The sequence below is a fragment of the Chenopodium quinoa genome, unplaced genomic scaffold (assembly GCF_001683475.1).
Source record: "Chenopodium quinoa cultivar QQ74 unplaced genomic scaffold, ASM168347v1, whole genome shotgun sequence".
In the NCBI taxonomy this organism is placed as follows: domain Eukaryota; kingdom Viridiplantae; phylum Streptophyta; class Magnoliopsida; order Caryophyllales; family Amaranthaceae; genus Chenopodium; species Chenopodium quinoa.
This window is the reverse complement of record NW_018745260.1, coordinates 533,683-605,771: the sequence shown is the minus strand read 5'-3', so window position 1 is coordinate 605,771 and position 72,089 is coordinate 533,683. Positions and strand designations below refer to the sequence as shown.

Sequence of the window (72,089 nt, the reverse complement as noted above, 5' to 3'; positions counted from 1 at the left end):
GTCTCTGAACTAAGAGTTTTGAATGATATGCCAACGCGTCTCTGAGCAAAAGGGCTTTTTGATGTGTCCATGTGTCTATGAACAAAAGAGCTTAAAGTGATTGTCCACGCGTTTCTGAACAATATAGCTTGAAAAGATTATCCACGCGTCTCTGACCAATAGAGCTTTGATACTTGAATGTTTGTTGCGATTGTTTGGTTGGCTGCGAACAGGAGCTATGCTGAATGGTTGTATCCTGTAAAAATCAAAAGATTGCAAAAGACTTTGCTGGTGTTTTTCTTAAGATTGACCTAAGGCTTGATGTTTTTCTTAGGGTTGACCTAAGGTAATTAACTGACTTGAGGTTGACTCAATGTGACTGACTTGAGGTTGACCCAAGGTGAATTGACACGTGTGACTCATGACTCGTGTGTGCATTGTATTGTGATGTGCTTGACTCAAAATGCAAAAAAGCAAAAATTTAAAAATTTTCTGTCTTTTTTGTGGAGGGTACCAACTTTCTCTTGAAAGAGAAGGACACGAAAAAGAATCTAAGTGTTTGATGGTGCATGTTGAATGAGCTTAATCTATTAATGTTGTTTCTCATTGTACAAGGATTGTAACATCTTAGACTATCCTAGTTGACTCTATAATGAAAGTATTTAGGTAACTTAGGCACGGAGGCTAAGTACTTCATACTTTGTGATGCAATTATGATTGATGTTGATATGACAAGGCATGCTTCAGCGTTGTGTTAAGATTTCATGACAAAGGGTTCCTAAAGATAGGATTATTTGTCCATGTATTTGTTATGTGTGTGATAGTGACACTAAATTTAGGCCGCAAGGCTAAGTTTGTGGAAAAATTAAATTGAAAAGAGTCAAATGGTGGTGACTCTTAGGCTGGGTAAGCTAATAATGTAAGTCTCAAGCCCCCAAGTCTAGCTCTAAATGGATAAGGATGAGCATAGGAGATCCCTTGATATGATCAATTATGAATGTAAATATGAATGCATTTTTATTACGGCCGCACCTCGATGTGAGGTTGCCTGCGTATCCGTTAGGAATCAGGCCGAACGTAGCTCTAGCCAAACCCCGAACAAGTGTGTGTATACCTTAAAGAGGTCTTTTAAGGGTTGTGACGTGGTTAGGTTAAAGGTTATAAAAGGGATAAAGGCTCAAGCCCCTAGATAAACCCCCAATGTGTGCAACATTGCATTTGAATCCTTGTATTTTTATGCTTGAGTTTTTCTTACTTTTAAACTCTCTTTTATTTACATTTTGCTCTCTTTTTTGCTTTGCAATTTTCATATTTGAATATTTTCTATAAGTGTGGGCAATCCCGATCATGCGGTCTATCACTCACTTGGCATTCATGTTTCTCAGGTATGGTACCGAGCACTCGATAAGAGACGCAATTTGAGACGTGTTCATATCAAAGACATGTTCATGTCAAAGACATTGGAACACTTGCCCTTTTGTACACTTTTATTGTTTTTGATATTTTAATCTTTTGATTCACTCAAGCTTTTTTTCTTTGAAAATTGCATAAATTACACACCATCCCATCCCAAGATTAGGTAGATGTGGGTTGAAGAAAGAAAAGTCTATCATTAGACGAGGCTCAAAGTGGTTTAGCAAGAAAAGATTGTATATTTGAAGGGTGAAAGGTATAACATGGCTACAAGAGGTGCCTCCAATCATGGGTATACCTTATGCTTAGTTCGAAACGGATTTTTTTTATTTTTTTTTGGCAATGCAATGCAATGATCATATGCAAGGAAACAAATTCTCATTTTATTAATGGGAGAAAAGAAACATACAAAATAAAAATCTAATGAAAATAAAATGTGCCTATTGCTAGACTTATTGGGGAAAGGAAAAATGAAAAAAAAGAAAAAGAAAAAGAGGTCACGAAATCTTTTCGTTGAAGCTCGCCTCGTGTCTTATGCTTTATCATAACTCGGACTTTTTGCCGTTAGAGGTATAGGAAGCTTGTTATTGTCAATTAGATATTGGATTACTTTTTTTAGCTTCCAATAGCTTTCAGTAGTATGACCCCTACCTTGATGGTATTTGCAGTGTGCATCTAGATTCCAATTAGGTAACCTCTTCTTAAATGCGAGATCTTGAATAGGTCCAATGGGAGTTATGAGACCTTTAGCATGAAGGCGATCGAATGTTGTGTCATAACTTATGCCAATAAGTGTAAAGGTTCTCTTTTGCTCTCGTTCTTCTTTCCTTTCCAACCACTGTTATTATTGTTACTACTCTTGGCCTTCCTGTTGCTAAGAGGAACATTAAGGTGATTTGGATCAATGAGGTCTTGAATGTGACCCTTGAGGGTAAACACTTTTCGGTGGTGTGACCATGGCCTCTATGATATTTACAATAAAAGTTTGGATCCCAATTGGGAGATCGCTTCTCAGGTGGTGGGTCTTGACTGGGGCCGACATGATGAATGAGACCTTGATCATGAACATAGTCAATAGCTTCATCATAATTCATCCCTATTGGTGTATATTCTTCAATGGTCCGTTTTTCCCGTGGCTTAGGAGCATTGAGTTCTTCATTATATCCCTGGTGGGAATTTTGTTCAATAACCATCATCCGATTTTCTAGTCCTTCTACCACATTCAGGAGCATGGCAATGACATCTTACAGTTTTCGAACATCTTCTTTTAGACTTGAAAAGTTTTCCCCGGTATTATCTAAGAAAATTCTTTCATCCTCCTCAATCATGGCCACTTCATCAATAGAGGTTATATAAGTTATCTCGATCATGGGCTCACCTATAGGTGTGATAAGGAGTGAAGGATCGAAGGATGTTTAATCTTCTATGATGTCTAGAGTCTCGAAAGTTTTATTGTCATCGATCAGGTTGTGAATAGCTTCTTTGAGTTTCCAACACTCCTCAGTGTTGTGACCCTTTCCTTGATGATATTTGCAGTGTTTATTAGGATCCCACTTAGGTGGCCTGGCTTTTGGAACTGGTTCTTTGATAGGTCCTATGGGCATGACTAGTCCTTTGTAGTGTAGCTTTTTGAAAGCTGTTTCATAACTCATACCAAGCGGAGTGAACACTCTTTTCCACCTTTGAATTCGTGGTTTAGAGGTGTTCATAGCATGTACTTCGTTAATGGGAGAGGAAGAAGAAGGATGGTCGTTCTTCTTTCCTCTCGTACTATTATCTTTCAGAAGGTCATCTTCAATGTCTATGCCTATATTATACACAGCCTTGAAAGTATTCATGTTGTTTTTGTATTTTAAGTGCTTTGCATATTTTTCTTGAAGGTTCGTGATGAACATCTTTACAGACTCTTTTTCGGTAGGAACCTTAACCATATCAGCAGAAGTTTCCCTCCATTTGGTGAAGAAAGAAGTTAACCGTTTGTTTTCTTTTTGTTTTAACATCTCAAGTTGTCTGTGGTCTGTTTCGTCTTGGATGTTGCACTTATCTCTATCTACGGAAGCGTTTGTTATGGAATCCCAAGAAGAGGTTTTCTCTTTTTCAAGAGAAAAGAACCACTGTTGACAAACGGTTTCTAAAGATAGTGAAAACAAAGAATGGAAAATCTTCCTATCAATCCAATTAATGTTCATTATAGTTTTAAAGGCCCTTAATTGAAAGTAAGGATTGTCAGTTGGCTTAAACTTAGGGATGTCACTGGCATTGAACTTCCGTGGAAGAAGTTCCTTGTCCACTGAGACACCTTGTGAGTTAATGCCCTTAAATCTATAGTCATTGGATATTTTGCTCAAGTTTTCTTGCATGAGCTCCATTTGTTGTTGCCTTACAGGGTCATTGACTTGAAGAGATATACTCTTCATTAATTCAGTTAGGTTGGCCACATCCTTCTTGAGTTCATTAACTTCTTCTGAGACGCCATTATCGGTTTATCAAAAAGTAAGACTTGAACAAAGGTATTGTCCTTAATTAATCGCTCTTCTCTCCTTGACCAAGTGTTGTGGAAAGGGAAGTTAGCAGTAAGTTTTTTTTATTAATTATTTTTATTCAAGCTCTATTCAACATGCAATGGATGGGAAGAGAACATGGAAGGAAATAGAAATGGGATGGACCCTCAGCTCAAATGACGGGAAAACGACTCACGAATGAACCTTAAACATGGTCATGGTGTGAAAAGAATATGTACAAAGTGTGTGCTAATACTAGTATGTTTAGGTGACATGTTAAGACTTGTGTCATGACATGTGACTAGACTATGTGACTATACTAGAGCTGGAAAAAGCTAACACGACACGATAACAGGAAAAGAACCGGACACGAAAAAAGCGGGTTAGTGTTGAGGGTTTTCGACCCGTTTAGTTAAACGGGTCGACACTGTTTAGGGTAAAAATTACCCATGACAAATGGACCAATCCGGACCTGCCACGTGTCCACCACGTGGGCCAATCAGCGTCCGCCACTTGTCACCCTAAGAGGTCCAACATGGACTAATCAGGCCACGCCACGTGGCCTCCCATATGCCAAATAGGCAAAATGGCCACCAAGGCCCAAAGTCCGAGAGAAGCCCAATTTGCCCTGGTTAACTTAAACCTAGGATTGGCACGCTTCTTAAATACTTAATTAATCCTCATTAAAGGGGATTCAGCAATTGATGACTCTCACCTAGAGAAGTCTAAACACATTGATCACTCCTCCCCTAGAGGAACCAGATCTCCCACCTTTACTTTCCGCATTTATTACTCCTCAAACAAGTACTAACTTGACCGTTGGAGGCGGAGCTCCCACCACAAGGAGTCTCCGTTGTTTTGCAGGTACAGGCGCAAGGATACCAGTCCCAGAATTGTAACTCTCCCGCAGGACATCAGAAAACCCCGAAACATTTTGGCGCCGTCTGTGGGGAGAGTACTTTCGAGATGGTATCACAGTCTGTACCGGTTCTAAGTGAGAAGAGTTCCATGGACGACCCCCTGGTCCAGTCAGACTAGGATACCGACGAAGAATATGAACTTGAGACTCACACGGCCCCTAACGGGTCCCTTAGAGCTCGACGCACCCGTCCCATCGAAAGGAGGGAACGGGGAGACTGCCTGGCTAAATCTAGTAAACCAGCCGGCCCGCCGCCTGATCATCAACAGGCGGCCGAGGGATCTGCCCCTATAACCAGGAATGAACTCATGGCCCTCATGAGTAGTTTCAAAGGAGATATCCAAGACTTGATCAATAGAAGGGTGCCTGTCCCTGCAAAGGAACAGTCGGCCAGAAGACCCTCCCAATCTGGGAGGAAGAAACCTGCAAAGGATCGTGAGGCGACCCCTTACCCAAAATCAAGGGCAAGGCACTCACCAGTGATCGACCTAACAAAGTACTGATTTCCTTCTCCAGGGAAGAGGAAACCCATCCGTCTTGTTCATTCGGCCAGGTGTAACCACCCCCAATTGAAGTTAGATGCGCCTAGCATCACTCAATGAGTACAGCCGGCAAGATAGCAGCCTCTAAGCATTCGGCCCGGCAGCCAAGTACTACAAGCGTCATACGGCCGAATGCCAAGAGTCGTATGGATAGGTTTGTAAGCTATTGTTATCAAGTCATTATTACTCATTTTTATTAATCATTATTATGATTGTAAAAAAAAAAAAAAAAGAAAGAAAAAAGAGGGAGCCGCCTAACTTACTAATTCTATGGAAAAACTCCACTTAAAGCCTTAGGTGGCAATCCACTACACAATTAAAAGCCTCTCATATTGTACATTAAAGAGAGGTGTCAAAGAAGTGGAGCCCTTGGGATTTGACGCCTGTTTGCATTAGCTTATCAAGGCCACAATCAAGTTAATTTTTTATTTATGAGGCGGCATTTAGCCTAGCCCCTCATGATTATAACAAACAGCGGGCAGCTTCACAAATGGAAAATCGCCGGCATGCTCCACATGTAAAGATCAAGCTAAGTGATTCTTGGGAGTATTCAAGGAGTCGGCCCTCCATGAGTGTTCAACCAGTGTAATGTGTCTAGCAAGCCACTAATAGAGCTCTCGGCAACGAATGGACAAGCATAATAGGCAACCGTATATCAAGGAAACCCGGTAGTACTGCTTGAGTGGTTGACCAGCTGCGCTAATAGGAGCAACACATATAGGTGTTTGCAATGCTAATATCGGCTGATTGTATACAAGTTAAGCCACGAAGCAGCCAGATGGTATATTGAATACATAGCATGTATTTGCCACTAGCAAACGTGCATTGAACTTGGCTGTGTTGGGATGATATAAACAACCGGCATAATTCCGAATGATTTCAGAGCAGGCGGCCTCAAAATAACCGAGACGCTAATGCTCCTCTTTGATACAGCCGGCCCAAGCATTTCAAAAATAGGCGGCCAAATGCCGAGTTCGAGGCGAGAAACCGAGCCACACTTGAGAATTGTGAATAATCGTGCGGCACTCCAAGCATTCGACCCTTTAAGAGCAAAGCACCATGTGAGTCAACTGTACGAGGCCCTGTTTCAAGGAGAAACAGGCGGCACCTACCCAGCAAAAATAGCCGCAACTACATAGCATCCAAAATCAACACGCGGTTGGTTCAATACAATCGGCTCTATAATCATTCAACGACAGCCGAGAGAATTATTTTAAAATAAAGTGCTTATCTCATACTATCAGCTAGCCTACAAGAAGGATACCGGCCATTAAAACCATTCGCAAAGAACGAAGCGGCATTCGCAACCATTGATTATTAAAAGCATAGCTAAGCTCAAGTTCTTATAACCATGGAAGCATCCGGCCTGCTCCTCATGTAAGTTCAGGCTATGTGATTCTTGAATTTCGAAGGGTCATGGTCGAGTAAATTCAGGCTATGTAAGTTCAGACTACGAGTTTTGTGCTTGGACTGAGCAGGGGCTTGAGTAGGCGGCACCAGCCCTCATCCCAGCCAAAACATCGTTCAGCCATATTTTACCCTAAACATTCGGCTCTCCGCTATTGAAACTTGTAAGCGAGAGCTTGATGGCTCTCATCTCAAACACATACAAGCGTTAAATCAAGACTCGAATGGCTCGAAACAGCCGGCACTCTTTTATGGACAGCTACAAATATCTAATGGGCAGGAACGATACGGAACAGCCGTCACCTCATAACAAAACCAGCCGGCCTTCATCATGGTTGTGTTACTTGCAAATTCTACCTAGCTTGCATTAAGAAAACTAGGCAAGTCTGGAGGGCCGAGCATCTCACATCTCAATGGCCATCGCAAAAACAGTCGGCTATGGTTTACAAGAGTCGTCTAGTTCATATAAGCTGGCGACATTCACAGCTAACTCAGTAAACGAATGCGGGACTATAGAATGCGTAGCATACTTCCCTACACCTGGGAGTTTAAGAGTGGTCGCACAGGTTGTGATACGGCACTTCAAGGACAAGGGTCTCTAATAAGCAGCTGAATGGCTTCGCTCATATAAACAAGGGCTATTTGATGTAATTGTCTCTCCTAGACGCCTGATATATCAAAGCTCCCAAGCAGTGTGGGTCCTAGGCTCATAAAACTAAACCAATGAACCATTGAAATTGCATAAATTTGTGCCACAAGCTAGCAAGCAAAGGCACAGCAAGACAAGAGTGTGTTCGTTATGAATGGCAAAATACACAAGACGGGAGTGGACGTCTAATCTTGAGAGTTTGTAAATTTTCATAACAGGCGGCTCTCGCTACCATCACAAGTCAGGCTATACGGCAATTAAAAACAGCCGGCACATCACGGCAGAACCAGCCGGCCTTTGAAATCATTGACAAAGTACAAGGTGGAGCATGGGCACCTATGATTAAAGCATCCGGCAGTAGCACAAGCAAGGGGCAAAAGCCGTATGTTTGATAGACTCCTTGCTGAGTAGAAAACTGAAGATGAATTAGAAACACAAGCGGCATAATAAGCCACCTGTGAATATGCAAGCTATATACAAGTGGCTCGGCAATCGACATCATACAACAGGCGGCATGCCAAATGATTATTGAAAACACCCCCTCGTATCTTGGTGTTATGAGAGAGCCAGCTCTCTTTGATCAACCACCAAAGGAGACCGGCACCATGCTTGGCCGGATGTGAAGCTTGAGCAGGCGGCATGTAAAGCGTCGTAGCTCAAGCAGCCAGCCTCAAAACCCAAAGAGTAGTCGATTGCTTGTTCATTGCAAGCATGTGTGGGGCTTGACGCCTTGCATATCGTATAAAACCTGACGCATGATTATTCAGGAAGTCTCATCTTATGTGTGAGTTGTCACCATAAGCACATTATCATTATTATGATTGCAAGGAAAAAAAAAAAAAAAAAAAGGAAAAAATTGCCTAAGGTTAGTAAAACCGGCTGTTTAGGCGGCACCCTATTGAAGACCGTCTCCCTTATGTTTAGGCGGCACCTTACTGAAGACCGTCCTCCACTTATTTGTGTGACAATCTATCAAGCAAGAGAGGCGGCATGAATAGTAGCCGACCCCCTATACAATGAAGTCTCGTAGCTATAAAAGCAGCCGACTCTCATTAATAACACCATCCATCCTTTATGGAAGGGAACTAGGTGATCCATCTGCTCTAACACTTGAAATGATTTCAATACTTGATACTGATTCAGAGGGGCATGCCACTTGTACCTTTACAGTTGGCTACTCTCCATTGAGTATTTTACTCTTATCTACAAAGGGGCATGCCGCCTGTACCTTTACAGTCGGCTACTCTCCATTGAGTATTTTACTCTTTATTTTCAAAGGGGCATGCCGCCTGTACCTTTATGGTCGGCTACTCTCCATTGGTTATTTTACTCAACCAGAGGGGCATGCCGTCTAGACATACAGTCGGCCACTCTCCATAGAAGAGGGACAGCTGTTTCCAAAACAGACAACCACCCCCTTATACTTAGCTAAAAAAGATTAAGGCCAGGCCGACCATGTGCCTAAACAAGCGGCTGCCCTCTTCTTACTTAGCACCTACGTTCGCCAAGAACTAACCAAGGCCACAGGCCCGATGATCAGCCCAGGCGCCAGGCCGACTGATCCTCCCTTAAAATTAAACTAATACGACCTGTCCCAACATAATAGCAGGCGTCCGGCGGCATCCCTCCGGATGAAATTCGTCGCAGAGAGCAGCTCCCTTTTGGGTGGAACATTGCTTTATAAACTAAGTACACGGCACCTAGACGACTATCCCCAAGGACAACCACGTAGCCGTTTTTGAGACAAGGATAACTCTATCACTAACCAAACCAGTGGTAGCAGTTGACATCTGAGTCGGATGACCCCCTGTATTACTTGGGATAAATGCAGGGGGTACCTCTTGAGTTAATAGCCAACAAACATTGGCGAATCAAAAGGTTCAGCCGGCCTCCGCCGCCTGGTACCTCTACTACTCAAGCTAGAGTGTGACGGAGACTGAGTAACTTCCATGTTAACTCATAGTCACTCTCTCAAACTTAGTATGGAGCCTAAAAGGTATGAGTCGCCCGCCTGTTTTTAGCAAACAGGGGCTCTCAACCACTACTCCTGCTAGGTTAACAACCTTTGAGTCAATAGCCAAGAAAAACTTGGCGAATCAAGGGGACTATCCGGCCCCCGCCGCCTGGCTTCCCTACTACTCAAACAAAAGAGGCCAACGGCCGAATAATGCTAAATGCTTACCGCTTGTGCAATAGTTGACAGTCCACCTGATCAGGGGCTATCTGCATAGTGGGGCAAAGAATCGACATCTGTCTAGTTCGGCGGCAATCATTATTATGATTGATTAACCTTGAAAATGTCATACCGCCCAAGGTATCAAAATTTTCTAAGTTAATCAAGTCCATCTCCCATTAGAACTAGACAAGATGCCGACCTAGCAAAGCTTTGAGGGTCTAACTTTCGAAAGGAGCAATCCCTCCTGGAAAGAGAAATTACTCCTTCCGAGGGGCAAATGTTTAGGGTAAAAATTACCCATGACAAATGGACCAATCCGGACCTGCCACGTGTCCACCACGTGGGCCAATCAGCGTCCGCCACTTGTCACCCTAAGAGGTCCAACATGGACTAATCAGGCCACGCCACGTGGCCTCCCATATGCCAAATAGGCAAAATGGCCACCAAGGCCCAAAGTCCGAGAGAAGCCCAATTTGCCCTGGTTAACTTAAACCTAGGATTGACACGCTTCTCAAGACTATAAATACTTAATTAATCCTCATTAAAGGGGATTCAGCAATTGATGACTCTCACCTAGAGAAGTCTAAACACATTGATCACTCTTCCCTTAAAGGAACCAGATCTCCCACCTTTACTTTCCGCATTTATTACTCCTCAAACAAGTAGTAACTCTCTAGTCGTCTCTCTTCTCAGCCGTCACACTCACACTCTCTCAACTTCTCAAGGTAAATTCCTCACTTCATCTCCTCATGAGTTCATTGTCATTTCATCACCTTCAATTCATTTATTTTTATTTTCGTTCTTCATTTAAGACATTTCATTGTTTATATATTACTGTATTATTTTTTTGCTTTTTCATCTAATTTATTTTAATATTTGTTTTGTAGATCATTCAAATAATATGTCATACTTCATATTCATAAGGTAATTTCTCATTTTTTAGTATGATTTTCAATTTATTTTGTGTTAATTTGTTTCATGCATGTAGATCTATATAATTTAACTTTTTAGTTTTATGTTCATGTATTAGTTTCTACATCTTTTCCTAATTAGCTTCCTTAATTCGTGTTTTGTAGATGGATTCTGCACCAAAATCCACTCAAATTGACGGGGAAGAAGGTTACCCGGAGCTTGAATTTGTTAAGGAAACATGGGGTAAATCGGTTAAACAACAAAAGGGAAAGAAAATCGGCCACACTTACAAGCCTGGTAAGAATTTTAAGCGATGTAGAAAGCTTACCTCTGGTGTGTGGGTGAATTTTACCATTTTAGAACTTGACCCTGATGGTAATTTGTGGTGTAAGTGTAAGAAATGTGGCAAGATTTATAGTGCTGATAGTAATTATGGTACTGGTAATTTGCTTCGACATTCTACTAGTTGTAAGAAGAAAAATAGTAGAGATATTGGTCAAATGCTTTTGCAATCTAGTGTTGATGGTCTGAAAACTTGAAATCCTACCTTTGATATTGAAGTTTTTCGTGATTTTCTTGCTGTTGCTATTGTTAAGCATGGGTTGCCCTTTCAATTTGCTGAATATGAAGGGATTAGGAATGTATTCTCTTACTTGCAACCTGATGTGAAATTGTTCTCTAGAAACACCACAAAAAATGATATAATTAAACTTTACAATATGGAGAAAGTAAGACTTGGTGCTGCCTTGCATGAAGTTTCTTGGAGAATTTCTTTAACATCTGATTGTTGGTCATCTCTTACCACTGATGGATATATATCACTTACTGCACACTATATTGATGAGTCTTGGACTTTACAGAAAAGGATTTTGAACTTCTCTTTAATGCCCCCACCCCATACTGGTGTTGCTATGTCTGAAAAAATTTACACATTGCTAAAATAGTGGAGAATTGAGAAAAAAATAATGTCAATGACTTTGGATAATGCTTCTGCAAATGATGTGTTTGTTGATTGTTTGATAGGAAATCTTGATTTGTTGTGTGATGGGACATATTTTCATATTCGTTGTTGCTGTCGTATTCTGAATTTGGTAGTCCAAGAGGGACTTAAGGAGGTTGATGACGCTGTTTGTAAGGTTAGAGAAACTTTGAAATATTGCAAGGGTTCACAGTCTAGGAAACAAAGATTTCTTGATTGCGTTGCTTATGTTTCATTGTGTTCATCTAAGGGGTTGAGGCAAGATGTGCCAACTCGATGGAACTCTACTTATATGATGTTAGAGAGTGATATATTTTACAGAAAGGCTTTTGTTCATCTTCAAAAAACTGATACTAACTATGTGCATTGTCCAACAAATGAGGAGTGGTCTAGGCTTGAGAAAATTTTCAAGTTTTTGAAAGTTTTTTATGATGTTACTTGTGCTTTTTCTGGTTCAAAATACCCTACTGCAAATCTCTACTTTCCTAATTTTATGAAGGTAAGATTGTTGTTGAAATATGAAATGGAAAGTGTTGATTCTTTTGTTAGAAAGATGGCATTGAGAATGTGGGGTAAGTTTGAGAAATATTAATCTGATTTCTCTCCCATTATGGCTATTGCTGCGGTTATGGATCCTCGATACAAATTTCAGTTGGTGAGTTTTGTATATGCCAAAGTATATGATTCAAATGCCTCTTTTGAGGTGTCATGCTTGTAAGACAAGTTATTTGAGTTGTTTAATTCATATGTTACTTCTTCAACTCAATCATATGGTGGATCATCCACACCTTCTAAAACTAATCATGGTGGTGTGAACTTTGTTCCTGCTGATGGCTTCATGAAGGTATATTGTCTATTTACTTTTTTGTTTATTATTAATTATTATTACTATGATTATTATTTATTAGAATTATTTTTTACTTATTGTAAATATAATTAATTAGGACTTTGATGATTTCTTTGGAGGGGAATTTGCTAGTACTCCAAAATCTAAACTTGAAGTATTCTTGGAGGAGCCTTTAATTCCTCGTATCAATGAATTGGACATCCTTGATTTTTGGAAATCAAGTCAATTTCGCTTCCCCATTCTTTCTCTTATGGTTAGAGATATCCATTGTATGCATATTTCAACTGTCGCTTCAGAATCTGCATTTATTATTGGTGGGAGGGTTTTAGACCCTGTTAGGAGCTCTTTAAAGCCATCTGTTGTGGAAGCATTGATATGTCTAAGAGATTGATTGTATGGGCAGGAAGGTGATTTTTTAACTTGTTATTTATTTATAAATAAAATTATTACAGTATTAGTTATGATTTCAATAGCCTTATTCTTATTTATTCTTCTATTTAGCTGATGAGATTGTTGGGGTGGAGGATATATGTGACAACATCATGAATTTAAAGCTTGATATTAATGAAACTTCATGTCCAAGCACTACACCAAGTCCTGTTTTGGCTAGTGGAAGTGGGAGCACTCCTTGTTCAACTTCCAAACCTGTTGTTAATGTTCTTGATTAGGTAATCAATCTCATACCTTTTTTTTGTTATTATTTATAAATCATGTTCATTATTACTTGCTGTTTTTTCACTATGTATTTATTATTATTTAACTTGTAATTTTGTTTTGTTAGGTACCCTTGCAAGAGGAGGTGGCTTGAATTGGTGGCATATGAAATTTGGAATTCAAGTGGAAGTTGTCAATCTTGTCGTCACAAATCTGATTACGGAATGAACATTTTGGGTTTTTTTTGAACAATTAAGTGACATGTAATATTTTGAACAATTAATATTTTGGGCAAACTTTAATTTCTGGTTTGTAATATTTTGGCCTTTTGGGCAAACATGGCTACTATGGTTGGTTTGGTAATGTTGAAAATATTTGGGGCCAAGTGAGCCTATTTTTGTGGGTTAATTGAGATAATCAGGTTTTTTTTTTTTTTTGATAATCAGGTTATATTTACTTACAGGGTCATTTATTATACAGGTCAAAATTTTTAACACGAACACGACCCGTTTATCTAAACGGGTTACACGTGTTAAATTCGTGTTACCCGTTTAATAAACAGGTCGTGTTTGTGTCTAGCCTCCATGACCCGTTTAGTAAACAGGTCGTGTCAGAGTTTGGGTTCTTCAACCCGTTTATGATGGACCCGAACACGAACACGACATGACATGACCCGTTTGCCAGGTCTAGACTATACTCTAACAAAGACTAAGTTAAGACCTCATATATGTGCACTAAATTGGACAGGTTGTAGTATTTTAGTCATAACTTTTTACTCGTGACACTGATTGAGACGAAATCAACGCCAAATTAAAGATAAAACTCAGGGCTACAGATCCATAGGTTATACAACTCATAACCCTTTTTAGAACTTCGGCTATGACTAACACAAGTTGACGTTTGTGCAGTATATGGGAATAAAAATCCGGGTTGACTCAAAGGAACTATGACTCGATTTTAGACATATTTATTAGCTTAAATTAATTAATCAATTAATTAAGAAAATTCTTTTAGTTCTTGGTTAGTTTATTTAAGCATATTTCTAATTACAAGTCAAACAAACGGTTAGTTTAATCACATGTAAGTATGCACAAGCAAATAATGCACAAGTAGTCAAATAGTCACAACATGATGCAATGAGTTTGCAACCTAACCATGGCTCTAGTTCTCTAAAGTTCACAATATGGGTTAGTAAAGAGGGTCCATGGTTATGAGTCTGAATGCACCGCACAAAAGCCTTACCTTTGGAAGGGTTGGTCCATGGTTAAATTCGCGTCCATGGTTTGGGGAATTCAACAATCTCGGATGTACCCTTCGTTGCCAGGAGCATTCGATTGGGTAGATGGAGAATGAATTCCCATAGGGTTATGTCCATATGTAGAACACATATGGGTTTCTGAAAAAAGGGAAAAACTCAATCAGGAAGTAAAACTGAGCAAACAGTACTAGAAACCTAGTCGAAACAAGAAGGTAGATTTCTGGCTCGGAAGTGGAAGAATTTGGCGCGGGAAAATAGTGTCGTCACCAGACTCTGCCACCGTCGCCAGACAAAAAGCTTTTTGCCTTGCGACAGCGTCGTCGTTGACGCTGACGCTGTTTTCTCAGCGCTAATTCCTACATGCCTTGGCAGCTTTCAGTTCTTGATTTTTCCAGTTTTTTCGTAGCATTATTTCGACTTTAGTTATGAAAGATATTTCCCTAGATTCCTACGTGTAAAAAATCCTATGTTTTTTACTCATTACGGATGGTCTTTCTAATGAGAACCTTTTTATGCTTAGGCCAATAATGTCTATCAAAATTACGCACATAAAATACTTAGAACTTTTCGAGTCTCATCCACTTATTCTAAATCATTGCCAAAATAAATTTCAGGAATTAAAATAGAAATCCTCCCTAGTAGAGTTGCCAAAAAAAACTATAGGGAATATTTCAAGTCATCCCACAATTGAGCCTTACTATGATCATACACTTAAGCATGGTGGCGTCCAAAGAGAAGGAAGCTATAGCAAAAGAGTCGCCAACAAGTTTTAGAAACTTGTAAACCTTTCACAGGGTGAAGGTTACACCCTTTAACGGTCCAAGAGATCGTTTACTCCAATAGGTCTGGAACCATGACTAGAAGTTTGGGGATGAAGGTACAAATCCTACCTAAAAGAGACTGAACCTGCCTAATAATAGGACTCTAATTTATTCTTCTCGTATTCATGTGCGCTTTCTGACTAACATGCAATCAATAGGTTAACCCTAAACCTATTTATCTATGTTGGTTGAATATTAATGCACAAACAAAACTATTATTGGCGATCACTTGAATTATAATCAAATTAGCCTAAACAAGATTATTAATTATCTTATTAAACATGATTACAAGTACAAATTCCCTTTAAACATGCAGAAAAGGCGTGATCAAGCAATAATGATAATAATCAAGCAACATAATAATCATAATAATAATCATTACAACCATAATTAAAATAACAATCATGTTAAATTATAATATTATTAGCAAGATCCTAGGCATGATACTAATAAGATTAATAACAAACCCTAACATGTCACTAAACATCAAAGATCAAACATTTACCCCTAACATGATACTAACATGATATAAGGAAAGAAAAAGAAAGCATCATAATAATCATACTTGATATTAAAAATATTAGTTAACCCTAGACATGATACTAGGAAGCAATAAAACATCCTAACATGATACTAGGAATAATAAAAAATAATAATCTAAGCATGATTTCTATATCAAAAGATCAATTAAACAATTAAAGTAATTACTTCGATGCCTCGTACCTGTTTCTAATAAAAAAATACACGCGTTAGTAAATTCAAGGAAAATATTAAAACAATACAATTAAATTAAATAATTGAAATAGAGATTAAGGACTAAACCCTCAGAAATTATCAATCTTTCACGTCTAAAGCGAAGGCAACTTCGAACTTGGCTAGGTGTGTCTAGAACTAATGTATGAGGAATTTTGCAAAAGGGAAGGTTTAGAAAAAGAATAGAGAGAGAAGGAAAGCTTCTAGCTTTTAGAGAGAGAAAGAGGTGATGATTGTGAATGATTAAAAACGGGGAGATATGACCCCTATTTATAGAATAAATAGCACGGAAATCGAAAGAAAAGAGTTTGAGTCCTATCCAGAATAAAAGAACTCATGTCGCCAACGACAGGAGCAGCACCAGACGACAAGTTCTTTGCCAGGCGACAAGTATCGTCGCCAGGCGATAGACCTGTCGTTTGACAATGGGACAACTTTTTTGCGGATTTTGTTTTTATCATATCTTTTGATCCAAAAGTTTAAATAAGTCATATAATATGTCGTTGGAAAGCTCTTGAAATCTAACTTCCAACTCAATTAGAATCATATTAAAATATTTTGTATATAAAAAGATATGGTTGAAATAATGGAAGTGTGTCAATTTTGGATAGAGTTTCGTATTCATTTCATATCTTTTTCGTTATTGCTCAGAATTAATCTTATAATATATCATTAGAAATATAATTTCAAGATCTATCCAATTATATAAGATGTGGATAAATATTTTGAGGCACAAAAAAAATTTCTGACTGTCTTTGAACATCTTTAAATTCGAATAGAATTAGGATTTAAAAAAAAAGGAATGTTTTATTCAATGTCAAACTCTTTGATTTTATCTTTTCAAAAAGGATAATTAAGGTCTATTAGAAACTTATGGAAGTTTCTAATTAATCCTAATTAGTTTAGGAATAGGATTTAACCTTTGGACCCTCCACATGATCATTGGGCCGTAGGTAAAATCCGGTTTGGGCCCAGTTTAGTATTTTGGCCATAACTTCCGCATTATTCATCGGAATTGGGCTTATAATGTATCGTTGGAAAGGTCTTTTCAAGCCCCATCCAACTACACTATTATTGGGCGCATATCACGTGGTCCAATCAGATCTCGACACGTGTCATGAATAGAGTAAGAAAAGAAATATTTTCTGTTTTGGGTAATTTTACCCATGTCACGTGGTCCAATCAGATCTCGACACGTGTCATACACTGGTTGGTCCGAATTGGGCCAACCTCCATTTGCCACATGTCCTTCCTATAACTTGGGAGAAAAAGACGGCCTTCAATGGCCTAAATCCCGAGAATGCATACCCTATAAAAAGGGAGATTTCCCCCATTTTTTGGGCATCTACAATTATTACAGCATACCATACATTCTCTTACATGAGAGAATTACCTGATCTCAAAATCCGAGAAGATTTCACCTCTTTTTCAGCACTTTCTCCCGTTTATCATTAAGTACTAACTTGATCATCGAAGACGGAGCTGTAACCACTCGGAGTCTCCGTTGTTTTGTAGATACAGGCCCCGCGCAACTAGTCTATGAGTTGTAACTCTCCCGAGGGACAAAAAATACCCAAAACATTTGGCGCCGTCTGTGGGGAGAGTACCTTAAGGATGGTTTAAGTTTCTGTACCACCTCCCGATCATCCAGTTAACCATCAAGAGGTCTTTATTGACCACGAGGATGATGATCCTCAGGTTGAAAGCTACATAGCTAAGGATGGCTCTCTGATTACCAAGCGCATCCGTCCCATAGACACTCTGGAACGGAGTACAAGCCAGGCGGGTACCAGCTGAACCCCTGGTCAGCCGAAAGGGGAAACCCATGCAGCAGGCGGATCCGCCCCAGTCACCCGGGACAAACTCATGAAATTCATGACTAGTTTCAAGGGTGAAATCAAGGATCTGATCACCAAGAGCAGGGCTGGCCCAAGCAAGGGTCAGTCGGAAACAAAGACTCCTCTATATAGGAGAAAGCCAGTCAGGGAAAGGCAGCCAACTCCACATCCAAAGGACAAGGCAGCCGGGACCCTTGACTGGTCCAAAGTTCTTCTACCCCAGAAGAATAAAAGATACACCCGCTGGGGTGAACAACTGGTGAGAAACAAAAAATCTACTCCTGATGCCCGGAAAATTATCACCCGCAGGAAAAGTCAGCAGCTATCTGAGTAAGCCTCTTCTTTGAGCTTTCTAGATAGCTTCAAGAATACATCCGCAGGGAATGCTCAATCCTTGCATGAGAGCCACACAAGCGGTAATACCGTCCAATCTAGCCCTCAGATGATTGGGAATGCACCTTATGTACCCTCTATGGTCTACGACTGGTATTCTCCTCATTTCATACAGCCGGCCCTCTTTGGGGGTCAGGCGGCATATAAAGTCCAACCTTTGGACTGGCAGCTCCGACTGCTCAAACTTGGTGAACAAACTTTTGCGTTCACCAAGGAATAACCGAAGCCGCACAGCTGGCCGTGGTTAAGAATGTGTTGGTAGGTGCTTATGATGGTACGACCAACCCGGAGGACCACCTCATGGTTACTCCAACCACATGCACTTGTAGAGGCTAGAGGATGCTATGTGCTGCCAGTGCTTCCCGGCTACATTGAAGGGCATTCCCCAACAATAGTTTGGCAACCTGCCAGCCGGGTGCATCGATAGCTTCAGGAAGCTTGCCTTCCTATTTGCATCCAACTTCTCGATCAACATCCGTGCCGAAAAGACAAGTCCCGACTTGAGCACCATCCGACAGGGAGATAGAGAAGGGCTCCACTCCTATGTCAGGCGGTTCAACTTGGTGAGAATTCAAATCTAGGGGCTGTTTGACGAGGTAGCCTATATAGACTTCTTCAAGGGTCTGAAGGACGGGTCGACCTTTAAGTTCGACCTTTTTTGTAAGAGGGTTTTTACCCTTCAAGAGGCGTTGATAGAGGTAGAGCGCTTTATTCAAGCTACCGACCTTTGCTCGTCCTACCATCAGTCGGACTCAAAGAAGTCCGATAAACAAAAGGAGAATCGGTCTGCTCAGCCGGCTCAGAAAGCTGAAGAGAGCAAAAAGAGAAAAGATGTTTGGGCGGTTAAGGAATCTGATGAGTCGTCTAAAAAGAAGAAAAAAGAATTCAAACCGTATGTCTCAAGGTATGAATTAAATAAAGACTATTACACCATCTTTATAGAGGTGAAGGACCGGCTTACCATTGAGAAGCCGAATCCTATGAAGATTTTCGTTCAGTCGCGGAACGAGAATAAATTCTGCCACTTCCATTAGGAGGTGGGCCATGACACCAACGACTGCTACAGTCTAAGAGGACGTTAAACCGTCTGGCTGACACGGGCTTGCTGAAGTCCTATGTCTTGAAGTCCAAAGAAACTTCTAAGACGAATCCAAGGCAGTAGTCAAAAACTGTTCAGCCTACTAGAAGCTCAGATACCAACAAGGATCCAGTCTTCACCATAGCAGGCGGATTCGCAAGCGGTGGCCTGACCACCCACGGCACCAAAGATCATCTAAAGAGGATGATCCCTATAGCTGATGATGGACATACGTCTTCAAGTGACACATTCCCAGACGTCCTCATCACTAAGAAGGATCGGGGAAAAAATTGCTGACCACATGACGACCCAGTCGTCAATGAATGCAAGGTTGCCAACCAGTTGGTTGGCCGGATCCTCATAGACACGGGTAGCTCTTTTGATCTCATCAGCTACAAGTGTCTATCCCGGCTTAAATACAAGCGGCACGGTCTGCGCGACGTCTCCCATCCATTAGTTTGCTTTGGGGGAGGAGTCGTGCACCTAGTCGGACAAACTGACATTCCCATCCGGTTTTGGTGGTTAAAGAGCTGACCTCTTACAACATCATTCTTGGACGACCCACTCTTAACGAGTGTAAGGCCGTCATTATCCCAGCTCTCATATTTTTCAAGTGTGAAAGGGATGATGGCGCTGTTGGTTCCCCAAACGGGGATCAGAAGACGGTAACAGAGTGCTATCTCTCAGACGTCAAGCAGACTGCTTCTACAGCCGGTCAGCTGAAGGAGCCAATAGACTTTGATGATGTCAAGGACCCTGATTCACCCCCTCCAGCAGCCACAAAGAAAAGAAAAACTAAAAAGCTGGTGGAGGTGAAGTAGGAAACGAAATAGCAATCACTGACCAGGGTGCGGTAAGATAATCTTCGTCCCTAGACAGCTGGTGAGCACATTGATATCCCTCTGGACGACAGCCGTCCAGAGCGGACGGTTAAGGTGGGGACGGCTGCTTTTGAAAGGCTTGGTGCAGACTTATACCATCTGCTGAAAGAATTCAAAGACATCTTTGCCTTTGAAGTGAAGGAGATGTCAAGCATCAGCTCGGATCTCGCAGTCCACAAACTCGCCGTGGATAAAAAAAAGAAGCCCAACCGAAAAAAGAAAAGAAACCATGGCAAAGAGAGAAGTCAGGCGGCAGCTGCCGAAGTAAAAAAGCTGTTGGACGCTGTAGGGAATAGTTTCAAGCCTTTAAAATCCCACTAGCTTGAACCCCACTGTGATCATACACTAAAGTACGGTGGCGTCCAAAAGGGAAGAAGATAGAGCAAAAGAGTCGCCAACAAGTTTTTAAGGAACTTGTAAACCGTTCACGAGGTGAAGGTTACACCCCTTAACGATCCAAGAGATCGTCAACTCCATAAGGTCATGAACCAAATAAGGGTTCGGGGATGAAGGTACAAATCTAACCTAAAAGAGATTGAACCTGCCCTAATAATAGGCCTCTACTTTATTCTGCTTGTATTCATGTGCGCTTTCTGATTAACATGCAATCAATAGGATTAATCCTAAACCTGTTTAATCTATGTTGGTTGAATATTAATGCACAAACAAATCTATTATTGGCGATCACTTGAACTATAATCACAATTAACCTAACAAGATTATTAATTATCTTATTAAGCGTGATTGCAAATACCAAGTTCCCTTTAACCTGCAACAAAAGGTGATCAAGCAATAACAATATACAATAATATGCATATCAAGCAACGTAATGAATAATCATCATCAATCATAATCATAAATATTAGAAAGAACATAGGAAGCATCATATTCTTAATCATGCTTAATATTAAAAAACACCCTAGACATGATACTAGGAATCATAATAACAATATAAACATGATGTCTACATCATAAAATCAATTAATCAATAAAATACTTACTTGGATGCCTCGTACCTCTTTCTAATTATAAAATACATACGTTAGTAACTTCAAGGAAAATAATAAACAAAACAATTAAATTAAATAATTGAAAGAGAAATTTTGGACCAAACCCTCAGAAATTAAAACCTTTCACGTCTAGGGCGAAGGAAACTTCGAATATGGCTAGGTGTATCAAGATCTAATGAATGCGGAATTATTTATTTGAGAAAAGGCTAGTTTAGAAAAAGGGAGAGAGAGAGAATAATCAAGAAAATCTTGATGAGAGTTGGTGAATAATTTTGTAAAGAGATTGTTGATGAATGATGATTGTAGATGGTGAAGATAGATGGTGAATTCGTAGATGATGAATGAAAAGAATTAATGAATGATGATTGATGAAGAAAACAGAGTTTTTGATAGGATATTTATAGAGAAAAATATCCAAAAAAAGATAATTTATCAAAACAGAGTCTGAAGATCGCAAAAACAACTTGGCGCCAGCCCTGGCTCATTGGCGCCAGGACCAGTGGCTAGCGCCAGGCACCAATGGCTGGCGTCTGGCGCCAATCCTGGTTCCAGGCGCCAAGGCCTGGGTTGGACGCCAAACCGGCTTTTAACACGTTTTCGAAAATTTGATAATTTTACCGTACTGGAAGATAAAATAATATATTTTCAGTCGAAAATGCTATTTGATCTAATTAAAACTCTAAAGAATCCTAATTGAATTAAGAATGATAAAAACCTTCTAGAATGTTCTAGAAGACCAAAACCATTCCTAACTACATTAGGAATGTAAATCATATTAGACCCTCCCCTAGATCATTGGGCCGTACTTAAAGCTCAGACCGGGCCCAGTTTAGTAAATTGGCCATAACTTCCTCAATATTCATCGGAATTGGGCTTATAATATATCGTTGGAAAGGTCTTTGCAAGCCCCATCCAACTACACTACTATTGGACCCATATCATGGACCAACAAAACTGGATTGGATGTTTTCTTAAAATAAAGTTTTCAAAAAACAGAGAGAAGAGAAAAGAAAAGAAATAAAACTTTCCGCAACACTAGACCTTTCCACACTTTCGTTTCATTCGATTATGATCCGACGTGAAAGGCACTCATCACCGGGTTTGGTTTTGGGGAGACACAAATGGGTGTCTACAGACGCTGGGTTCATTCGGAAATATAACTTTCCCGACTGGGTTGCGAATGTTGTGCTTGTAAAGAAGCCGAATGGTACCTGGCGTATGTGTGTTGATTACACAGATATCAACAAGGCATGTCCAAAGGACAGTTATCCGCTCCCAAAGATCAACACTCTGATCTGTTCTACAGTCGGTCATTCCTTGATGAGTTTCTTGGATGCCTACTCCGGCTTCCATCAGATACCCCTGTGGAAAAAAAAAATAAAGTGAAGATGGCCTTCGTCACTGATCAGGGGTTATTCTGATATACTGTGATGCTGTTTCGCTTGAAGAATGCGCCGACTACTTTCCAACAGATGATTAATACAGTCTTCGTTAATCATATTGGGAGGAATGTAGAGGCGTATATTGATGACATGATAGTCAAATCCAAGCTACAGACGGATCACCTTGCTGATCTCCGAGAAACCTTCACCACACTCATAAGGTCATGTTAAATCCCAAAAAGTGTGTTTTTGGTGTTGAGTCTAGGATGTTTCTCAGATTCCTGATTGATCAAAGGGGGATAGAGGCTAATGGCACGGACGTGCAACCCTTTTCTGGCGAAACAACTTATTTTCGAAAGGTCATAACTTCGTCGTTACTCATCGGAAGAAGGCATGTGATCAGTCGTTGGAAAGTTATTGAGATGAACTTGAATCTCCAATTTGAATCAATTCAAAATGTTGAGTGGAAAAAAGGTTATGGTCAGTTAAAGTTGACCCTTGTGCAAACAACCGTTCAAGGCTTTCCAAAAGCTTTTCATTTCTCTTTAAAGCACTCGTCCTTCTTCCTCCATTGCTCTATCAACCAAGCTTCTCTTCACCTTGTTTAATCATGATTGATCACGTCCATATATAGTGCTAAAAATAGCTACATTAAATCAAAAACACAAACAACCCGTGAAGCCTTAATGGTAAAAAATTTATATAAAAATAGGATAAATAATAAACTTTGATGAAGAATAATCAAGAAATCAAGGTTCAAAAGTACCCTAAAATCATACCAAATAACAAGTTATCAAGTACTAACAAATATTGATTTGTGATAAGCTAAGCCAAGTCTTTGTAAGTTTAGAGTAATATAGAAAAACTACAAATAATAATAAATAGGATTTTGGGAAGGTATCCACCAATTAATTCATTTACGAAATACAATTTAACATACATAAAATAGCAATTTAGGGATAAATTACGGGTAGTCATCTATGGCACCCAACTACTTTCTCAAGCTAGAGGGATTACTTGAATCATGTATACAACCTACTCTCGTGGTTACAAAGCATAAAGTAAATGTCAAAGCATAATCACGATGACATAAACATTCCCTTGACTAGAAATTCCTATTCTCATGGAATTACAATTCAATCAAGCATAAGTGAACTAACTCAATTTCATCTCTCGTTCCTTCGCTGAGAAAGCTTAGATAAATAGTTCTAGCAATGGCCACTTACAAGAACTAACAATGAAACCACTTAAGCTCAACTAATTATAATCCCACATTAACTAACTCAACACATGCAAACAAGTATTTGTGAATTCATCAATGGTTTCAAGCATCCCAAGTAAAAAGAACTACTCACAAATCATTATAATTTGCAAACTTAAGTAGTTAACTAGCTACTAAGAACATGAATCCAAACACTAATTTAACATAAATAAGTAATAAAACTAGAAAAGATACAAAAATAAGTAATTAAAGCAATAAAATAAGAGAGAGAGTAAGAAATTCTCATTTATAATGCAAGAAACAATCAAATCTTCAAGTCTCCTTTCTTCAATTCTTCATATTCCAAAATTTCAACAAGTTTTTCTAACTTTCTTTCTCTGGAAAATGAGAGTTATCTCTCTTAAAATCCTAACCTAAGATAAAAACTACACTAAGAAGATGTGCCCTCTTTAAAAATGAAGCCAAAGGGGTATTATATAACCCTAAAGTAAAATGACGGAGAACACGAGGAAACGACCCGACTACAGGTCGGCACAGACGTGCCAAAGGTTGCACGGACGTGCAGACTTGTTAACATACAAGCACTAGCTACTTCTTGACCTTGCACGGACGTGCTTCATTTGGCACGGACGTGCAGGGACTTGCACGGACATGCCACTTATTTGCACGGTCGTGTAACCCTTTTCTAGCAAAACCACTTATTTTTGAAAGGTCATAACTTCTTTGTTACACATCGGAATAAGGCATGTGACAATTCATTGGAAAGCTCTTGAGATGAACTTTAATCTCTTATTATAATCAATTCCAAATATTTAGTGGAAAAAAAGTTATGGTTAGTTGAAGTTGACCCTTGTGCAAACAACCCTTCAAGGATTTCCAAAAGCTTTTCATTTCTCTTTAAGGCACTCATCCTTCTTCCTCCATTGCTCTATTAACCAAGCTTGCCCTTCTCCTCGTTCACTCATGATTGATTACGTCCATATATAGTGCTAAAAATAGCTACATTACATCAAAAGCACAAACAACCAGTGTAGCCTAGATGGTACAAAATTTGTATTAAAATATTATAAATAATGAACTTCGATGTCGAATAATCACGAAAACAAGGTTCAAAAGTACCCTAAATCATACCAAACAACACGTTATCAGCTAACCCTGAGAAGATGAAGGCGGTGATTGACATGAAGTCACCCCTCACTGTTTAGGAAGCTCAGAGGCTTACCGATTGCCTGGCTGCGCTTGGGAGATTACTCAACAGGTCAAGTGACAAATGACTTTAATTCTTCCAAGCAATCAGGAAGAAGACTAGATTGAATGGGGTGATAATGCTGAGGCGGCCTTTCGGAAATTGAAAGAGCATTTGCACTCCTTGCCAAGACTTGTTAGCCCTCTTCTAAAGGAGACGCTTTTCATATACTAGCTGTCTCAGATCATGCCCTCAGTGTTATTCTCCTTTTCGAGAGAAACGACAATCAGCTTTTGGTCTATTTCATTAGCCATGTGCTCAGAAATGCCGAACTTCGGTACCCCATGGTTGAAAAATTTAGCCTCGCTATTTACATGGCTGTTAAGAAGTTGAAACCATACTTCTTGGCACATTCGGTGGTAATCTACACAGATCAATCCCTCCAGCGGCCAGTGACAACCCTGGACTCATCCGGAACAATGCTCAAATGGGCTATTGAAATGGAAAGTCTTTAAATCACCTACGAACCAAGAAGGCAGTGAAGGGTCAAGTGTTTGCCGACTTCATTGTCGAAATGACAAGGCCGGTTGCTCCGGATAACCTTGATTGGGTTTGGAAGGTGCATGTAGATGGGAGCTCTACTATGAACAGCTGTGGTGCAGGCATAATCTGTGAATCCCCGAAAGGGGATAAATATGAGTATGCACTATAGTTCAAGTTTCTCGCCTCAAACAACAAGGCGCAATTTGAAGCCCTACTGGCCTGTATCCGCATGTGTAATGCGGTAGGGGAAATAAGAACTAACGCCTACTCAGACACTTAGTTGGTCGTTAGCCAATACCATGGTAACTTTGAAGCCACCCATCCGACTATGTTTAAGTATCTACAGGTGGTCAAGGCTGAAGCGGGGACACTTGAAGAATTTCATCTAAGTCAAGTGCCCTGGTCCAAGAACAATCAGGTGGATGCTCAGTCAAAATTGGCATCCTTCACCTCTTCTAATACGCCTCAGTCGGTCTTTTTGGAATTAATGGAAAAGTAAAGCATATATGATGACGAACCCATTGGAATTCTTGACCGAAGTTCTACTTGGATGGATGGCATCCGGGCGTATCTCTTAGACAACACGCTTCCTGACTCACCTCAGGAGGCAGCCGTCTTGGAAAAGAGAAGGAGAGATCTTCAAGGCAGGTTTTCTGAAACCCTTACTAAAGTGTGTTACCCCGAAAAAGGGGAAAGAAGTTCTCGAAGAGTTGCATGCGGGATACTGCGCCTCCCACTTAGGCGGCAGATCCCTAGCCGTCAGAGCCAGGCGGGATTATTTCTGGCCCACTCTGGAGTCTTATATTATGGATTTTGTTAAAAAGTGAGACAAGTGTCGAAGATTTTGCAAGCTCATCCATCGCCCGACTACTGATCTGACGGCAATCCACAGCCCAGTCCCGTTTGCTATGCCAAGGGACTCATTACTCCTATTGAACCTCTTCAAGATCCCCCACTTGAGAAGAGAGTGCCTAGTTGGAATCCAAATGTGTGCTGCAAGTACCATTAAGGTAGGGGACATGCTACTGAGAGCTGTTTGAAGCTAAAGGAAGCTATCCAACATTTGATTGATAATAACAAGCTTTCCATACCTCCAATTAACAAGAAGAGCGAGTGATGATAAAGCTAACAACACAAGAAAAGAGGTGAGCTTCAAACGACGAGATTTCATGACATCTTTTTTTTCTTTTTCTTTATTTATCCTTTCCCCAATAAGTCTAGCATAGGCACCTTTCTTTTCACTTAGATTAATTTTGTAGATTCTTTCTTTTCCCCTTTTAATAAAAATGAGCATTTATTCTTTCGCATATGATCATTTTATTATATTGCATTAAAAAAAAATCATGTTCAAATTAAGCACAAGGTATACCAATGATTTGAGGCACCCTTTGTAGCCACATCATATTACCTTTCACCTTTCTAATTTACAATCTTTTCTTCATAAACCACTTTGAGCCTCATCTAATGATAGACCTTTCATTTTTCAACCCATATCTATCTAACCTTGGGATGGGACAGTGTGCAACTTATGCAATTCTAAAAAGTTTGAGTGATTTCAAAAGATAAAAAAAAATAGAAAGAAATAGCAAAAAATAAATAAATAAAAGTGTACAAAAGGGCAAGTGTTCCAATGTCTTTGATACGAAAGTATCTTCGATAAGAACACGTCTCAGATTGCGTCTCTTATCGAGTGCTCGGTACCGTGCCTGAGAAACATGAATACCAAGTGAGTGATATACCGCATGATCGGGATTGCCCACACTAATAAAAATAAATGCTAAAGCAAAAGCAAAAAAAGAGAGCTAAAAAAGAATAGAAACTCAAGCATAAAAATATAAAGATCTAAAAGCAAAGTTGCACACCTTGGGGGCTTATCTAGGGTCTTGAGCTTTTATCCCCTTCTTCTTCAACCTTTAGCCTAACCACGTTACAACCCTTAAAACGACCTTTTTGAGGTATACACATACTTGTGCGAGGTTCGGCTAGAGCTACGTTTGGCCTGATTCCTACCGGATACGTAGGCAACCTCACATCGAGGTGCAACCGTAATAAAAATGCATTTATATTTATGTTCATAATTCATCATATCAAAGGATCTCCAATGCTTATCCCTATCCATGTAGAGCTAGACTTGGGGGCTTGATCCCTACATCATTATCTTACCTAGCCTAAGAGTCACCACCATTTGACTCTTTTCAATATATTTTCCCACACACTTAGCCCTTCCGGCCTAACTTTAGTGTCACTATCACACACATCACAGATACATGACCAAATATACTTTCCTTTGGAACCCTTTATCATGAAATCTTAACACAACGCTGAAGTATGCCTTGTCATATCAACATCACTAATCAATCATAATTGTTATTGCATCACGAAGTATGAAAGGCTTAGCCTCCGTGCCTAAGTTATCCAAATGCTTTCATCATTGAGTCAACCATTGAGATAGCCTAGGATGGGTTAATCCTTGCACCTTGAGAGATTGTATCAAACAACATTTGACTAAGCTCATTCAACTGCACCTTCAAACACTTTGATTCTTTTTTCGCGTCTTTCTTTTTCGGGAGAAAGTCGGTACCCTCCACAAAAATGACGGAAAATTTTGCTTTTTTGCATTTTCGAGTCGCACGATCACATTACAATGCACACACGAGACATGTACACATTGAGTCATGTCGTGTCATGTCACTTTGATTTGAGTCTAACACATGTGTCAAAAACACTTCGAGTCGAGTCAACCTCGAGTCAGTCAATCACAGCGAGTCAAGTTTATACCTTGAGCCGTGTCAAGTCAATGAGTCAAGCGACATTAAACCTTAGGTCAACCCTAAGATAATTAAAGAGATTAGCAAAGTTCTATAGTCAAAAATAAAAACAGGTGCAACAGAATAGGGAAGACCTTACTCCAGCGCCAGACGAAAACATCTAGCGTCTGGCAATAGCTTTTAGCGCCTGGCGCTAGATCCCAGTGTCTAGGGACAGAGTCGATTCTTGGCGCCAGAGATATTTCAGCAGCGAAAGAGCTCGAAGCCTCTCAGAAAGGTGATTTCGATCTCATACGGCAATTTCGGGTTCCTTGGTACGCCAGTTAGCCCCTATAAGCAATTTGACATGATTAAGTAGTAGGTTTGATTACAGTCGCAATAAGTGATCGACCTGACAAAAGATCGTCTCACTTAGCTTAAAGCGCATAAGCGTTGGCTCATCACGGTGACATCGACATACTAGTTTTAGCGGAAGCAAAGTTCAAGCGAGCTTTAAAGATCGGCAAGCGTTGGTCTTCGGAAATTTTTCTTCCAGAATATTATCCCAACAAACATTCAAGTATTGAAGCTCTTTTGTTCAGAGACGCGTGGACATATTTTCAAACTCTTTTGCTCAGAGACGCGTGGACATCCTATTTTGAAAGCTCTTTTGCTCAGAGACGTGTGGGCATCCTATTATCAAGCTCTTTGTTCAGAGACGCGTGGGCATATTTTTCAAGCTCTATTGTTCAGAGTTGCGTGGACATATTATCCAAGCTCTATTGCTCTAGAGACGCGTGGGCATATCAATCAAAAGCTCTAGTGTTCAGAGACGCATGGACATATCATTGAAGCTCTTCGTCCATAGATGCGTGGGTATATCATTCGAAGCTCTTTGTTCAGAGACGCGTGGACATATCATCAAGCTCTTTGTTCTGAAGCGCGTGAACATATCCAAAAAAAAGAAGCTCTTTGTTCAGAGACGAGTGAACAACGAAACAGCAAGATGGCATTCCCTAGATTGTGGAGAGTTGTCACAAACAACTGAAGGTGATTTCAAGCGAAGTTGTCTTCGATCATGATCCCTTAGACGTGGAAGATGGTCACACAGCGGAAGAGGATTGTTTCAAGTGAAGCAATCTTCGATAGTATTCCCTTGGACGTGGAATATTATCAAAGCGGAGGAGGATCGTTTTCAAGCGAAGAAATCTTCCATATTGGAAGCAGTTACAAGCGTAGCGGTTTTCAAGCGGGATGGCATTCTCTTGGCAGGAGGTCATCAAAACAAGGAACCGACGATAAATCGGTTACTTTCAGAGACGTGTGCTCGACGGTGCAAGATACGCGTTTCTTAACTCTTTTATCTGTTTAACTAACGCTAGTTTTGCAGGTATCGGCGTTGCAAGAGTGACTTAGAATCGCAGAACGTTCTGAATCATTCTCCGTCCCTATCGATACTTTGACTTTTGTTTTCGAAACTTGTGTTTCTCCAAACTCAGTCAAAGTGGGGGCTTCTGTAGACACCCATTTGTGTCTCCCCAAAACCAAACCCAGTGATGAGTACCTTTCACGTCGAATCATAATCGAATGAAGCAAAAGTGTGGAAAGTTTAGTGTTGCGGATAGTTTTAATTTCTTTTCTCTTCTCTTTGTTTTTGAAAACTTATTTTAAGAAAAGATCCGACTCAGTTTGCTTGGTCCATGATATGGGTCCAATAGTAGTGTAGTTGGATGGAACTTGACAAGAGCTTTCCAACGATAAATTATAAGCTCAATTCCGATGAATAATGAGGATGTTATGGCCAATTTACTGAACTGGGCCCGGTTTGAGCCTTATATGCGGTCCAATAATCTGGGGGAGGGCCTAATATAGATTTATCATTCCTAATGCAATTAGGAATGGTTTTAGTCTTCTAGATTCTTCCAGAAGGTTCTTTTCATTCCTAATTCAATTAGCATTGATAAATTGACTTTTGTTGACTTTTCAGAGTTTTAATTAGAATCAAAGAGCATTTTTTAGGAAAAATACGATTTTATCCTTCTGTACGACAATTTTTATCTAATTTTAAGAAAACGCGTGAATTTCTGAATCAGCGCCAAACGCCAGCTGTAGCGCCTGGCGCTAGCATTGGCACCTGACGCTAATGTTGGCGTTTGGCGCCAATAGTAGGGGTGAACATGGTTTGGCTTGGTGCGGTTTGAGTCCAAACCAAACCAAACCGCAAAATACGGTTTGGTAAAATTTTTCAAACCAAACCAAACCATATTAGTATTGAAACCAAACCAAACCAAATCGTAATAATACGGTTAGGTGCGGTTTGGTTTGCGGTTTATGATGAGATGACATTTTTTCTTAAAAATTATCAAATAATACTTTATTAATTTATAATAAAGTTTAAATAATTAGCCCAAACGGATTAAATTGTACTACAAAGATAAAAAAAAATAACAATCAAATAATCAAGTGCTAACATAAAATAAAAATAATATATAACAATCATATTTTCATATGCATTTGTCAAAAAAAATTTCATATAGAGTACTACATTATACAAGTAGTCATTAATAATAGAGTATTGACCGTATAGTTTTTTTTTAAATTTTTTTTATTAAATCTTTAATTTTTTTAGGCTAAATTAGAAAAAAACACCTGTTAAAAGACCTAATTTTTTTTTTAACACCTTAAGATTTTGAAGTTTAATTATAACACCTGTTAAAAAATAAAAATTTTGCTTTCACCACCTAAATTGGAACAACGTTAGAGGATCTGTTAGCTGGGCCCACAATAACGGCTATTTTTTCCAAACTGCTTTATATAGTTACGACATCCTTCACTAATGTAGAATTGTTGAGCTGATTACACAAAATTGCTTCACATTTTGCGAATTCTGACTAACAAATTGGCGAAATTGTTTGATTTTACCATCATTGTTTGGGGGACGTAGATATCAAATCAGGTAATTGCGTCAATAGTACTTTAGAAACCCTAATTTATCTTTCAAAAATAAGGCGTAAATTAATCTATATGTTGTTGACTTAAATGCATAATTCAGGTCGTATCTGGCAATAGTCATGTAATTCGTAAATAGTTAGGGTTCATTGTGTGTTAATTGTGCTGTAATTTGCGAGAAAATGAAATTAGGGTTCATTGTAGAAATAATTTGGGGGTTTTGATTTGTAGGAGTGACTGTTTAATTCCCTTGGTTCAATTGTATTTTTTTCATAGTACGAATGGTTTTGCTTATTATGGATGGCAAATTGGTGCAGGAAATGTCTTCTACAAGTTTCTCACCTTCAAAGGAGAAGAAGTGCAAATGTGGTGTTCCCTTTGCAAAGCTTACCAGTTGGACAAGGGAGAACCCTGGTCGTAAGTTCAGAACATGCAAGTTCTACGATCCTGTAACTGAGAGCAGAGGTTGTAAAGCATTTGAATGGGTGGATGAACAAGATGGGACAGCCTGGCAAACAGAGGTGATCAACAATTTGTTGCTAGATAAGAAACTGTTGAAGGGGGAAATTAGTGATTACAAGAGGGAAGTTGATGATCTTGGTGGACAGTTGAGGTGTTTGCTGAATGAAGTGGACAGGCTGAAAATGAAATGCAAGGCTTTAAACTCTGACAGGAACAAGATGAACAAAGAGATGCATGGAAGGAATGCTAGATCAGATCACTCTGTTCTTAGTCTTGCTGTTGGGATTAGTTTGGTCATATTAGTGATCCTTCTTATTAGGGGGTTTGTAATGCATTAAGTATAACTTGTAATGCTAGTAATTGCATGAAACAGTAATATGGTAATGTAATGATTTATAAGTGGCAGTGAACCACTATTGCAAGAAAACTAATGTACACAATTATGAAAGCAAAGAATTAAGTAAGTACCTAAGTAGTTGATATTGCATTTAAGTTGTTGATCAAATTTGTTGTTGCAGTGCCTAACAAAATTGGCTGGTAAAGCCTTAAAGCAAATTATTAATTTAACAAAACAGGATCCTTGTCCTATACCCAAAAGTAAAGCTGCAAATATTGCAACTGATTGTTCAGAAAATACAACCAACAACTAAAGTTCAGAAAAACAATTCAAACATCATTGTGTCAGCCCTCCTTGTCTGGAAGTCAGCAGCTTAGCCCTCCTTGTCTGCACTCCAGTAGCATTTGGTTCAGGTTGGCTGGAAGAGGGGGTGGTGTGATGCTTGGCTTGTGGCTGCCCTTGTTGACTGTGTGAACCTTTCCTCTTACTCAATGGTTCACAGCCAGGTTGCTCTTGGGGAAAAGTCCTATTCCCAATGCTGTTTGGACCAGCCCCTATTGCACTCTGTTTATTAAACACAAATACCAATAAACAAGTATCAACATCCAATTTCATCACAAATTTTAAAAGATAAGTTACAAATCCAACAGCATACCTTCTTAGCAGCTTTGATCTCCCTCTTCTTCCTTTGCTCAACTACCCAAGATGAATTTAAAGAAGGCCTTCCTGCAGTTCTCTACTCAGTTGGTTCAGGTTCATGTGGGCCCTTGCAAGTCTTGGGATAGTGGCCAAATCCACCACAAATCCTACAATGACTTTTCCTCCTCTTTCTTCCCTGCTCCCCTCCTGTTGCAGATGTTCCCTCCCCAGGTTCCAGCTTCCTCTTCTTCTGTTTAGGTCTTCCAGGCTGCTGTTTGAATGCTGGTGGATGAGGCTCTCTCATGTTCACTCTCTCCCAATGCTTTGGGCCTGGCATAGGTTGAATTGCAGGCTCATATGCTGCTCTGTAAGTGTCCATAGTGTAATAGGGGTGGACAAACTGCTCAGCATCAACCCTCTGATCCATTATGCATGCAAATGCATGAATACATGGGATGCCTGTTAATTTCCAGTGATTGCAGGAACAAGACCAATTTGGCAAGTCAACTAGAACCTGGTCATCATTTAGCTGCACTTCATAAGTGTCATCCCTGGCAGCTTCAATTATGCAATTCCTAGCCACATAGCTCATCCTCTGAAATAGCTTATGCACATATGGAGTGATGTTGGTTGTGATTTCCTTGGAGTCCTCCCACTTCTCATTATTTCTCCTCATCATGTACCTCCTCATCCATTCCATTTGGGTGAGGATAGGTTTGTCTCTTGCATCTCTGATAACAGAGTTGAAAGTCTCAAACATGTTGTTTAGTAACATGTTGGACCTGCAACTGTCACTGAATGCATGTCTGCACCAGTGATGAGTGGGGATGTTCTCCAAATAATTGTAAGCATCCTCATCAAGCTCCCTAATCTGTTGCATGGCTATCTGAAACTCAACCTACAACCACAACAGGAACATTATCATGAAAGAATAACATACACAACTGTTGTTGCTCTTGTTTTGCTTTTATACACAACAGGAACATTATTACATGAAGTAGGTACATGAACAGGAACAATATCATGCATTTACTTATTCAAAATAATTTAAGGTCACCTAGAAACTTACAAATGTTGTTGCTCTTGCAGCACTCCAAAAGAGCTCTTTGAAAACTGATCCAGTGAACTTCAACTTGAAATTTGCCCAAATGTGCCTAACACAGAACCTAGTCTCTGCATTAGGCACAACTTCAGACAGAGCTTCAACCAGTCCCTGTTTAACATCATCAACAATTACTTGTCACACTTCAAACAATAAAGAACAGGACAGAAAATAAGACTACAATAATCAAAACAATATTACCTTCTGCCTGTCTGACATGAAGGTGAAGCCTGCCCCATCTGCACTTCCAATGCATTGCATCAAGGATTCCAGAAACCAGACCCAAGTCTCCCTGTTTTCAACCTCACAAGTTGCCCAAGCAATGGGGTAAATGCTGTTGTTCCCATCCTTGGAGACTGCAACTAAAATCTGGCCTGGATAACCTCCTTTCAAGTGGCAGCCATCCACCCCTATAATTGGCCTACAACCCTTCAAGAACCCATCCTTCAAAGGCCTTAAACAAATAAACATCCTCATAAACAAGGGAGGCTCAGGCTTTTCAATGCCATCAATCACAACATTACAACCAGACCCAGGGTTGTATTTCATTACAGCCTTCCCATAATCCCATACCCTAGCATATTGCTCTCTTGTTGAACCAAAAATGATCAACTTAACTCTACATCTTGCCATCCAAGCCCTGTAGTAGGTCACTTCTACCCCCAAGTCATGAAGCACCCTATCCTTGATTTGCTTAACCTTCCATGATGGGTTAGTTCTGGAATCCTCAAGATACCTCTCAGCAATGAACTCTGCTGTGACCTTCTTGTTCTCCCTGCTTCTCACACATTTATGCTCCAACTTCATGGTTTTTATTTGCCAAGTCTGTTGTCTTTTTAACTTAGTAGCATGGATCTTGAAACTACACTTCACTCCACCCCTGCATATACACAAAGGCATCCTACTTGTCTTTGTGTCAAACTTGCACCCACACCTATTCCTACACTGAATAGTAATCCTAGTACTATCATTGTGTAAAAAATAGTACTCATACCTATTCTGTATGGCATGCACTCTTAAAGCTTTCCTCAACACTGTAGCATTGCTAAACCTAAGCCTATGAACAAGTACAACAGGCTTTGAGAAGTCAGATTTGTCATTAAACCATGGACTTTTGTCCTCTTCATTAGATGAACCATCCAAGCTCCTTAGGTCATCTGATTCTCCCTCAATTTCTTCTTGTAGTTGTACCTCATTCACATCCAAGTTATCTGTCAACCTTGCCTTTGGATCCTTGGAAACCCCCTCATCATGTACATCAAACTGCTTCCCAAGACTTCTTGTTACCTTAGCTAAAATTTCTTCAGAATTCTGCACAAACCACCTCTCATCCCCACTGTCATACTCCTCCTCTCCAGGCTCCCAAGTTATGTCAATCTCACTCCCATCACTTGAAGAAAAATCATCTTCCCTCCCAGTCTCACTGCCCTCACTACTATCCTCAAAAATCAATCCTTTGCCTACAGATTTTTTTTTCCCTTTCCCTTATCCAACACCTTCACACTGCCAGAACCCCTTTCAAGCTTAGCTTTACCCTTTTGTTTCCCCTTACTCAACAACTTCCCTTTACCAGGAACCCCCTTAATCTCAGCAGAAACCCCTTCAACCCTTTCTATCCCTTGTCTAGATCTAGGTTTAGGAGATTCTTCACCCTCCCTCACCTTAGGCTCATTTTTGTTAATTCTTGGGCTCTTCCTAACTACAGCAGGCTTACCTGAACTTTTCTTCCCCTTTCTCTCAGCCTTTACTGGAGTGGACTGGGCCTGGATCTCATGTATGGGCCTTAATGTTTCATTAGCAGTCACAAATACTTCAACATACCCTTCCCCATTCACTGTCTCCAGCAGCCCCTTCACTTCCTCTTCATTTACTAACTCCCTTCTCCCTGTGTTAAAGGTCCTACCTCTTTCTTTATACCAAAGTCTGTAGTTAGGTGGGACATGGACATTAAAGTTCACAAACCCATGCACAACAGCTACCCTCAAATAATGCAAATCTATCTTATCCACTACCACATCCCTCCTCCAATAACATAACCCACCACACCAACAAAGCAAATGCTTTGATTTTGACACTTGTTTAGTAACAAAAGCACCCCCTACTCTAAATACTATATCAATTAATCCATCTTCGTTGTCGGCCATTTTTCTACCTAATAAACAAATGCAAAGCAAATCAATAAAACCCAACATAGCTAACCCCATTACACAGTCAACCGCAATACTTTAATCAACAAAATCAAACATATTTAAACCAACACAATGACAAACCAGTCAACAGTCAATAAAATCAATGATTTAAACTAAATAATTCACACATTACACTAAATCATACTTAATTTAATCAAATTCAACTTTAATTACAAATTAACCCATTTTACTGTTCTTAGGGTTCCTAATTTTTTTTCCCAAATTACCCTACTACACCCACACAAATGGCATAATGCAGCACACAATACTTGTTGAAAACTACCTTAAAGGGTTCGAAAGGTACCTGTATTGGAATCTTACTCCTATTGCTGTCAGAATCCACGAAAAAGTCCAAGCTTTTTGGATGTTGGAAATGGCTGACGGAATCTCGCTGACTTGTTTCGCTCCAATATTGACACCTCCTCTTCCAACTCAATTTCTCAATCACAATAATCAGTATAGGGTTTGAATGTTCGCAGTAATTTTGGTTGTTCAAGATTTGCAGACGAAATTCAATGAAGCAAAATTAGTTGGGTGGTAATAAATGACAGAGAAGATAAATTCGAATTGAAGGGGATGGAATTTGGAGGGTAAACGACTATGTGGGCCCCACCAAAAAATTCCGTCACAGTTTCTGTTATCTGGTGGTGAAAGCAAAATTTTTATTTTTTAACAGGTGTTATAATTAAACTTCGAAATCTTAAGGTGTTAAAAACAAAATTAGGTCTTTTAACAGGTGTTATTTTCTAATTTAGCCTTTTTTTTAATATATAATAAATATTTTTTTATTTAAAAATTATTAATATTAAAATACGATTTATTGGTTTGTGGTTTGGTTTGGTTTATAATTTTCGCAAAACCAAACCAAACCATAAACCATATTTACAAAAAAATCGGAACCAAACCATAATTTTATAAATCGTAAACCAAACCAAACCGCTAAAATATGGTTTGGACTGGTTTGGTTACGGTCCAGACCAAATTGTGTACAGCCCTAGCCAATAGCAAGCGTTGGCACTAATTGAATTTTATTTGCGTTAGAACTCTGTTTTGATATTTTATCCTTTGGCTGATTTTCTTTATAAATAACGTCGTAAAACCTCCGCTTTCATTCACCAGCAATCATCAATTCTCTAATTCTCTCTTTCCCACCAATTCTCAACAAGTTTTTCTTGACTATTATTTCTCTCTCTGTCTTTTCTAAACTAGCTTTTTCACAAATACAAAATTCCGCATTCTCAAGACTTAGATACACCTAGCCGTATTCGAAGTTGACTTCGCCCTAGACGTAAAAGGTTTAATTTCTGAGGGTTTGGTCCCAAATCTCTCTTTCAATTATTTCATTTAATTTATTTGTTTTCATATTTTCCTTGAAGTTACTAACGTGTGTATTTTGTTATTAGAAAGAGGTACGAGGCATCAAAGTAAGTATTTTGATGGTTTTTATTGATATTATGATGTAGAAATCATGTTTAGATTGTTAAAATAAATTCCTAGTATCATGTCTAGGGTAATTTTAATATCAAGTATGATTGTTATGATGTCTTTTATTTTCTTCCTAATATTTATGATTGTTAGTATCATGTTATGGTTAAATATATGATTTTTATTGCTTAGTGACATGCTAGGGTTTGTTATTAATCTTGTTAGTATCATGCCTAGGATCTTGCTAATATAATGCTTTAACTCGACTTCCGACCTCGGTATCGACGCTCTAAGCTCGAATTTCCGATGTCTAAATATTTAATACTCGGGCAACGAATTAATTTCTTCCGAATTAATTCGTCGAGTCGGTTCGTTTACTGCTAAGGGCGTGTGACCTGAAGGGTTAAGTCAAGATTAAGCTGTAATATTAATTATGCATTAATATTACTTGTCGGAAGCGGCCTCCACCTAGGAAATCTGATCATTTAACCTTACTGAATATATTAGCTTTCTAATAATTGTGAGCCCACTAACGAAATAGTACACTTGTTCGAAGGACACCATTCCTTTCACTTAAACTATCAACATAATTTGAATACTTTCAAGGCCGTCTATGGCATCGGAATTGAAATCGAAGATGACCTCGCAAAGCAAAAAGCTACTAAGAATAGTAACCACATTGGCTGGAAAGGAAAGAAGAACGACAATCCTTCTTCCTCCGAAAACGCCCACTCTAGTAACAATGTTAGTACCTTTGATCACAATGAAGTCTTAGCCATGGATAATCAAGGATCTAAAAATAAACCCAAAAGAGAGCTCGCACCCATTAGAATGACATATGACGTTGCTTTCGATTGTTTCTATGGTAGAGGATTAATCAAATCTATCGGCCATACTAAAGATCCAACGCCAGAAAATCGATCTTCGAGATGGAATCCCAACTCTTATTGCAAGTACCATCAAGGAAACGCTCATACCATAGATGAATGCTACAAGTTTGAAATTCTCATTCAAGATCTCATAGAAGCAAACAAGATCCCATTGCCTCTAGCTAGCAAGAAGACTAGGTGATGATAAAGAAAATGACACAAAACAAGAGCGAGCTTCAACGACAAGATTTCATGACCTCTTTTTCTATTTTTTTTTCATTCTTCCCTTCCCCAATAAGTCTAGCATAGACACCTTTTATTTTCCCTTAGATTTTTTTTGTAGGTTTTTCTTTTTCCCTTTTAATAAAATAAGCATTTATTTCCTTGCATCAGATTATTACATTGCATTGCGTAAAAAAAAATCCATGTCAAACTAAGCACAAGGTGTACCAATGATTTGAGGCACCCCTTGTAGCCACATCATATTACCTTTCACCCTTCAAATATGCAATCCTTTTTTGATAAACCACTTTGAGCCTCGTCTAACGATAGACCTTCCGTTTTTCAACCCATATCTATCTAACCTTGGGATGGAATGGTGTGAAACTTATGTAATTTTCAATTTCATAAAAAGCTTGAGTGACTTCAAAAGATTAAAATAGCAAAAAAAAAAAACAAAAAAGTAAATAAAAGTTTACAAAAGGGAAAGTGTTCCAATGTCTTTGACATGAACATGAATTTGATATGAACACATCTCAGATTGCTTCACTTGTTGAGTGCTTGGTACCGTGCCTGAGAAACATGAATGCCAAGTGAGTGATAGACCACATGATCGGGATTGCCCACACTTATAAAAATAAAATAAATGCTAAAACAAAAGATAGAACAAAATATAAACAAACTTAGGGGTCTCAAGCAGGCTCTGGATGAGGCAAAGGAAAGAGGCCACCACGGCTGAATCCAAACTTAATAAGTCGGAGGAAGACCTCCAGACCTTGCAGGGTGTCTCCCACGAGAATACTAACCTCAAGAAGAGGTTGAAAGGCGGAAAAAGGACGCGGAGCAGGTCCAGAAGAATCTCAGGGCGATCATTAAGGCAGAGTAGGAGCGCGTGATTGCTGAAAATGAATAGGACGCTGACACCCGGATAAAGATCGCCTAGGCTGCCCTTTACACCAATCAAGACTACCACATGTGGGCCATAACTTTCCAATATGCTGAAACTGTAGTTTATTTAAGGGAGAATATGAGCCGGAGCCCAAGTCCTTGCCATCTAGGCGAACATAGAATTGGAAGAGCCTGCCGATGAGCTCCCTTTGGAAGGGGAAGCCATTGATGTCCAATTTGATGAGGAAAACACCTAGGAGAGCCAAGCAGCTACAAATCAGGGGGTCCAGCATCTGGAGAACTAGGCGGCCCAACCTCAGCTTTGATGTTTTCAGCGGCAGTATGCAAAGTTTTTAGAATTTTTAGATCTTTCCGGCCAGCGTGCCGAGTATTTGTAGTTTTACCGACTGTGGAGTCGGATAACAATTTAATTTCTTTTCCTTCCGGATGTTTATCCGGTTAATAATATTTATCCAGCTCTTTGTCAGTTTTGAATGAAAAAATGCCAACTTAGTCGGCTTGATGAAATTTTATTTTGTTTCGATTTATGCATATTCATTTGGAAATTTGAAAATTTTGCCTATCTTTTTAAAGCATGCGGCAATTCAGACAGTATACCGACTATTCTTGCCCCTGGCGGCTATGTGATTGGTTACAGTGCTTGTATGATTGATTGAATTTGGAATGTTTGATACTTTAAAGAGTATGGAATGTTCCTATGTCAATCAATCACAGTAGTGATTGCCGCAAACCAAGTGCACATCCGTCAATCAGCAGCCGTTTCACCCAATCCGGGTATTCGCTTAGGACTCTTTTCTAGCCAGACGAGTGATTACCTCCTGGCCATCAATGGAACACGAGACATATTATCTGCCTGCCTAATGGGCCTCAGACGACCTTTTAGGCCATCTAGGACACCTTCAATCCATTGTACCTCAATTGCCTGTCCCACTGGGGCAGCTGGTACAACTTTGCTGCTAGCCTCTTGCATCAAGATGGCTTTAGATTCAAGTTCACTAGTTGCACACTCATATTCAGCAACATCTTGTGAATTCCTAGCTGAACTAATGGCTCTTTTTACCTCCTCCCTCTTCCGGGCATATGGCCGCTTGAGTCCCTCAACTCTAAGCATGTTCTGTAAACACAAACGGTGTCAATCATGCGGGATATCTTATGCTTAATTATAGAAAAAGGTAATTAAGTGTACCTCAAATAGGAGAGCCAAGATCCAATCAACATTGAACATAGGGGGGAAGCGTGCTTGATTGATGATTATTGTTAGTTGATGATCGTTGATTGATTGATTGTTGAAATTAATTTGGTTGACATAGTTATGCATGTGATTAATTAGACTAGGAGTGATCAACCTATAAGATTAATCTAGATTGCATTGTAAATTACAATGACACGAACAATTGATTTGGGAATTGCTCTAATTAATTGAATTTGATTGTGATTCTCCTTGTTAATCATTCATAGTGAACTAGTATGGTTTATAGGAGATAACCCTTGAATTACTTTGATTGCAATTTATGTTTGTCCTTTGCAACGTTTGAGTCAATCAGGTAATCTATCAACTAGCATGATTGTTTAACTTGCATGTGGAACCTATATCCCTAGTGTTTAGCAATTTGATTGAATTCTTGATTCTTGTTATCCTAGTTACCATACTAAACCTATGACAATTCCTCGAAATAGCTTAACGTTAGACTATAACATTATTTTGATTCATTCCTTTGGGTTTTACCCTTAGCTTGCCCTATCCCCGTATAAGGTTTGTTAAGTGTTTACAAATTTAGTTTGACTTAGGGAGAATAAAACAACGACCTAGTTCCACCCCTTGTCAAAATAGTGCCGTTGCCGGGGAATGACATTGGTGCTTTGTTATAGTTGTTGAGTCTAGTTCATTCTTAAAAAAACAAAAAGATTTTCCTATTTAAGGCTACACTTGTAGCCGTGCTACTAATCATTTCCTTTAAGTTGTATGCATAGAGCACGTGGTCATTAGCTTGTACCATTTTATCTGGAGATTGAGATGACTATTACAAAACTAAGGGTTGCTAGGCAATCTTTTAGCTCTAGCATTTCAAGCGAAGAAGAACCGCAACAAGAGGACCAAGCAAGAATGGGAGAGAATATGAGAGTGGCATTGAAATAATTGGGGATCCCTAGAGCATATAGGTTTTAGAGTGTAATTGCTCCACCTATAACACCGGCAAATGATTTTAAAATTAGGCCGGCTATGATCACTTTGATAGAAAGGCGAAAATTTAGTGGAGCCAAGCATGAGAGCCCGCTAAATAATCTTAAGGAGTTTAAAAAGTATTACAATACTATCAAGGTTAACGGAGTTTCCCAACAATTCATCCGCCTCAAGGTCTTTCCCTTTTCTCTCATTGGGCATGCTTTGGAATGGCTAGACAAGGACGTTAAGCCATATTCTCTAACGACATGGGACGAGGTTACAAAGGAATTTCTAACTCGTTTCTATCTACAAAAGAAAAAGGCGGAGGCAAGAGCTTTGATTCATGGTTTCAAACAAAAGCCAAGTGAGATCCTCTATGAAGCATGGGAGAGGTATAAGGAGTATCAAAGGGAGTGTCCTCACCACGGGATTCCAACATATCAAATTATTCAAATTTTCTATTAAGGCCTAAGTCCCTAAGGCAAGTCATGCCTAGATGGAGGAGCCGGAGGTCCCATTATGAATAAGACAGAAGAAGTAGCGGTGGACATCATTGAGGATGTTGTGAAGTATTATAGAGATTGGCAAGATGGCGAGAGAGAATCAACTAGCAAGAGTAGTTCTTCGAATTGAAGTTTCCTCGTGATAAATGTGTGAACTTTGATTGGATTCTTGAATAATAATTGTTGGATATTTTCTCTCTCATGGGTTTTCTTTAGATTAGTTTCATATCTTTGATAATTCAATGTTTGGGATTCATTTTTCAAATTGACTCATGATTTGGTTTCTTATGTTCAAGTTTGCTTTCAATCCATGTTTTTTTTTCTTAATATTCATGATGTTATCAATGGCATTGTTCATTTTTTACCATTTCTTGTTTCTATTGTGAAATATTTCCATTTTGTGCTTCTTGATTGAACAACTACTTATTCTTAGTCTTGATACTTTGTAGATGGCCACACTTCGTTATAAGAAGCGAGCTAGAGCTAGTTCAAGCAAGCCAAGGAATATTGTTCTGCCTCCACCGGAGGTATAGGAAACTTATGGCCTTGAGTTTTCAAAGGAATCTTATTGGGAGTGCTTCAAACGTCTTTCAAAGAGAAATCTTAGGCCAACGCGTTTCTATGATCAAACGACAACAAAATTTCTAGGGACTGATGAGGATTTTCGTCTCCTTGCGGAAGGCCTTGATCTTTTAGACTTATTGGATTTTAATGCCCCTACCTATGCTAGGGTGACTTATGAATTCCTTTCTTCTCTCGAGGTTGTCCATGAACCAGGTGCAAATTACTCAAAGATTTTGACTTTCCAAATCTTCAACAATGATCACTCTTTGACGGATGCTCAAGTATGTTCATATTTCAAGTTTCCCTAGGCCGAGGATCCGGATCATTGTATCTATCCGCTTCATAGTAGAATGGCAAGTGAGCATGGATATGATGAGCAACGTTGGTGGAGGAGTATCTCGGAAGTAGGAAAGTATGACCCTCAGACTTCAAAGTCCGCTTCTAAGATTCATCCGGCTATGTGATATTTCAACCGAATCCTCACATACGCTCTTTTCTCCAAGGACTCTTTGGGAGCTATATCCCATGAGGAGCTTTGGTGGTTGTGGATAGCCGACCAAAATGACTTTGAGATTGAGTCGGTAGATTTCATGTAGATTTTGATCTCTCGATTCTTGGATATTCGTGATGGAGTTTGCCTTTCGGGATGCATCCAATTGGGTGGGTGATTTCTATCCTAGCCCTTTGCATCAATGAGAATTACAAGGCTATGCTAGACGAGCTTCCACAGATTATTAATCCTAGAGAAAAGTCCCCCTCGCATTTCTTACACATCTCCGCACTGGTGAATTGATCGACGTTGGAAGTAGGTCGTTGGTCTACTAACCCTGACCAAATTAGAAATTTATAATACCTAAACTTACGCTAAACTAGTGAGTGGCCAGTAAAGGGTCGAACCCAAAAGGACTAAGTGTATTAATTTGTGCCAACTAGACTACTAGGAAAGGTCGTGAGATAGAGAGAGGTTAAATTAAACACGACTAAGAACAAATAACTTAAACTAGGGAAAGTGGAATCCAATAACATCAATGTATTAAAGAACATCATACAAATAGATGAAAATGACCTCGATTAGGAACATCAACACATTTAACTCACTCTCGCACAATTAAGCATGTTAATTATCCTACTAAACTAATTCACTCTCGTGCAACTACCCTAGCAAAGGTATGGAAGAATTTAGGGCTCTCAACCAACTCACTCTCGCACAATTGATTGAAAGCACAATTAAGAGCATAAAATCGATTAGCTAGAAAGATTCTAATCCATAAAAGCATCACCCATACACAATAATCAAGAAACAATTTCATACTAATCACAATCAAACATTCAATTCATTAATATAACCATCATCCCATTCCCTAGAACAAGACCTAAGATAACATAATGAAGAAAGACATGGAAAACAAGGTAAAATAAGAATAAAAACAAGATTAAACAAACAAACTAATTAATCTACTCAAATCAACAAACAAAAAGCAAAAACTAAGAATTAAGCAAAGAAATAAAGATGAGAGAAATTTAGAAAATGCTCATTGAATAGATGAGAAGAAGTTCCACAAAGTTGCTTCTTCAACCTCTCAAAAACTCGATGGAAATCCAACTTTCTCTCTCTTCACTACTCTTAAACTAGAGAGAGAAAATAAAATAGACTAAACTAATCTAATACTAGGTAAAATAATGTTGATTAAAAGTTGTTAGAAAATAAACCCAAAGAGGGTATTTATAATACAAGTTAAAATAATATAAAAGAAATTAAAAAGAAATAAAACAATTAAAATAACTAAACTAAAAACTAAAAAAGCAAAAAAGATAAAATAAAATAAAAAGGAAAAATAAAATAAAAAGGGGAAAACAAGGAAAAGCTATGAAAAAAATAAAACAATCAGACTAATTGTTTTTTGCCCCTCTTCATTTCGTGGCTACTCCAATTCAAACACCATCACCACGCATCATCACCACCATCAACCATCAACAACAATCATCAACGGTAATCATCAAGCATCACCCTTCACCTTCAATATCAACCGTTCGATCTCATTAATTATCATGTGCGAAGCTCGTGAAGTGGTTCGGTTGAACCATGGGTTGGTGCGGCCGAACTACGGGGTTGGTTTGGTCGAACCATGGGTGTGTTCGACCACACCACTTCAATTTACAAAACTTTGAAAGTTTATGACTCGTACTTCGACCGAACTCTCAACGGTTTGCTCGAACCCAATTGAAATTGCATTTTGCTCATGTGAATTGGTGATTGGAGCTGCGGGAATTTGCGATTTGTTGCTTAATTGATGCTGGTTGTTGACGGTGGTTCGGGGGTTGATGTTGGTTTAGGTGCGTGGCTGCTCTGGTTTTGTGGCTGGTGTTGCTGTGCGCAAAGGGTGGATGGAGGAGATTAATTGGTGGCTGAAATTGAGTGGCTGCGGTGAATTGGAGTTGAGGTGCTGGTGCGGTTGTGGTGGGCTGATAGGTGGTGTTGGTTGCGGATTGGTGGTGGGTTGCTGAGGCTGGTTTGGTTGGATGATTGGTGTTGCGGGTCAGTGAGAAGAGGAGAGGGAAATCAGGGGAGTGTGGTGGTTATTACTGCGCACTACTAGAAATAGGCTAAATTGCGACGGAATGCTTACGACGGATATGTTTTTCCGTCATAAAGGTGGATATTTGCGACGGAAAATATTTCGTCGCAATTTAACGACGGAAAATTTCGATTACGACGCTTTTTCCCTCGTAAAATTTACGACGGAATTTATTTCCGTCGTAATTTAAAACTTGCGATGGAATATTCCGTCGTAAAGTGTTTTGCGACGAAATATTCCGTCGTAAGTTTTAAATTACGACGGAAAAAAAAATTCCGTCGTAAATTCTACTGTCATTTTTTTCAAAATTGAAATTGCGACCTTGCCCTAAAAAACAAGGGGGAAATAATTGAAAATTAGAGAGAGAAGTGAAGCAGCGCGAGGAGAGAGAGAAAGAGAAGGAGAGAGAGAAGGAGAGAGGAGAATGTCGCGGCGGCGGTGGTAATTTGTTTACGCCGGCGATACTTGCACATCAGCCGCCGAGAAAGAGAACGGGAAATATAGAGGAGAAAAAGAATGGGAAAGAAAGAGAGAGGAGAAAGAGAACGGGAAAGAGAAAGATAAGGAGGAAGGGAGGAAGGTTTCCGGCGAGCTTTTGAGCCCTGGTGGTTTCCGGCGAGCCGCCGCGTCTAGGTAAGTATGTGCAATTGTCAATTAATTTTGTTTCCGCACCTCTGTCCCCAAGCCGTGACTGAACCCACCGGCCCTTGGTTGTTTCCGGCGATGCCCCACCTCCGTCTGAGAGTAAGTTGCCTTTGCTTTCCCCCTTTTTTTTCAATTTAATTTTGTTTACTTATAAACCCTTAATTATTATTTTTTATTTTAATTTTGTTGTTGGATTTGTACAATTTTGTTGGTTTAATTGTTAAAAAGAAGTGTAGATCTAAAGGTTAGTTACATTACAAACCCTAATATAATGTATATGTGTATCTTACTTTGGTTGTTAGATATTCAATAACTTTTAGTTTGGTTAATTTAGTGACATTGGTGATCTCTTATAAGTAATTAATGGCTCCCTTCTCTTTAAAAAAACAATATAATGTTAGTTTGGTTTAGTTTAGTTTAACATAATGTAGTTTAGTTAAGTTTATGTTAATATAATGTGTTTTAGTTTAATTTATTTTAATATAAAGTACCTTATTGTAGTTTAGTTTTTTTCTTAGAAATATGTTAGATTAATTTAATATATAAAACGGTAGTTTGGTTTGGTTTAGTTTAATATAATATATTAGTTTACTTTGGTTTGGTTTGATTTGGTTTATATTAATAGTATGGTGTTATGATATGTTTCTCTTGTTTAGTTTAATCTTGATATATTTGTTTAATATTATGTATGTTAGTTAAGTATATATATATTTAAATAAATCTTAGAATTAATTAATTGCTCCCTTGAACTTTAAAATAAACAATGTTAGTTTGGTTTAGTTTAGTTTAACATAATGTAGTTTAGTTAATATTATGTTAATATAATGTGTTGTAGTTTAATTTATTTTAATATAAAGTATCTTAATTTAGTTTTTTTTTTTAAGAAATATGTTAGTTTAATTTAATATATAAAACGGTAGTTTGGTTTGGTTTAGTTTAATATAATATATTAGTTTACTTTGGTTTGGTTTGATTTGTTTCTCTTGTTTAGTTTAAGCTTGATATATTTGTTTAATAATATGTATGTTAGTTAAGTATATATATTTTTTTTAAAAATCATTTGCATAATCATATGCCTAGATACCCGTTCAAGGCATACACATTAGGTGTATGTCTTGAATAGTCCCCGGTTGGGACTGTCCTTGTAGGTTTATTCTCACTTAGGTGGTGAATGTATTCCTTTGTTTTAATTCTAAGGAAGATCCTTGCTTGTCATTTCTCTACAATGTTCTCTAGGTACATATATAGGTGTTTCTAATCGCCTATATTGTGTACTCGGGGAACTGTAGGGAGATGCTGCCGGATTTTCCATAGAATTGAAATTATGGCATACATTCACTAGTGAGATTGAACGTACAAGGATGGGTTAGGTTGGAGTGTTAAGGACCCTTGGAAATCATTTCTCTTCTCATTTGCATTTCCATAACAGTTTGATCTACAATAAATATATATTGTGCTTTATGACTAATGTGATTAATGGCATATGTGTTAGTTGTGTAGAACTTGTAATCATGAAACAAAAAGAACGTAGTTGGATGTACGAAAGGAAGGTTGGGAATTCTATTAATCCTGAGTTCTTGAAGGGGGTAGATGAATTCCTTAAATATGTGGAAGATCATCCTGAGAGTAGCAACCCGAATGAAGTTAGGTGTCCATGTTTTAAATGCAAAAACAAACGTCTCTGGTATCCAGATACGGTCAAACTTCATATGTATCGCAGCGGTTTTTTACCTAATTATTACGAGTGGATGTGTCATGGGGAAGGGTTTCCAGGAACTCGTAGAAGGGAGTCAAATGAATATCGTGAAATGGTTTTGGATGCCTTTGGTCAGTCTCAAGATCAAGGCCATTCCAAAGAGCCACCTGTTTCATTAGAGGAGGAGCCTAATGCACAAGCCAAGCCATTTTTTGATTTGTTAAGGGCTTCTGAACAACCGTTGTACGAAGGGAGTTCATTGTCTGTGTTAGAGATGACTTCTAGAATCACTAGCCTAAAGTGTGAGTATAATTTGCCGCACAGATGTGTTGATGGATTTGCTTCTTTGGTTAATGAAGCAATTCCTAACAACAACCACATGGCCGAGACATTCTATGAGGTCAAGAAAATTGTTAAGGGGTTAGAGCTGCCCCATGAAAAGATTCATGCATGCCCGAAAGGATGTATGTTGTTTTGGAAAGATGATGCTCAATTATCTACATGTATGGTGTGTGGCAGCGACCGATACAAGAAGACTTCTAAAGGTAGCTTAGTGCCTTTGAATGTTCTATTTTATTTCCCTATCACACCTAGGTTGCAAAGGCTTTTTGCAACTAAAAACATTTCTGAGGAAATGACATGGCATGCTAAAAATCCTCGAGTTCAAGGCACAATGGCACACCCTAGCGATAGTGAAGCATGGAAACACCTAGATAGTTGCTTTCCTGAGTTTGCCTCTGAACCTCGTAATGTTCGACTTGGCTTATGTACGGATGGATTTGCTCCACATGGTCAGTTAGGGGGACAATATTCATGTTGGCCTGTCATTTTGACCCCTTATAACTTGCCTCCGTTAATGTGTATGAAAAGACAGTTCATGTTTCTTTCGTTACTCGTTCCTGGTCCTAAAAACCCTAAGGGCAACTTGGATGTTTACATCCAGTCGCTCATACACGAGTTGAAACAGTTGTGGGAAGTTGGGGCAAATACTTACGATATTTCGAGAAAACAAAATTTCAATCTTCGAGCAGCCATCCTATGGACCGTTAGTGACTTCCCGGCTTATGGTATGTTATCTGGTTGGACCACAGCTGGTAAGAAGGCTTGTCCATATTGCATGGAGAAAAGCAAAGCATTTTGGCTCGAAAATTATGGTAAGGTTTCTTGGTTTGACTGCCATCGTCAATTCCTTCCGACAAATCATCCTTTTCGAAATAGTAAAAATGCATTTTGTAAAAACAAAGTCGAAAAAGGTTCACCACCTCACATCATGTCAGGAGAGGAACTTTGGGAATGTGTGAAAAACCTCCCGAAAGCAACAGATGGCCACGAGGCACTGAAACGTGTCAAGAATGCAAAAAAAGGGTGGTTTAAGCAAAGCACTCTATGGGACCTTCCATATTGGAAACATCTGCTTGTTCGTCACAACTTAGATGTCATGCACGTTGAAAAAAACTTTTTTGATCAGTTGATTCACACTATAATGGACATGAAAAAGCAATCTTGTGACACCCCATCATCTCGGAATGACATTGCTAAATACTGTAAACGGCCCCAGCTACATCTTCAAGAGGATGATAAAGGAAAAGAATTCATGCCAAAGGCTCCATTTGCTCTTGACAAGGCTCAGAGAAAGGTTTTGTGTGAGTGGGTCAAACAACTGCGGTTTCCTGATGGTTACGCTTCCAATTTGAGCCGATGCGTTGATTTGCAATCAGGTAAGTTACATGTAATGAAAAGTCATGATTGTCACGTGTTCATGGAGAGGTTGTTGCTCACTGCTTTGAGAGAATTGCTCCCTACCCATATCTGGAATGCAATTACAGAGATAAGCCAATTCTTTCGCGATTTATGTTGCTACACAATTACAGTTAGCGACATGGAGCGATTGGAAAAAAACATATCTGAGAACCTGTGCAAGCATGAGAAGGTTTTCCCCCCATCGTTCTTCAACTCCATGGAGCATTTACCAATTCATTTGCCATATGAGGGCAAGTTATGTGGACCTGTTCAATATCGGTGGATGTATCCTTTCGAAAGGTAAATCAAAGGTCCTTTCTCAACTCTTACTTTCATCTCTTTCATTGATTTCCGTTACTTATACTTCTACGGCTACATAAACATAATTATAGGTTCCTCGATCACCTGAAACGAAAAATTGGTAATAAACCTCGTGTTGAAGGTTCCATATGCAACGCTTATCTCACTGAAGAGATATCAAACTTCTGCTCCAATTACTTTCAGCCCTCAACTGACACAAAAACACGAGATCTAGGTCGAAATGTGAATGCTGATATGGAATCCCCGGCTGACAACGATGAAATCCCAGAGTTGTTCACGGTGGATAAGGGTCGTGTGTCAAATTTGGGTAAAACTCGGTATTTAGATGACAAGGAACTCGAACGTGCTCATTTGTTCGTTTTAAGAAATACCGGCATTCTTGGTGAATACGAAAGGTATATATGTTTACGATAAACTTTTGAAAATCCCTTAAATTTAATGTGTCATTAATCTATTAGGCAGTTTGAGGACTACATTCTTAGTACTCGAACTTATTTGCGTCGAGAAGATGTCATGGAGAAATGCGAAAGTGAATTCCCTGATTGGTTTCATCACAAGGTGACAATACCTTTCGAACATTGCATCTCGATTAATTTGTGATAATATAATATAATATATTTCATTTCAATTAGTGTGACACTTGTATTCGTAACAGTTATAGGTGAGAGAACAAAAACCAAGTTCCGATGTGTTGCGAGCATTGTCTATGAGGCCTTTCAAGCGTGTTCGAACTTGGAACCAGATATTTGTCGGTGGCTTTAATTTCCACACACAGTCCTATGGGAAACACAAATCTACGATGAATTACGGGGTGTGTGTCTCAAGTGAGGACGGTGGAGAGTACTTTGGCATTTTAAACGACATAATTGAACTTGTCTACACCGGTCCCTAAAAAGAGTACAAGACTATTTTGTTTAGTTGTAGTTGGATGGATTGTGGTAAAGGAATGAACATTCATGAACAATACAAGCTTGTCGAAGTAAATCATACTAAGAAGTATCCCAAGTATGATCCATTTGTCTTATCTTACCAAGTGTCTCAAGTGTATTATGCATCTTACCCTAGCCTTAAACGTGATCGGGTTCAATGGTGGGCTGTATTTAGAACTCAAACAAGGTCGGTGATTGATGCTCCGGTGGATTTAGAGTTTTTGCAGGGTCCTTCCCCACAAATACATGCAACGCTTTGTCCACCAAATGACATTACAGACTATGAACTTGATAGTGATGATGATGACGATGGCTTTATTATCTCAAGCGATGAAGAAGAAGAAGAAAGCATTGGCTCCAGTGATAGTGACGAAGAAGAGGACATCGATGTATTTTTAGATGACACTAGTGATAGTAATAATGATAGTGATAATGATAGTGGTAGTAGTGATAAGATTAATGAAGAGGAAAATATGTAGTTACTCCTTTTACTATTGTCTTCGAATTTTTAGTTTTTAATGACTACTCGGATTTGTAATATTGCATTAAATTTTTGGTCTCATTTTATTATTTTAATGTCTTATGGATCTAATTTATGAATTTACAATGTGCGATTATGGTACTAATAACTTTTTCAGGTGGTCAGCATGGGAGGAGGAAATAAAGGAGAAACGTCCAAGAGGAGAAAGTCTAAGGGGAAATCTCCGGTTGTACGTGTTGACGAGGATGAGTCAATGGAGGAAGCGGAGGCACATGATTTGGGGGCCTCTCAAGAAATCGTCAAAAATATACAAGGGCAACAGGAGCAACAACAGCTTCAGGAACAGGAGCTACAGGACCCGCATCCTAATGACTTGCTAGAGTTTGACCCTTCCACACTTTGGTGCGTATGTATTTGTATAATGAAATATCCTTAAATTCGTATTTACTTTGATAAAGTGAATTTGTATTACTTTAACCATGTTTTGTTCACTTTTTGTTGATTATCTACTTAAATGAATGTCTATCCTTTATTATAGGTTTGATGATAGGCCGGTGAAGAATGTGCTCTCCGACTCGCTAACCGGCTACTATGTTCAGCCTTGGAGGAATTATAGAGAGGTTGATGAAGATTCGAGAGAGCACTTTTGGAACTTGTTCAACGTATGATAACTTTAACCTAACATAATACATGTTTTAGCCATATAGGCCAAATTTGGTTGATTTTGGAGGAGTGAGGGTTGAAAATTGACATATGTGCTTATTTATCTTAATTTCTATCCTTAGGCACTTGAAAGCAATTGATATTGGAATGTTAGAAGAAAGAATGAGTCCATTTGCTTGAAAACTTAGAAAATAGGCATGGTTTTAGCCATATAGGCCAAATTTGGATGAATTTGGAGGAGTGAGGGTTGAAAATTGACTTATGTGCTTAATTTTCTTAATTTCTATCCTTAGGCACCTAAAATTAGGCGATATAACTCCATATTGTTGGTTGTTTTTTTAACAATATTTTATTTTATCTTCAATATTTTGTAGGACACCTACCAGAAGAAGCTCGAAGAAACAATGAGTCAGGGGATTCAGAAGAGTCCCAATGAGTTGTACTGGGAGTCGGTGGGTGGGCGCAATAAGAAGGGGCGTGTGAAGGGACTTGGCCAAAGTGCAGAGCTCTACTATGGAAAACAGGGTCGAGGTTCCCGTTCTTCACATCAATACACGCCGTCTGTCATTTCTCAAATGCAAGACCAGATGGAACACAGGGTGCAAACTCTCCAAACTCAAATGGAAGCCCGAATGGATGAAATGGAGAGGAGATACAAGGAGAGTTTCGATGAGATGATGAGTCGTCTCAACAACAACGACTCATGTTCCACCATTCATCCTCAGCATCGAGACCCTAGGAACGACCCGGGTGGTGGTGGAGCAGGCCAGGGTTTCCAGGCGATTGCGTAGCTTAGCTTTAGTCTAGCATAGAATCACTCTAACCTAGCTTTTGTTTGGTATAGATACCAAAATGTGGACTATCTTTTGTACTAGGACATAATTATTGTATATATATGTACATAACCCCAATTTCGTAGGTCGGTAATTAATTTTTTAAAAACAACAATTTTAGAACTCAATATTTAGTTTTTTTTTTTGTCGATTTATCATTAAAAAAATTCAGGTTTGAAAATGCAGAAAATTACAAAAATTTGTTTTAGGCTGGAAATACAATTTGCGACGGAATATTTCGTCGTAATTTACATATTTGCGACGGAATTTTCCCTCGCAAAATATAATTTGCGACGGAATTTTCCCTCGCAAAACATGATTTACGACGGAATTTTCCATCGTACAAATATACATTGCAACGGAATTGTCCGTCGTAAATTATATTTTGCGACTACAAATTCCGTCGTAAATTATATTTTGCGAGGGAATTTTCCGTCGTAAATTGTGTTTTGCGAGGGAAAATTCCGTTGCAAGTTATATTTTGCGAGGGAAAATTCCGTCGTAATGTAGCTTTGCGACAGAACTTTTTCCGTCGCAAATTTGCGACAGAACTTTTTCCGTCGCAAATTTGCGACGGAACTTCTTCAAAGGCCAATTCCAAGTCCGACGATATTATGTCCTTCGTAAATTCCGTCGTAAAGTTGGTTTACGACGGAATTTCCATCGTAAAATGGCCATTTTCCTACAAAGGGTTTTCCGACAACCATTTACGACGGAATTCCGTCGTAAACTACGACGGAATTTACATAGTTTACGACGAAATTTTTCCGTCGCAATTAAGGTGTTTTCTAGTAGTGTGCGGTTTTGCGTGAGGGAGCAGGGGTTGCAGGTGGTGTTGGTTGCGGTTTATGGGAGCAGGGGAATGGTGTTAAGGATGGCTGAATGTGGTTGTTGCTGGCGGATTGGTGGCTGGAGGTGGTTCTTAGTGTGAGGTGAGTTGAGTTGCTGTTGTTGTTATTGAGTGAATGGTGGTTGAAGGGGGCTGTGGGTTGGTGTGCGTGGTGTTTTGGTGAATTGAGAGAGCAGCTAGGAGGATGAAAAAGGCTTGGGAAATTTTCTTGGACCTCGAACTCGAACCTACACATAAACAAACCCGAGGATGAAACCGAGACAAATAAAAGAAAATAAATAATAAAAAGAAACTAAATAAAATAAAATAAAATTACGACAAAAGAATAAAACTAAAGACTAAAAACATAAAGATAAACAATAAAATCAAATAAAATAAAAATAAGAAAATAAACTAAACACAAAAACACTAAAAATTACCAAAACACTCAAATAAAAGACAAAAAACAAGAATAACAAAATAATAAAAATAAAGGATAAAAAGAGTTAAAATATTGGAAAATAAGTCGGAAAGTGACTCAATAAACACCCTAAAAGTGACATAAAAGTCACTTATCATGAATCAAAAATATCTTGATCGAGAAAGGAAGGTCGATGTTTTTATTGGATGGTCTCTCGATATAAGGAATGGTTCGTCATCCCTTGAAAATAGGCAACTACTCGTCCCAAGGAGAGAAAATCTTTGTCCTAGAGGCCCCCGATGCGAGATGTTCATCCCTCTATCCGACGAAAGACAAATTGTACAAGAGGTCGTTCAACTAATGCATGCTTATCGATTGCTCATTCTCTTTCCCCGGTTAAACAGGGAGGTGCTTCTATTCCCTCCCCTTTTCCCTCTCCTTTTACATTCGATATGTCAACAATTCATGCCAAACTTAATTCTATTGCTAACATGTTGTACTCCATGCCTTCTGTGCAACCCCCTTCCCTTGGTTATGATTACCATGCGTATCGATTATATGATATGCATGTTATTAGGGGTGAGATAGATCCTTACGTCAACTATCCGTACCTCCTTGTCCAACAAGGACCTCTCCCTCAATGGGATCCTTTGGATCCTACTGTGGGTCTTAGACTTTGTTGCCCTTATTGGGAGGGCCCCTATATTCACCCTAGTTCTATCATAGGCACTACCCCGGGCACTTACGACTATAGGCGTCCCGAGGGTTGTAATTATGCGTATGATCCGGCTAATCCTTCACCTTTCCCAGACCCCAAGACTTTTGGTAGGTTGGGTAGGTCAGGTGAGCCGATCTTAGATGATTGGTCTCATTATTTTAAGCTTGATAGATTTAGGAAGGAAAGTCGGTTGAGGGGTAAGGCTCCCATGGAAGTGAGCTAGATGGAAATCTCTAGTAATTTGATGGAGACCAGTAAGGGGAGTTCTCATTCTACCCCTTACCATAGTGCGGATGATACTACCTTGGTCCCCACCTCCTTGTTTTGGACTTTATATATTATTTTTATCTTTTGCTAATTTTTTTAGGTTTAGAATTAGAGGGGTGGCCCATTTTAAGCTTGGGGGTATTATATGTCGTTTGTTGTTTGAGTTTCGTTGTTTTTTCCCCTTGCTTTTGTAGTTCATTCCTTGTCTCATCTACTTTTGGTATCGATCTCTGAGTCCTTTGGTTTTATGATGATGCTATGCTTTTATTGATATCTCTACCCTACTTTTTGGATTTGTTGTTTGATTCACTGATCGCTGTCTGATGCATTTCTCTGTATCTTTGTTGTGATGATTCCTGATGATGATTATCTTCTATCTTGCTTTTTGTTAACTGTTTCGGTAAGACATCTCATTGGATTCTACTCTTGTTGCTGTCTGCTTTTTCTTTATTTTCTTTATTTTATTTGCTTCTTTTTCTTTTGTTTGATTTTGTTTGGAAGTTACTAACAATTTTCTTTGTATATAGTTCTCATATTCTCACCTTGCTCTATTGTTTATGCTTTGGATTTCAACGATATATAAGGTACTCTTTCACCTTGATTTTGTAGAATGGCTTTGGCGCTCGGTGAGATCTTTCTATATCTTTTCTTTTTCTTTCTTGGTTCCTTAGTTTAGGGTTAGCTGTAGGATGATTTGAATGGTTCGAGGATGTTTTCTTTGTAACATCTAGCGTGTTTGGGATCATTGGCGTTGTTGCCGAATGACCACTTGTTTGACGATTGGGTATTACATGTCTTTGCTTGCATTCCTGTGCTTTTCACTCTAGCTTTTGAATTTTAGCTGTTTTCTTTCTTTCTTTTACAAATAAAACATTTTTGAGGCTATTTTTCTTCTTATTACTTGTTTAGCTCTTTTCTTTGGACATTCTACATTTTGAGAATTTGCCTTTGCATGTATGCTTTCCCATGTTTAATTCGTGTGCATGTTTTGAGAATATTTGTGATTGACTCTAGGATAGGGTATACTAAGGTAGTGGTTTAGACCTTTTGGGGCTTTGGAGCCGGATTCCGTTGGGCTTGTGGTAAGACGGAGTTGCTTCCTTTGGTTGATTTGATGCCCTTAGTGAGTTTTTTCCACATCCATGTGAGCTTCAATAATTTTCAAGCCTTCAACATCTATTTGCATGAGCGGCATGGATCCTTCACTATTGCAGATCTAATCTAGAATCTTGACTCATAATTCTCAAACTCGAGACTGAACTAATTACGGAGGACAAAGGCATCTTTTCGGGGTGGTAATTTTTAATTTCTAGGATTTTTCATTCTTTTTAGTTCATTGGGTTTACATTTGCCGTCTTGCTAACCATTTGACCCTTTTACCATCTTTCCAAGCCACATCTTTAGTTCTTGAGACTTTTGTTTTATTTTTGTTTCCTTTATTGGTTTTTGTGAAGCAATTGATATTTATTGTTGGAGTTTATGGTGAGGATGATTGGGTATTTGGTTATCTTAAAAAGCAAGCTTATCTTGTGATATATGTGTGAATAATGGAAAATGAATAATTAAAAGCCGTCCATTGTAAAACAAAAGGCAAGGACAATGCAATTGCATATTTGTATAAGCCGTCCTAAGTGTAAGAGGCGTAGACTATTGTTTTGTTTTGAATGCAAATACAACATATTTCAAGGTAAATAAAAATGAAAAAAAAACTAAGTGAAAATGAGAAGAACTAAAAAAAAAAAAAATATTTTGATGTAATTTTTTTTTCCTTTTCAAGCATTGAGGACAATGTTTCCTTTTAGCTTGGGGGAGAAGCATTTACGATTTTTGTATATATATTTGTGGATATAGCTTCGAATAAGCTTGGGGGTGTTAGTTTGTTTTTGTTTGGTGATTACTTGATTGTGATTCTAAGAAAGGGCCCGTTCTTTGCTTCACTTTTAGGGAAACCACCAAATTTTAAAATTTTAGCCTACCCCTAACGTTTTGCCCTTACGTTACAACCTTTCGGAAAGTCCATTCAACCTAGTGGTTGAGTCATATACCGAGGGAGGGAATTATAAGTTAAAGCCTAAGGAAAAGGGATGCAAGGTCAAGATGTCGAGAAACCCTAAAAATTCTACTTTTTTTCCGGTTACTTCGAGGAACCATATAGGGACGCTCACTAAGGAAAGATTTGAAAACATAGGAAGAACGCGGCTAGATTGTCAGGGATGAAAGTGGATTGCGCCTCATTAGTTCTCTACGCTTAGCGTACCTTATGTTTCAATCAACCGTGAATATCTTGAAGCATGCATACCCATTCCTTATAGAAAAGCGTTCATGCATTTGCATTTGAATATTTGTGAAAGTCCTTGTGAAGAGTTATTTGTTTGAACTTTTGTTTTACTTTTTTTTTTCTTTTTACATGATTTTGCCTCATTTTGTTTTAAAGAGTTGTGGGTCAAGCTCTTAGGAAACCCTTGCAAGACCTCACTCGTCCTCATAGGCAAATTTGGGGTTTAAAGGGCTTGTTGTAGCTAAAAACAACCGTGATTCCTACGTTAGTGAGTCTTAGTGTATATTCTTCTTTTCTCTTTCTCTTTTCTTAATTAGCCATCCTTATTCATTTCTAGCTTTTGTTTTGCTTGGGACGAGCAAAAGTCTAGATTGGGGGAATTTGATGAGTGTCATTTATGGCACTCATAGGGTAGTGTTTTAGGATATTTTCTCTATGCTTTTCATGCTTTTCTTTTACAATTTTGATCATTTCTCCTCTAGTTTCTCTATTTCTTTTTCTATCACGTTTTACTTTCCTTTATTTGCATTTCTTCGTGTTTTCCTTTTATATTGCTCTTTTTCTCTTCTATTTTCTCTCCTTGGTTTCTCTAGTAGGTGACAAAAAGACATAGCTTTGCAAAGGATTCAAGAGGAGCAAAAAAGAGCCAAGCAAAGGATGTCAAGTCTCATGCACAGGTCTCGGGACCAATGGGCCGCGGGCGCGGGTTTTGGTGCACTTTTTGGGGATTTTTGGCAGGAACTCTCTGCGCCCTAGCCGCGGCTACCCGCGGGCGCGGAGATGTTTGAGAGGGCGCTTCGGATCAGAGAGACCGCGACCCCATACTTCTTTAGGAACAGGGCATTTTGCCGCGCCCTATGCCGCGGGAGCGGGCTATAGTACCCGCCGGCGCGGGTTTTGCCCAGACTGCCCGCGGAGGTAGTTATGGGTTCCGTACCTATTTCTCCGCACCCGCAGGGTCTTCAAGGAGAGGGCGCGACCGATCAGCTTTTGTTCTTTGCCTATATATACTGTTGTAAATCCTTTTGGCGGCCAACTTTTAGATATTATTACATTTGCTTAGTTTTTAGAGAAAGAAACTAGAGAGAAGTTAGAGAGAAAGTATAGATTGTAATCTTTGGATTTGAATTGTAATTCAACATTGTTTCTTCAATCAAGTTTTTTAATCTTCTTCAATATTAATCAAAGTTAGTAAGATTTCTTTCTTTTGAATTTACTTCAATTGCAATTTACTTTTATGCTTGAATGTTTGGTTTGGCTTTTGATTTAGTTTTGAGAATTTGTTGATTGATTGTATTTCCTTTTGATTTAGCTTGAGATCAATATGTTTGAGATTGAATTTGTTTTAGTTTTAGATTTCACCATGATTAGTGAGTAGATTAGTTGCTAGGGAGAAGGGGAAGCATGCTTGATTGATGATTATTGTTAGTTGATGATCCTTGATTGATTGATTGTTGCAATTAAATTGGTTGACATAGTTGTGCATGTTATTAATTAAACTAGGAGTGATCAACCAATAAGATTAATCTAGATTGCATTGCAAATTCCAATGACACGAACAATTGATTTGGGAATTGCTCTAATTAATTGAGCTTGATTGTGATTCTCCTCTTTAATCATTCATAGTGAACCCTAGTTTGGTTTATAGGAGATAACCCTTGAATTCCTTTGATTGCAATTTATGTTTGTCCTTTGCAACGTTTAAGTCAATTGGGTGATCTATCAACTAGCATGATTGTTAAGCTTGCATGTGGAACCTATATCCCTAGTGTTTAGAAATTTGATTGAATTCTTGATTCTTGTTATTCTAGTTACCATACTCAACCTTTGACAATTCTTCGAATTAGCTTAACGTTAGACTATAACATGGTTTTGATTCATTCCTTTGGATTTTACCCTTATCTTTCCCTATACTCGTATAAGGTTTGTTAAGTATTTACAAATTTAGTTTGCCGTAGGGAGAATTAGATAACAACCTAGTTCCACCCCTTGTTAGTGACATATCCTTACAAAGAGCACTAAAAACTCCAACATTTCTCTACTTTCTCTCTCTACATGTATTTCATTTTTGGTAACTAACTTGATCGTCGGAGGCGGATCTCTGATCACCGGAGATTTGTGTTTTGTAGGTGTCCAAGTCCTGTTGCCTGGAAGAGCATGACTAGTATCCCGAGGGATTCCAAAAAATCCCTAAACATTCAGCGCCGTCTGTGGGGATACTCGTCCGTTAATGGTAATGGATGGTCAGACACTAGGTGTCGGCCCTAGCCCCGGCCAGGACGTCCATGTAGAAGATATTGTTACAACGATACACTCGAGGGATCCTCTAACTGCTTCATTCCATGAGGTGGAGGATCCTCCAGTAATTGCTAGTTTGCTCTAGCTCGCTTTGAACAAGCTTTGAAAGGAGATGGAGGGTAAAAAGGGCGTCTTCTTCTATGCAGCCACCTAGTAGAGAAGGAGAAGGCCAGAAAAAGAAACCTCAAAGCAAAGATTTTAATGCTGAAGACGCTGGAAACACCCCATACTACCGACATGAGCGTTCGCCGAGGGTGCCAAGGGAAGATCTGACCCGGCTCCTTGACAAAACGCAGTCGGCTGGGGGGGGGGGGGCAGGCTAGACGCCCTCAGAAAAAGATTACTGAGCCGTCTCGGTGTTGGAAGGATGCTAGAGATTACCTTCGGCACAAGTAGCGTGAACGAATAGCCAATTCGGACACGACCTCAACACCCTCAATGTCGGATGATTTCTTAAACCATACCTCCTCCAAGCATACTAGCACGGCTAGGACCAGCAGAAGTTAAGCCTATCGGACTCAAACTCCAGTCCCTGTTGCCCTAGTGCAGCCATTTCAATATCAAGTTCCTCAGAATTTTAATGCTTTTCTACCGACTAACCTTGCTGTCTTGGGACAGTATGGAAAGTATGGCCAACCGTTCGACCACGCTACTTACCTGGCCGGACCAACAGCTCAGCACAACCGATTGATTGGCAGATGCTTATGTTAAATCTTGGAGACAAGATGCCTTCGTTTTCTCAAGAGATCCTCAACAATCTTGAGTGCCTACGATTGTACGGGAAACCCGAAAGAGCACGTCACCTCTTACATGAATCTTATGTATTTTCAATGTGTGGATGATGCCACCTGGTACAGTTGCCTCCCGGCCACCCTTAAGATTGTGGCATAGGACTGGTTCAATAGTCTGCCGGTCGGGTGCATCAACTGTTTCACAACTTTAAGCATGTTGTTTGTCAGGAATTCTTCCTACAACATTCCACTAAGGAAAACTAGCCTTAATTTGGCTACGATCGTTCAAGGAAAGAATGAAGGTCTGCGTTTGTATGTCCAGCGATTTAATAAAAAAAAGCCCAAATTTATAATCTGCCGGATGAAATGGCTTATTCAGAATTTCTCCGGGGATTAAGGCATAATGGTTAAAAGTTTGACTTGGTCTGCAAGAAGGTTCGGACGTACGCATGTGTTCTACGGGAAGCCAAGGCCTATATTGAGGCGACATACTTCTGTTTTCTCACAAAAGATAATGTATCGGCTAAGGGGGCTGAGAAGAAAAAAACTTCTCAGCAAGACTCGACCGGGAAAAAGAAAGAAGGAAAGAACAAGAGAAAGCAAGTCTGGGTATGTGACTGCTTAGAAACCAAGTCAAAGAACTGAAGGCGTACGAACCCCAGTATGAGTTTAACAAAGATTGTTATTCCATCATGATGGAGATCAAAGATATGTTTGAGTTCGAGAATCCCATGCTGTTGTGAGGGTTGGTCCAATATAGAAACAAGAACAAGTATTTCCATTACCACAAGGACGTGGGGCATGATACAAAAGAGTGCAACAATTAGAAAAGGCTGCTAAAAAAGTTGGCCGAGAAGGACATGCTCAACTCGTACGTGAAGAAGTCCAAGTTCACATATAATCGGACAGACAACCAGTCCGAGACGAAAAAAAAAGATGAGAAGGGAAAAGATAGAAATAGTATAGACTCTGGTTTTGTGGCTGTAATATCAGGCGGCTTTGCCGCAGGCGGCCCAAGCATGAGAGTAATCAAGCAGGATGCATGAATTTAGGAAAAGAAAAAATGCACGCCGAAGGGGTTAAGCAGGAACTGACCGAGGAGAGGTCAAGGCCTTGCACAATGATCGCATGGTATTCATTATGAAAATAGCCAACGTGAAGGTCAAAAGGATACTTATAGATACGGGCAGCTCGTCCGATATCATAAGCCTTGCCTGTTTGAAAAATCTAAAGTTCCTACAAGACGCTTTGCAAGATGTCTCGCACCCGTTGGTTGGGTTTGGTGGCATGATTATTCATCCAGTCGGACAGATTGATTTTCCCGTCCGAAAGGGGCTAAGAGGGACATAGTGGACCGCTTCCTAGTAGTCAAGGAGCTCATAGGCTACAATATCAGACTTGGCCGCCCCACTTTAACTGTAGCAAAGGCAGTTATTGTGCCTCATCTGATGTTGTTAAAATTTTAGAGGTCGGATGGACAGATCGGCTCGATGAAAGGAAATTAGAAAATGGTAAAAGAATGCAACCAATTTGCTGTAAAGCCGACTATCCGAGGCCGATTAAAGTCATCTGAGCCAAACTCCGATGAAGGATCACTCCAAGCATACCAGGTCGGCTAAAAGAGAAAGGCGACAATAAAAGAGCATGCATAGCAGCTAATGACTTTCGGTCGGCCAGAAGAGTTGAGGCCGCTGCCGGCCGGCGATCACCATGATGTAATGCTGGAACTCGATTAGCCCAATCGGACAGTAAGGTAACCACTATAGCCATGGGTCTACTTGGGGACGATCTAGTCAAGCTATTGAAAGAATTCAAAGATGTTTATGCTTTTGGGGTAAGTGAAATGTCGGGTATTAGCCAAGACCTGGTCGTTCACAAGCTAGCTGTTAATCCACTAGTTAAGCCCGTCCGTCAGAAGAAGTAGAATCACGGGGAGGAAAGGAATCAGGCGGCGGCAGCAGAGGTACAAAAGCTACTGGAAGCTTGTTTCATTCGGCAATGTTACTACCCAGATTAGGTAGCTAATGTAGTTAAGAAGCCAAACGGAACTTGGAGAATATGCGTGGATTGAACTGATATTAACAAGGCATGCTTGAAGGATAGCTTTCCTTTGCCAAAAACCGACCGGCTGGTCGACTCTACGGCCGGTCATGCGCTAATGAGTTTTATGGATGCATACTCCTAATTCCATCAAATTCCACTTTTGGAGGAAGATCAAGAAAAAACTTCTTTTGTGACCGAGTAAGGACTATACTGCTATAGACACTCAAAAATGTCTCCCCAAAACCAAACCCAATGATGAACAACCTTTCACCGACATTATTGGTCGGGTTAAGTATTTAATATTAAAGTGCTTAAATCCATATATAAATTTCATAAAAAAAAACCCAATTCCTAGCCCATTTCCCCAAACCGTCACTTATTTTTCTTCTTTTCGTGCCTTTAAACCCAAAATAATTCATTTCGTGTCCTTTAAAATCATTCATTTCGTGTCCTTTTTATAATAACGTTTAATATACTTTTTATTTGTCCATAATCTTGGTCCAACGATTGAATAGTTGGATGGGGCTTTTAAAGAGCTTTCCAATGATATATTATAAGCCCAAATGTGAGTTATAACTAATAAGTTATGGCCAAAATATTAAGCTGAGCCCAAACCGAACCTAAGCCCAACTTACCTACGACCCAATGATCATGTGGAGGGTCCAAATGATTTAATCCAATTCCTAAACCAATTAGGATTAATTATAAACTTCTATAAGTTTCTAAAATATTCTAATTATCATTTTTGAAAAGATAAGATTAAAGAGTTTGAAATTGAATAAAACTCCTTTTAATTTTTTGAAAGTCCTAATTTTTATTCGGATTGAAAGACATTCAAAGATAGAAAGATATTATTTTCGTGCATCATAGTTTTTATCCAAACCATATATGGTTGAATATCCCTTTAAAAAATCTTTCCAATGATATATTATAATATCAATTCCGAGCTATAACGGAAAAAATATTAATAAAATATCAAACTCTATCCAAAACTGACACCGTCTCACTATTTCGGACATATTTTTAATTCTACAAAATATTTTTATCTGATTCTAATTGATTTAAAAAGTAGAATTCAAGAGCTTTCCAACAATATCTTATTCCGATTTCTGGATCAGAAGAAATGATAAAAACAGAAATCGTTAAAATTGCAGTCTATCGAGTTTTATTCCGATTTAATTCGAATCTTATCTTTTTTTTCCGACCCTTCTTGTTTCTTTAAAAAAAGAAGTTATATGTCCCCTTTTTCAATCATCAACAAGGTTGATCATCAAATCATTCTCTTATCCCTCTTTAGCCTAAACACTAGCCTCCCCATTCTTTCACTATTTCTTCCTTTAAGCACTCCAAGGAGTCCATACAATACATGAATTTCTATACTTTAACCAAGGCATGATTGGTAGAATTAACTGAGGGCGGGTTTGGCCAAATGAACTCTACTTTTAATTTAATTTACTTTTCATTTGCTTTATATTTTTTATTGAAGTTACAAACAGTTTATTCATGATATAGCAATTTAAAGGAACGCGCCGAATGTGAGTAATTAATTAATTTAATTACTCTTATTTTATTTTAATATTGCTAGTATCATGATTAGGTTAATTTTATTATTCAATTTGACTAACGCCATTATTGTTAAATTGATTCTAATATCAATGATAATTCTATTATATTTTTTATGATCACCACATTGGATGTTAAAGGGAATATGTAATTGAAAAGCACGCCTAATAAGATAATTTGGACAACCGGTTTATGTTCCTTTTTAATCTTGTTATTTAATCAAGTGATCACTAATATTTTAGAATTATATGTTGCACTAATATTAAACCAACTTAGCTTAATAATATTTTGGAGCAAATTGAATATTTTGTTTGTATGCCTTTGAGATCGCAGGAATCACTTTTCACTATAAGAATCGAGTAGAGGTCAATACGGACGAATGTGACTCTATGACTCCCTTCGTACCATCATCCCCGATCCTCCTTTCGTGGTTCCGAACCATATGGAGTTAGTAATATCATGGATTATGAATGGGGTGTAACCTTCACGGGTCAATTGTTGTTGCCTTCGTTGTCCCTTTATCGTGGTTGCCTTTTATGATTTGTAACCGGTTTACAAGTTCCTTAAAAACTTGATGGCAGCTTCCTACTTTATTTGTCCCTAATCGTATTATGTCATTTCCCACTTCCTATGAGTGCAAAGCATATACACAACATGCTTTTAACGTAGGCGCACTTCGAGCGACGACTACAACTGGTATAAGGTCATGCTGTTCAACTTGAAGAATGCTCCCGCCACTTTGCATTTTCGGTTGCTTGTGTCTGCACACACATACCATATACACACAAAACAAAAAGTTATACACATGTCATGTCCTGTCAAGTCAAACTTGGTCAAGTTAGTTGGCCAAGTCAATCATAGTCTATACGAGTCCCTTCGCAAATTTTATTTTACAGGTCTCATTTACAGCCCACGTTCAGGGACAAGCGGACCATCTACAGCCCACGTCCAAGGATAAGCGGACCATCTACAGCCCACGTTCGGGGACAAGCGAACCATTTACAGCCCACGTTCGGGGTTAATCGAACCACCATCATTTCATGGCGCATAGTTCTCGATACACAGAGACTTGCAATCTTATTAGACAAGTTTTTCCTCAAGCATAGAAAGTGTCATTCGGTGGATTTCTTCAAGCATAGAAAGCTGCCAAAATCATCTGCCGACTCCTCAAGCATGGAAAGTATTATCCGGTGGATTTCTTCAAGCATAGCAAACTGCCAAAATCATATGTGAACTTTGCTCAAGCATGGAAAGTGTCATCCAGTGGGTTTCTTCAAGTATACAAAGCTACCAAGTTCATCTGTTGACTTTCCTCAAGCATGGAAAGTATTATTCGGTGGATTTCTTCAATCATAGAAAAACCGCCAAATTCATATGTCGACTTTTCTCAAGCATGGAAAGTATCATCTGGTAGATTTCTTCAAGCATAGAAATCTACCAAACTCGTCAGTCGACTTTCCTCAAGCATGGAAAGTATTTCAATGAACGTCCTCCGGTGGATTCCTTCAGGCATAGGAAACTTCCAAACTCATTTGTCACCGATACACTGGTGTCAGATAAGCGTTCTATCCCTTTACTCTTTTTATTTGCAGAACTAACCCTTTTCTATAGGTATCGGCGTATACAAAGTGATTTAGGATCGCAGAACGTCTTAAATCATTCTTCGTCCCTATCGAATACTTTGACTATCGTTTTCGAAACTGACGTTTCTACAAACTCAGTCAAAGTAGGGGCTTCTGTAGACACCTAAAAATGTCTCCCAAAACCAAACCCGATAATGAACAACCTTTCACCGCCATTATTGGTCAGGTTGAGTATTTAATCTTGGAGTGCTTAAATCCATATATACATTTCATTAACCACCCCAATTCCTAGCCCATTTACCTAAACTGTCACTTATTTTCCTCTTTTTGTGCCTTTAAACCCAAAATAATTCATTTCGTGTCCTTTTTTTAAAAAACGTTTAATCTAGTTTATTTTGATCCATAATCTGGGTCCAATGATTAAATATTTGGATGAAGCTTTACAAGATCTTTCCAACGATATATTATAAGCCCAAATCCGAGTTATAACGAATAATTTATGGCCAAAATATTAAACTGAGCCCTAACCGAACCTAAGCCCACCTTACCTAGGACCCAATGATCATGTGGACGGTCCAAATGATTTAATCCAATTCCTAAACTAATTAGGATTAATTAGAAACTTCTATAAGTTTCTAAAAGATCCTAATTATCCTTTTTGAAAAGATAAGATTAAAGAGTTTCAAATTGAATAAAACTCTTTTTTTTTAAAGTCCTAATTTTATTCGAATTGAAAGACATTCAAAGATAGACATATATTATTTTCGTGCATCATATTTTTTATCCAAATCATATATGGTTGAATAGCCCTTGAAATCATCTTTCCAATGATATATTATAATATCAATTCCGATCTATAACGGAAAAGATATTAATAAAATATCAAACTCTATCCAAAACTGACACTTTCTCAGTATTTCGGCCATATTTTTTATTCTAAAGAATATTTTTATCTGATTCTAATTGGTTTAGAAAGTAGACTTCAAGAGCTTTCCAAAAATAAATTATTCATCTTATTCCGATTTCTGTATAAAAAGATACGATAAAAACAAAAATTGCAAAAATTATAGTCTATCAAGTTTTATTCCGATTTAATTCGGATCTTATCTTGTTTTTTCGACCCTTGTTTTTTCTCTATAAATAGAAATCATATACCCCCTTTTTCAATCATCAACAAGGTTAATCATCAAATCATTCTCTTATCCCTCTTTAGCCTAAACACTAGCCTCCCCATTGTTTCACTATTTCTTCCTTTAAGCACTCCAAGGAGCTTAGTCCATACATTACCTGAGTAGTTCTATACTTTAACCAAGTCATGATAGGTAGAATTAACTGAGGGTTTGGACCAAATCAACTCTACTTTTAATTTAATTTAATTTTCATTTGCTTTATATTTTTTATTGAAGTTACTAACAGTTTATTCATGATGTAGCAATTTAAAGGAACGCGCATAATGTGAGTAATTAATTAATTTAATTACTCCTATTTTATTTTAATATTTCTAGTATCATGATTAGGTTAATTTTATTATTCGATTTGACTAACGCTATTATTGTTAAATTGCTTCCAATATTATGATAATTCTATTATATTTTTTATGCTCACCACATTGCATGTTAAAGGGAATATGTAATTGAAAATCACGCCTAATAAGATAATTTTGACAACCGGTTTAGGTTCCTTTTTAATCTTGTTGTTTAATCAAGTAGTGATCACTAATATTTTAGAATTATATGTTGCATTAATATTAAACCAACTTAGCTTAATAATAGTTTGGAGCAAATTGAATATTTTGTTTGTGTGCCTTTGAGATCGCAGGATTCACTTTTCACTATTAGAATCGAGTAGAGGCCAATACGGGCGAATGCGACTCCATGACTCACTTCGTACCATCATCCCTGATCCTCCTTTCGTGGTTCCGACCCATATGGAGTTAGTAACCTCATGGTTTATGAATGGAGTGTAACCTTCACGGGTCAATCGTTGTTGCCTTCGTTGTCCCTTTATCGTGGTTGCCTTTTATGATCCGTGAACGGTTTACAAGTTTCTTAAAAACTGGTTCGCGACTCCCTACTTTATTTGTCCCTAATCGTATCATGTCAATTCCCACTTCCTATGAGTGTCAATCAGCATATTCACAACATGCTTTTAACGTAGGCGCACTTCGAGCGACGCCTACAACTGGTATAAGGTCATGTCGTTCAACTTGAAGAATGCTCCCGCCACTTTTCAGAGACTTGTTAATACGATCTTCAGAGATCAGATCGACCGGAATATAGAAATATACATTAACGACATGATTGTCAAGTCAAAGGAGACGGCCAAACACCTAAAGGATCTTCGAGAAACGTTTACCGAACTCAGGCGGCATAAGATGATGCTAAATCCAAAGAAATGTGTCTTTGGTGTTGAGTCCGGAAAATTTCTCGGGTTTCGGATTGATTAAAGAAGTACAAAGATGACAGGTTGTTTAGCCGCACTCGGCCGAAATCTATCAAAATCAGGGGATAAGTGTCGATATATTTTCCAAACCATCAAAGAAAACTATGTTCGAGTGGACAGAAGAGGCCGAAGGAGCCTTCGTACACCTGAAAAGCCATTTGCATACGTTGCCCCGACTCGTTAGTCCTTTCAATTACGAAAATCCACACACGTATCTTGCTATTTTAGACCATTCCTTAAGTGTTGTCCTCCTTGTGGAGAGGGATGACAATTAGGTCCCTGTCTATTTCATCAGCCACGTACTACACAATGCCGAGCTTAGGTATCCACCCATAGAGAAGTTTGGCCTTGCCTTGTTCATGGCATTAAAGAAGCTACGACCATATTTTCTAACCCACTCAATTGTAGTCTATACTGATCAGCCGCTGAAGAAACCGTTTGTTACTTTGGAAGCCAGTGGCCGAATGCTTACATGGGCCTTGGAGCAAGGGCCAAGCCTTTGCTGATTTTCTGGCGGATATGACTAGGCTGGACTTGTAGCCTTCCAGGGATCATATATGGAAGGTGTATGTGGATAGAAGCGCAACAGCAACCGGATGCAGTGCTGGAATTATTTGTCAATCTCCTGAAGGAGACAAGTTTGAGTAGGCGATGAGATTTTAATTTCAAGCCTCTAGCAACGAGGCTGGGTATGAAGCCCTCCTAACTGGCCTTGAAATGTGTAAGTCGGCAGAAGCGACAAAGATTAATGTGAGCTCGGACTCCCTGCTAATAGTCGGCCAAGTAAATGGCGACTTTGAGGCAAGGGAGCCGACCATGATGAAATATTTGAAGATAGTCAAAGAAGAGGCCGAGAGCCTATAGCACATTACCCTGCAACAAGTTCCCCGTTCGTCCAATCATCAAGCGGACGCCCTCTCCAAATTAGCATCCTCGGCATCATGTGATACTCCCAGATTAATGCACTACTACAAAATTGGCCAAAGAGACCCAATATATAAGACATGTTTTCAACATAAGCGGTCTCTTTGGTCTAAGAGACCATTTATTATTAATAACGGGTCTATAACTTTATTGGTTGGAGTGGTAAAATTATTCGAGAGACCGGTTATTTAGGACGACAGGTCTCTTGTGTTTTGTTAAAATAAATGAATTATTAAAAATAAACCAGGGACCGCCTATTGAGAAAACGGGTTTCTTGTTTTTGAGATTCCACGTCCGCCACTCACTTTTTTTCTTTTTATCTTCTATCTCCTCCTTCGCCTATTGAGAAAACAGGCCTCTTGTTTTTGATAGAAAGACCTGTTAACATTAAATACGGGTTTCTTGTTTTTGAGATTCCACGTCCGCCCCTCACTTTTTTTCTTTTTTTCTTCTATCTCCTCTTCACTCCCCAGTTACCCCTGGTCCTCTTCTCTCTTCTCTTTCTATCTCCTCCTTCAATCCCTAACCATTTCCTTCAAGCAAAATAGCCAACAACGATTCAATTCGAGCCGCCATTGACAAAGAAAAGGAAAGAGGAATGGCAAAAGCAAGAGAGCAAGATTATGGAAATTAAGCTCTTCGATTCCTCGATCGGTGTGGTGCAAAAATAGGGGTTTTTTTCCCTTCATTTTCTAGTGTTCTATAAGTTTATTTGAGTAGATCTTTGAGTTCTAGTGATATGATGTTCATATTTTTCATTTTTTCTTAATTAAAAATCTGAATTTCTTATAATAATTGCTTTTTAACATTTTTTTTGTTAAAAAATCAAAAATTTGTCCGATTTTTCGTTTATCCATGGTAATAGATTATTGTTTGTTTATTTTGCTTATTAAAGTTTTCGTTTCAAAACCAAATTTTGCCATTTTTTTAATGAAATTTTTATTTTGAAAACTTCTATCGTAGTTAGATCCAGAATTTTTTGTTATTATCGCTCACTTTCTTTCATATGTAGTCAGATCTGGTATTTTTTGTCATTATTAAGTTCGCATTTGATTTTCTATTACTATTATCATTTTCAATTTCAATTTCTGCTCTTTAGATTTAAGTTCTGGTATAATTTATTTTTGTTTTTTTTTTTATATTTCTTATAGAGTTTTCTTGATGAACTGTTCTTTAGTTTGTTTTTGAAATTAGTTTTTTTTTTGTCTTGATTTTGATTTTTTGTTTATTCATCATTTTAAACAACTTTTATTTTAGATCTCATTTTTCATTAGTTAAATTAAACAATTTATCTTTTTTTTTAATTGTAAACAAATATTATTTTGTATCTTGATTTTTAAATTTTTCGTTTTTTCCTTTTTTTCATTCCTTTACAATTATGGGTTGCATGCTAGAGGTATTTAGGGTAAAATACCCTAGACACGTGGACCATTTAGAGAGGCCCACGTGTCAAGCTCTAGCAGGCCACTCACCAGTTGACACGTGGCAACCTCAGAGAATAATCAGAATTGCGGCCTTCAAGGGCCTAATTCCCAAGGAATCCACACTTTGTGGCGCAACCCAATAAATCTAGGTCAAGGTGACCTAGGGAGGGGCACATTTCTCAACGAACCTATAAATATAGAGATATTCCCCTATTTTGGGAACACATTCAATGATTTATTACACCCATTTTATCTGTCATCATAGAAAACCTGATCTCGGAATCCGAGAAGATCCCACTTTAATTTTCCGCCCTTTTATTCCTTTTCAAGTTACTAACTTGACCGTTGGAGGCGGAGCTCCAACAACCAAAGTCTCCGTTTTTTTGTAGGAGCAACTCGAGTCGGACCCGTCTTTGTGACGTAACTCTCACAAGGGACCAAAACACCCAAAACATTTGGCGCCGTCTGTGGGGGAGAGTATCTCAAGAATGGTTCTAGATTCTGTACCACATCCAAACCTGCCAGTTGATCAGCCGGAGGTCTTTACTGACCAAGAGGACGATGATCCTTAGGTTGAAACCTATATAGCCAAGGATGGCTCTCTGATAACCAAGCGCATCCGTCCTAGAGACACTCTTGAATGAGGTGCAAGCCCCAGAAGGGGAAACCCATACCACAGGTGGATCTGCTCTAGTCATCTGGGACGAACTTATGAATATCATGACCAGTTTTAAGGGTGAAATCAAGGATATTATCACCAAGTGCCGGTCTGGCCCAAGTAACGGCCAGTTGAAAAGAAAGACTCCTCAAGAAAAGAGGAAGCCAATCAGGGACAAGTAGCCAACTCCGCATCCAAAGGACAAGGCAGCCGAAACCCTTGATTGGTCCAAGATTCTTCTGCCCCAGAGGAATACCAAAATTACCTGCCAGAGTGAATAAAAAATCAACTCTTGATGCCCAAGAGATCATCACCCGCAAGAGGAATCAACAGTTGTCTTAGTCAGCTTCATCTTCAAGCTTTCCAGATAGCTTTAAGAATACATATGTAGAGAATGCACAATCCTACCATGAGAGCCATACAGGCGGTAAAACCGTCCACTCCGGCCCTCGTATGATTGGGAATGCACCGTACGTACCGCCTATGGTCTACGACCCATATTCTCCTCACTTCATGCAGCCGGCTCTCTTTAGAGGTCAGGCGACATACACCAATGTCCAGCCACTGGACTGGCAGCTTCGTCTTCTCCGCTTGAGTGAACAACCTTTTGCGTTCACCTGGGAAATAACCGAGGCAACACAGCCGGCCAAGGTTAAAACGTGTGGTAGGTACTTATGAGGGTACCTCCAACCCGGAGGACCACCTCATGGCGTACACCAACCTCATGTATTTACAGGGGTTGGATGATGCCACTTGGTGTCGATGCTTCCCGGCTACATTGAAGGGCATTTCCCGACAATGGTTTGACATCTTGCCAGCCGGTTCTATTGATAGCTTGTTTGCTTCCAACTTCTCAATGAACATTCTTAAAAAGAAAACAAGTCCTGACTTGAGCACCATTAAGTAGGGAGAGAGAGAAGGATTACGCTCCTACGTCAGGCGGTTCAATCTGACAAGAATTGAGGTTCAAGGACTGTCTGACGAGGTTGCTTTCACATACTTCTTTAAGGGTCTGACAAACGGGTCGACTTTAAAGTTCAACCTTGTAAGAAAAGGAGTATTTACCCTAAAGACGTCCCTGAGGAAGGTGGAAAGCTACATTCAAGCAACCGACCTCTTCTCTCCTGGTAGCCAGTCGAACACCAAGAAGTCTGACAAACAAAAAGACAGCCGGCCTGCTCAGCCGGCAAAGAAAAAAAAAGTGAGCAAGAAGAGAAAGAAGTCTGGGCGGTGGGTGATTCTGACCAGCTGTCCCAAAAGAAAAAGAAAGAGTTGAAACCGTACGTCCCCAAGTACGAGTTTAACAGGGACTGCAACTCCATCCTCATGGAGATTAAGGACCGGTTGTCCCTTTAGAAGACGAATCCAATGAAAATTTCTATTTAATCAAGGAACAAAAATAAATTCTTCCAATACCATGAGGAAGTTGGACATGACACCAACGACTGCTTTAGCCTTCAACGGGCGTTGGACCGTCTGGCTGACAAAGGGATGTTAAAGTCCTACAGTTCAAAGTCCAAAGGGACTAATAAGAAGAACATGGGGCATTCATCTAAGACTACCCAGCCTGCTAGTAGCTCGGAAATTGACAAGGAGCCGGTCTAC

General features: G+C 39.0%; 2 protein-coding genes and 2 long non-coding RNA genes across 4 annotated transcripts; 3 read left to right on the top strand and 1 right to left on the bottom strand.

The window, feature by feature from the left end:
- Positions 1-10,223: 10,223 nt before the first annotated feature.
- LOC110711348 lies at positions 10,224-13,413 on the top strand. The gene is made up of 6 exons (XR_002509338.1): positions 10,224-10,311; positions 10,474-10,510; positions 10,663-12,321; positions 12,422-12,731; positions 12,826-12,992; positions 13,106-13,413. It is a non-coding gene; the product is annotated as an uncharacterized LOC110711348 (long non-coding RNA).
- Positions 13,414-31,320: 17,907 nt separating this feature from the next.
- LOC110711342 lies at positions 31,321-31,839 on the top strand. Its single transcript, XM_021889720.1, has one exon. The coding sequence runs from the start codon at positions 31,321-31,323 to the stop codon at positions 31,837-31,839; it is 519 nt and encodes a 172-aa protein (XP_021745412.1).
- Positions 31,840-31,957: 118 nt separating this feature from the next.
- Positions 31,958-32,537, bottom strand: LOC110711359. Its single transcript, XR_002509348.1, has 2 exons — positions 32,494-32,537; positions 31,958-32,402 (listed from the first exon to the last, which is right to left on the bottom strand). It is a non-coding gene; the product is annotated as an uncharacterized LOC110711359 (long non-coding RNA).
- Positions 32,538-47,153: 14,616 nt separating this feature from the next.
- LOC110711341 lies at positions 47,154-50,807 on the top strand. Its single transcript, XM_021889719.1, has 5 exons — positions 47,154-49,378; positions 49,471-49,794; positions 49,858-49,957; positions 50,061-50,223; positions 50,344-50,807. The coding sequence occupies exons 1-5, from the start codon at positions 47,154-47,156 to the stop codon at positions 50,805-50,807; spliced, it is 3,276 nt and encodes a 1,091-aa protein (XP_021745411.1).
- The last annotated feature ends 21,282 nt before the right edge of the window (positions 50,808-72,089 follow it).

Bases quoted from the DNA above. Each gene is read 5' to 3' on its own strand.
- LOC110711341 (XM_021889719.1), top strand. From the start codon at position 47,154: ATGAAACAAAAAGAACGTAGTTGGATGTACGAAAGGAAGGTTGGGAAT. The intron at 49,795-49,857 runs GTATATATGTTT...TTAATCTATTAG, and splicing joins ATTCTTGGTGAATACGAAAG to GCAGTTTGAGGACTACATTC. The intron at 50,224-50,343 runs GTGAGGACGGTG...ATTGTGGTAAAG, and splicing joins TTACGGGGTGTGTGTCTCAA to GAATGAACATTCATGAACAA.
- LOC110711342 (XM_021889720.1), top strand. From the start codon at position 31,321: ATGGTTTTGCTTATTATGGATGGCAAATTGGTGCAGGAAATGTCTTCT.